This window comes from Diadema setosum (genome assembly GCF_964275005.1).
Source record: "Diadema setosum chromosome 20 unlocalized genomic scaffold, eeDiaSeto1 Scaffold_20_unloc_1, whole genome shotgun sequence".
NCBI classification, from domain to species: Eukaryota; Metazoa; Echinodermata; class Echinoidea; order Diadematoida; family Diadematidae; genus Diadema; species Diadema setosum.
The window spans coordinates 1,117,874-1,189,962 of NW_027307649.1; the positions used below are offsets into that span (position 1 = coordinate 1,117,874).

At 38.2% G+C, this 72,089-nt stretch overlaps 3 protein-coding genes across 3 annotated transcripts in view; 2 read left to right on the top strand and 1 right to left on the bottom strand.

Moving 5' to 3' along the window:
- The first annotated feature begins 11,839 nt into the window (after positions 1–11,839).
- LOC140245691 (uncharacterized) lies at positions 11,840–13,231 on the top strand. Its single transcript, XM_072325233.1, has 2 exons — positions 11,840–11,848; positions 12,286–13,231. Exons 1-2 carry the CDS (start codon positions 11,844–11,846, stop codon positions 13,229–13,231), a joined length of 951 nt encoding a protein of 316 aa, XP_072181334.1. The 5' UTR covers positions 11,840–11,843.
- A 5,658-nt stretch (positions 13,232–18,889) lies between these two features.
- Positions 18,890–51,129, bottom strand: LOC140245659 (syndetin-like). Its single transcript, XM_072325206.1, has 30 exons — positions 51,062–51,129; positions 47,145–47,237; positions 46,288–46,329; positions 45,437–45,505; positions 44,847–44,924; positions 43,701–43,754; positions 42,797–42,867; positions 41,316–41,433; positions 41,018–41,053; positions 40,251–40,333; positions 39,469–39,511; positions 38,715–38,813; positions 36,990–37,130; positions 34,835–34,973; positions 33,645–33,736; positions 32,911–33,005; positions 32,254–32,352; positions 31,346–31,613; positions 30,660–30,766; positions 29,925–30,013; positions 29,129–29,247; positions 28,503–28,631; positions 27,636–27,733; positions 25,656–25,752; positions 24,831–24,989; positions 22,994–23,034; positions 22,135–22,215; positions 21,677–21,775; positions 20,221–20,311; positions 18,890–19,095 (listed from the first exon to the last, which is right to left on the bottom strand). Exons 1-30 carry the CDS (start codon positions 51,092–51,094, stop codon positions 18,982–18,984), a joined length of 2,877 nt encoding a protein of 958 aa, XP_072181307.1. The 5' UTR covers positions 51,095–51,129; the 3' UTR covers positions 18,890–18,981.
- Positions 51,130–63,752: 12,623 nt separating this feature from the next.
- The window catches only part of LOC140245663 (vesicle-trafficking protein SEC22a-like), a 9,728-nt gene continuing 1,391 nt past the window's right edge, over positions 63,753–72,089 (top strand). Inside the window, exons 1-4 of the mRNA XM_072325210.1 lie at positions 63,753–63,937; positions 64,531–64,694; positions 65,736–65,990; positions 70,862–70,983. Of these exons, the coding sequence (XP_072181311.1) occupies positions 63,753–63,937; positions 64,531–64,694; positions 65,736–65,990; positions 70,862–70,983 (726 nt within the window). The remainder of the gene's footprint in view (positions 63,938–64,530; positions 64,695–65,735; positions 65,991–70,861; positions 70,984–72,089) is intronic.

Sequence of the window (72,089 nt, forward strand, 5' to 3'; positions counted from 1 at the left end):
GACTTTGGGCTATCATCAGTGATTCTCCATTTTTTCATACGATGCCGAGATCACGTCAAAAAACTTGGTTGACATCAAACTTATCTTCGATGTATTGAGATATTTCTTTCTCTCTGCAACTTTCTTTGCAATAATTCAAGAAAAACAGCCCCTATCATCCCCATATTTGGCACATGTTTAGTTTATGTCACGTACATTATTTCATAAAATAACAACTACTTGATCAGACACCATCTTGGGTATGTAAATTAGGGTCAAAGGTCATGAATGTTTTAACCTGTATCTTGGTGAATACATGTCCTATCTTTCCCATATTTTGCACACGCAAAGGACATGTTACAAGAACCATTTCACAAAATAACCAATTTTTGCTCAGATGCCATCTTGGCTGTGCAAAGTTGGGTCAATGGTCAAATATACTTCATTCTGTATCTTCGTTATAGTGTATACCGAATTTGGTAACAAAGATAGCAGACCTGACTCTCTTTTCTAAATGAGAATCCAAATATCACACGTCCAATATCTCTAAACACAGATGAAACCTATATGGTCATGCCTATTGCGATCAGGACTCAAATCATTGATTAAAAAAAAAATCGGATCACCTAATTTGTCAGTCTTGACAAATTCCAAGTCTAGTTATTATTATCATCATTAAATATTTGTATGGTTTCATTATAGATCTTTGATAATGCCACCAGTAGGAATGGTACGAAAGGAAATTGAATGCTCAAAGAATGGACATAAACCATGAAAAAAAAGACTGTTAATAAAAATTGTTTGAACGTTAAAGCCTATTAATTAAAGGACAAGTTCACCTTCATAAACATAAGGATTGAGAGAATGCAGCAATATTAGTAGAACACATTAGAGAAAGTTGAGGAAAATTGGACAATCGATGCAAAATTTATCAATTTTTAAAATTTTTGTGTTGGAACCGCTGGATGAGGAGATTACTTGTGATGTCATATGAGTACAACAGTATAAAGAAAATGTAAAGAAAATTCAACATATTTCACTTTTTTCGCATAATAAAAGAACACTTGACTTGCCTCTTTCTAAAGGCAATAGGAATAATATTACCCATAACATATGTCAGTAACGAATCAAGGGAATGTGTACTTTTTTCAAAAGATGAAATTTTGTGAAATCCTCTTTATATTTTCCTTATATTGTTGTACGCATGTGACATCATACACTGCAGTAGTCTTCTCATCCAGCGGTGACTGCACAAAAACTTCAAAAATTCATAACTTTTGAACGGATTGTGCGATTTTCCTCAAATTTTCAATGATGTGTTCTACAAATATTGCTACATTCTCCTAATCCTTATGTTAATGAAAGTGAACTTGTGCATTGTTCTTTTTTTTTGTCCTCAATATGATTCCGACATGTATTTTGTCTTACATTCAATGATTTGTCATCCAAACTGATGAATTGATTCCTCTGTTATCAAAGTCCTTCCAAACTGTTGAATTGATTAATCTAGTATCACCTTGTATTGTATTGTATTTCTTTTTAGTGCTGGAAATAAATAACTGGTTTTTTTTACGAATTCGAATGCAAATCAAATGAAATTGGGCGGGAAACGTATTAAAGAAGAAAAAAAAAAGAAAAAGAAGAAGAAGAAGAAAGAGAAGAAGAAGAAGAAGAAGAAGAAGAAGAAGAGATTGAAATCCTGGAGGCAGTTCTCTTCTTGTTTACGCTCTTTGTTTGCTTTCCTGCAGATCGACAAACATACACAAAAATGCCAGGGAACAGTGACCGGTCCACCATCCCGAGTGAGAATGAACCAGTCAAAAGGACAAATGGCAGCACATCACAAAGAAAACGTGAATGACTAAGGTGTGATGTGAGGCAGTCAACATAGAACTCAAATAATGAGGGAGAAACAAAAATCCCTTTTAATCGTTATAAATAATATAGTGTTTCGAGTTATAGAAAGAGAGAGAGAGAGAGAGAGAAATGCAAAATCATACACTTGTCAATATAGAATACTCCAGTAGTAGAAGTCATTGGATCGAATATAAAACACCTATCAACTAACTTTACGGTCTGTGCATAATTGGATGAGCATTTTGTTTGCGGTAATGCAGATAAATCCTAGGATTATCTGAAGCAAGAAAGAATGGTAAAAAGGTGTCATAATTTGAGTTGCTGATGTTAATGCAACGCTTATACCATGTTCACGGCAGCCGCGACAGCCCGTTTGCCCGAAACGTAGTTTGCATGGAGGTGGAATGTTCTCATTATAATTTTTCCCTTTATATTCTAGTCCTCGCTCCAGTAAAATAAGCTATCAGACACCGTTCCCATGGCAGTGCATGGCGTCTGGTCAGACTAGAATACACATACACATTTCCCGTCGCGTCAAATTATACGGACCTTCTTCAAGTTTTGTTACGGCCTATTGCGCGCTGTCACGTTCTGGTTTGCATAATTATTACCACGCCTCCCTCCCCGAGTTGTACCACGTCCACCCTGTTTTGTCCCACAGTGGCCTGAAATGAGACTGCCGTGGCTGCCAGTACATTTTGGTAAACATAGCATTAAGGACTAAGATGTAAGGCTCCTCAGAAATTGAGTAGTTTTATTGGACGGGGTGTTGTTTGTCTGCCTGTTTGTTGTTACACTTGCATGTGACTAGGAATCTAACCGTTGAAGAGCCAACTTTGACAAAACACGATTTATATTAAATGAAAGAAAGATATTATTCAGAGGGGAGAAGGCTCAGGTTTGAGTTTCTTCAGTTCGTCTCCCTCTACAAATGAAAATTTGTTAAGATCGCAACTGCTGATCTGTAAATTAACAAACATGTCGGAAAAAGGAACCAGTGGGACTCGAACCTGTCATCTACTGCTTTCCGGGCAGCGACACTACCACCAGGCTGTCCCTGGTTGCCGGCAGTGACACGATGAACATGGAACAAATACCCAAGCTCCGAGATTCCGACAATGTTATGTTAAGCAGTCCAAGGCGGACAAGGCATAGGATAAATGGGATAAATGAAAGAAAGATATTATAGACTATTTATATTGTAACAGCTTTTCAGCATTGTACTCCTCGAAACAGCAATCATGATTTTGGTCAGCATGATACATTGCCGATCCTCATTTTATTACCGCGCACTGGCCTGTGTATATTATCCTGTATGAACTGTTGCAGTGTACACCAAATCAGATACAAATTCAATTATAATTATAATGCTCAATGCCGAATGATGACACACTCAACTTATAAACTCAGCCGCCAGTTTCTAGTAAATTGTATGTAATAAGTCATCCATTAAGAATTCAAATTTTTCGATTCTAATTCAATTTTCCTTTTATTTTTCAAGAATACAATGTACCAACGACAATGCAACAATAACATAGACATTTTTTGTAAAATTGATTTTCTACAAAAAGTTAGATTGTGCAAATTGCAATAAATAGCGTAAACACAAAATGCATGAGATGTATTTGCATTTTGTTGCATTTTCTCTTCCGTGACATGTTGCAGGGGTCGTTTCAATAAACACGCATATTGATGCTGATGAGGTGACAGCCTTTTCTTCGTGCCAAAACAACTAAAAACTCTGCTTTAAAGGATTTACACAAGTCACAATAATGATTGTGTGTGCTTGTCTGTCTGTCTGTCTGTGTGCTTGTGCGTTTGTGATTACTGCAGGCCTATTCTCCGAAAATGTCGAATAGATAATGATAGCAATAATGATGATAAACAAATTCGACATAGACTAAGAAAGGAGTGAAAAAAAAAAGGTGCGGTGTGATTTCTGCAACTTTTAACCAAGGACTATACTTGTGCATGGAGATGGGAGAGAAATATTTTGGGAAAGGAAAGAGGGAAGGAGTGCAGATGAGATGAGAGAGGGGGGATGCAGAGATGTCCGACAATTACAGATTCCAAACCTGATTTGTTCTCTTGCTGTATACTGTGGCACGGTTACTTGTCATTTCTATCTCATTATCATCAGTTTCTTCACCATGTTATTTTCATCCGTTGCTCATGGGTTTTGCAAAACAGAAGGTGGGAATATCTCTTCTGTATCCATTCGTTTGGAATTTTAATGTATTTTAGACAGTGTCATGTTTCTCGGGTTTTCCTAAGTTCTTACACAGAAAGTTGTATTTCAGTAGTACAATATATTTTTTAACTTCTTCCAATCACATGATCAAACTTTCTTCTTCATGGAAAAAAAAAATGGTGGAAAGGGTTATGTAATGTAAATAAACCGAACGCTTTCATACAAAAATGTTGTATAGACAAAGACGTGGGGATGACAAATTACACGCATGCTCCCTAAGAATTTCTTTATTGAAAGGGCCTCATACCTGTTGTGACAGCACCACAGTATGCATGAACAAAGTCATTTCAAAATTTCAGTCACGGTGATTCAAAAAGAGGGTAAAACACACAGATGCAAAATTGACACGAGACTTAGTTAACCAATTAATTTGGATTCTAATGTACAATACTAAATAATCTGAAAGTTCGAAGACGCACACCAAAATTAATTGGCTACCGGTAATTGCAACCTTTTGTTGTTGTTTTTGTGCCAATAAGTGCACAAATTTCAAATACATGCATATGAACAAGTCATAATGCTGCACGCGGATGATAAAATACTGACGAGTGTTCCATAGTATGAAAAATGTAAATGTAATTTTTTTCACAAGAAAAAAAAAATGACAAAGTGATGACTTTCAATGACAGGCCTCTGACATGGATGGTGCCTCATTAGAGTGGCTCTTTTTGTGAAATTGAACGTAGAACACAATAAAATTACAAAAAACTAAATCAACAATATCTGGAATAGTTACGATACACACCACAGAATTTTTTTGATGTATTTAATTTCTGTATCGCGTTCTGTGTTCGTCTTATATTTTGTGTGTTATATCTCCTGTCCAGGGAAAGGATGGGAATCTTATTTATTCTCGAATTGAAATTATACGGGAGTGTCAAATGTTGCTGCAAATTTTGGTAGACATGAATATCGTACAAGATTAATTGATATAATGATGACTTCGAGTACATGGAATCCATTGCACCCTATTTTTACATGTGGTCCCAGGAATTACTGTATCGAAACTGTCGGGAAAAAAAAATCATGGAAGCATTGTATCATATATAGATATTTTTCTTTCTTTGTTGAAATTCTTGCGTTTTTTGGAATATTAAGATATGTGTTGCTTTTTATTATTTTAATCATGACTTTGTGTGATATCACCATTCTGCGTGCTGACCGCTGTTTACGCCAGTATAGTCGCATGTTGGAGCATACCATGATAATCAATAAACACCACCTTGTTCACCTCGGATTATTAATACCCCTCTTCAGACTTCGCCCTGATCAAGATGTCCTTGCAAGGTACCATTTTAACCAGATTTAAAGGGCATTTCGACACCATCACCATATTCAGGTTCCCTTTAACAAACAGAGTTAAAAACTGATGAACAAACTGTAGAAAATAATGTTACCCTTAATGGGTGATTTCCACAAACATGAGAATGTAAACAGATTAGTGAAACGCTAAATGAATGTTTGAGAAGCATCGGCGATCCGTTCAGAAGTTATGAAGGTTTGCCAAAATGTTTTGTTGTTGTTGTTTTTTTTTTGTGAGCCATCCTCCCAATACTGGAATTGTGAACCAGTCTGTGATGTCACAATGTCTTCACACCAGAACAATGCTTGAAAAGTAGAAATTTCACCCCCCCCCCCCCCCGCCGAAAAAAGAAGAAAATATGGTTTTCAAAGATATTGTACAAGCATATATGACCTGTCTTTAGTATACGGAGAACGACAAAATTGCTTTAACTTGATACCTCATCATCAGCTCGAGAAAAATTAAGATCTATATGAGACAGTTTGGCCATAATTTTGCAACAAAAGGAAACTGTTGACGCAGAGGATACAAGAAAGAATAAAATATAAAATAGTGACAATTTGTGTGAAGACTGATGGAAGATTAGTGAGACCATCTATGACATTATCAGGTTGTCGCATACGTTGCATCCGCAGAAGTAGGTGTACAAGTTCTGTGGTTGAATCCTGCAAAATCTTTGCTTCTGATTTCGCATTCAATCCTGATATTGATGGTCACAAACGCAATAAATGTATGTTTTGATTTAATACGGGTTCGCCACTGAAATCTGTTCAATCTCTGAAACTGAGGTGAGCTGACTGTATATGGAGACAATCTTGGTGGGTCTGCTGCGCTCCGCCGGGCCAACGAGAAGGACGCACCATCCTTTGTTCGGCCTTGCGGGTATAAACAGCAGCTTCCAGCCCTGCACAATGGTTTCAAAGGAAGCCGCCTACCTGTAAGACGGCCCACTGATCACGAAGCATGCGACTCGCCCAAAGAGTTATAGGCCAAGAAGAGTCGGTCAGATGGACTCAAAGCCATGTCTTGGATTAACCCGCCATGAAAGGTTGGCTGGACATGAAACCTCACCGTCCAAACGATCAGGACGCGTCTATTGTCCCTATAGTCAGACTGCGATGCTCATAGCATTGTCTAGCCACTAGGAACACCCCGTAAGATTCGTGGGAACGTGGGAACATCTTCATAGTTCCTATTGAACATGGGTCTCTACCGTTGAGGCTTGCATTTCAGTCATTAATCACAACCGATGAGTCAGATCTATAAGTGTTGTACATGCACGTCCTTAATACCCCAAACCTACAAAACTATTATATCTGACTGTGCTGCATTTTAATGTGACTGTGTCATTGTCTTAACTCCTGTTAGCACATAGAGAGTACGAGACGTATATTATGTATGATGATAATGATGTATATATATGTATGTATATATATATATATATATATATATATATATATTCCATGAAAATATTCAGTCTCTCGTTCCTCGTACTTTTTTCTTCTCTAATGCAAACAAACAAAACAAACAACACCCATCGTGACGTGATGTAGAACTGAGGTGTCCCTTTCGTCACATGTGGGTAGATAATATCAAATAGTGCAGTGAAGTCGTGCATAGTAAAAGTAAGCCAACTTGCTATTATACTGGTAGTATACCCAAAATATTTGATTTGATTTGATTTGATTTATTGGTTTCTGTATCATCATTGAACATATACACATTCATGTACAAACATAAATATGATAATATATATAAGTATTTTCTTGTTCATTGCCTGTGTACAATGTACAGCAAAAGTACAACAAAACATACTACAATGAATAATACAGAGGGGCTACAGCATAAGCGTAGCTTGATTTGCGTGCAGCCCCCGTAGCATAACATAATATTATAATGTACATCGGAAGGAGAATAGGAGGGAGGGATGACTTGCGTAGAGATAGGATAGTTGAAAGGAGAAAGGGAAGGAAATATCTATTCTGCTATATTACGGAGTAACAGATGACAGCTCACGTAAGAGTTTGAGTCGCTACGTTAGGTTATCCACGACTACAGACATTTAATTGCAAGACATCAAAACTGCAAACACAAAGAGGAATCTGCAGCCTTGGTAAAACACACACACACACACACACACATACATACGATACATTCAGACATATATACAAGATACATGAAATGTAGTAGCATTACCATGATTACACTATAGGTATATACGAATCTGTCACCAGCGGGTTTTTAGTAACATTAACAGTACCACTTTTGAATGAACACGGACAAGTACCCCCCATGTCCCCAGAGCAATTTAACTTTCTTTTTGCAATGAGAAATATGAGAGAAATAAAAACAAGACTAACGTTTGACCAGGACAATTTCTGATATCTTTATCGCACATTTGATTCCGAAATGCTCCTAAAAGTTTTCAGCGCCTCCTTGGTCGGTATAGGAGGATCGTGGCGGCAGAAGGAGGCGGTCCGTTCACTCTCATTGTCACATTTGGTTGCCATGCCAATGTATATCTACTTTTATGTGTATCTTCTTGGTAAAAAACAAAAACAAAAACAACAAACAAAAAACAAACAAAAAAAAACATGGCGGATGGATGGGTGCAAAGACACGTACGTACCTCCCGCATATGATTCCCCTAAAAGACGACAGCAGTTGTTCAACGGTCTCTTTGTAAAGTGGCAATGCAAAATTTGCAGAGCTTCTTCATTCTGTGAGCTCTGATTTCTCAACATCAATTTTTGATGTCCGGCAGCCTTGCCAAAAGAAAAAAACAAATATGCAGAAATGTAGTTATTCAATTTATATACACATACCATCTTGCAAAATGCATCCGTCAAAAAGTTTTGTAGCAACAGCGGTATAGTGCTGTGTAGGTACTGTAGTTATAACGTCTTAATTTTTTTTTTTTTTTGTTCCACACACCCACGGTACATCCATTCCTTGCAAATTATAGTGATACAATCCAATACATGAAATGACATGTATTCATGTGTGTGTGTATTCAAATACAGTATGTGTATGTGTGTGTGGCAATACCTCTGAAATGAAAGTAGGCGTATGTGGCTTTAGACTGGAGTAAGAATAAAGATTCCCTTGGCTCCATGGCTGTTCATATCCACAACTATAATGAATGAATTTTAATGTGTTTTGTTACCAAAAGACATTACTCACAATGTTACAGATGGTGACAGTGTTACATGTTACATTAAAAACAGCAAATTTATCCCACCAAAGATCACCACGACAACGTTTATGCCAGCATTGAAAAATAAGACGCCATCATCTGTCTTTGGAAAATCGGCTGCACAGTGCAAAATTTTAATAGTTACACACTTTGCCCCGCGGAAGCGCAGGTCACATTCGATTATATTCGTCTTATCTTGTCTGAACAAACAGATTCATTTCTTAAAAGTGGTGTTGTGAGGACATAACATATAACACGTAACCACCAGAGAGCGCAAAAATATCGCTCCGTCTGTCACTGACCATAAACGATGAAGTTCGTAAACGCCTTCTGAGAAGGGCGGTCATTTCATCGAAGCTTGTTTTGTTCTGCTTGTAAACAATGGATTCACCTCCGAGGCGGTAAACTTTGAAGATCACGGTCAATTAAAACTTCCCCCACACAGCAGATTTCCAGAGTCCTGGTGGAAAGGGAAAACAAAGGGGCAACTTTCGCGCAACGATCCCCCCAATGAACAGCGTGGTAGTATGCAAATACGCTCTTCCTGTCTTTTGTTCTATGCACAGATGCACGGGGTGATATGTTTCTATCAATTAGATGCCCTCGCTGTTGATTTGAGGATTCATTGTCCTACAATAGTTACGGTGAGAAAAGAAATGGCGGCATTGGGTGCCTATATATACTATAGCAAAGAATACAGATGGGTTGGTATGAGAATATGTGTACGGGTGTAATAATGTATGATCAGAGAGAGTGTGTATGCTCGTGGCTATCTAGCCTGCTAGCGATATATGGACGTTGAGCATACACGCCCATTATTATGTCAATATTAAGCAGCACCGAATATAACTTTTTACAAGCTGTACGCCATGTACGCATCCAAGCCTAAGTTTAATACATAAACATTGCATTCAAAATCGTACCAAGCTGTCGAATATTTTGCTGTTCGCATTTCAAGTTTTCTTGCTGAAAAAAAAAAGAATAGTAGGCTTACATCTCATATATATATTATATAAAACTTCAGATTTCACTTTTTATAGACGACAACCAGTGGATGCAAATGAACGCATAACAGTCAGATGCATTTTTATACTAACAAGTCGATACAAGCTGTTATGTCTCTCTTTCTCTCTCTCTCTCTCTCTCTCTCTCTCTCTCTCTCTCTAAATCTCTCTCAAAGTCACATTTAACAGCGTACTTATTTTGTTTACATAATTTATAGAATCTTGTTTTCTTACATTGTTTCTGCTTCGAAAGTCAAGACAAAACAAAATTACATCGTTGTAAAGAATTTAAAAAAATAACCTAATTTTAAAAGGAGCAAAACAAAAGAACAATTTCATGTAATACATTAACTAAAATGTATTCACTACAAAACGTTTATGATTGCATAAATCGTATGAAAACGCAGTACATACAAGACAGTACAGAATCTGAAATCTGGATGGCTATTGATTTTTGACTTCCAGTATAGAACGCCATCACAATAGAGGAAGAACTTCGAAAAGTTATTTTGCATAATGGCGATATACTCTCGTATTCAACGATACACGAACTTTGGGTCTCGGGGTTAGGTCGAAGATGGAGAAATGTACGAATAACCGACAACTGTAACGATGCACATAATGTCCTGTAATCATTCTCTCCTTCCTACTGTAGATTTGATTTAGAAAAAAAGTTCATACTAAAAAAGAAATGTAGTGATCGACTGCATAAAGTGCTAAAAACGTACATAATTATAGGCTTTATTACGTATTTCGTTTGCGAGGTATTTATGTATTTGTGTATAATGTATGTTTATGCATTTCGTGAATTAATCATATTGAATAAAATCAATATCATGACTCTGCCACACCAAATCAAGCATTGCATAAACTTTTGTTGATGTGATTTAAGTGGTGTCTTCAGTAAAATGCTGTATTAACGACAATTGTCCCTTCTTTTGATATTTTGTTGGAGAAAATAAAGGAAAAGAAGGTGAAGTGAACGAACTTTGATTGCGCTGACGTATTACCACCTTCACGGAATGAAAAAAAAAAAAATCCCCTGGCTTAAAAGATGCTGCTTTCAGCGAAAATGCATCTTTGACGCCAGTCACTATATTCCAGCTGTTGGACCTTGGCAGAATTTTAAACGAATAGTGTCACATACATGTAAGAGGGGAAAGAATAATCTACTCCTAGGTTATTGACCCTTAGACAAGTTAGCAAGTGATAGATCGAGAATCTATGATGAAAAGAAAACTTTGCTTTCCGACAGGGGCATCTCTTTTTAATTTCAATTACGAGAGAGAGGAGTGTCAAAATAGTTTTAAGCAAGAGAAGAGTGTCATTGATACAGCTTGCTGATAAATCTCGTAAATACCATTGAAAATTAGCATTTCATCTCCAAACTACTAAAACTGGGTTGCTTGAAGTGACTATCAACTGTCTCGGGGTGCTAACTTTATCTATTCCTGCTAAGAGAACCCATAAAGAAGTGCATAAAATCTCAGTTCGTTCTTATACTTAATAGTCAAAGATTTGCCGACTTTCCCACGATATGTGAACCACTGGACAGGCAAAGAATACAAAGGGATGAGTAATACAGGTTGATCAGACCGAGAGCCACCCCATTAATCTGGGTTTCAGTGTCTCTAACTTCGCCATGAACTAAACGTTTCTTTTCAAGATTTCGAGGGGGGTATTCTTGTCCAGCAACTTCAATAGCGGGAGTCCATCACTTCCCTATTCAGCACCAGCAACTACACCACGCGTCGCTTTCTTTGAAGCCATTGTGTAACTTTGCGGCCCATCTGCAACGCAACTCAATTAACAATAGACTACCTCGGTACTGCACGAAGCTTGCCTTCATTGACCAACGCTACGGCGCGGCAGTTCAATGACCTGTGATCATGCCGCGACGAAGCAACTCTTGACCAATCAGAGCCGAGCACCCGCTCACACCTCTGACTCCCTGAATGGAAGGATGGCTTAGCTAACCTTGGCGTTTGACGGGGGACCATGCCGCTTTCTAAGGAGCATACTGACGATGGAAGACAAACGGTAGCGGTCTAGACTAAAGACAATGAACATCAGATTCAAGCATAAATTAGAGCCCTGTGCCAGGAAACGCTCATTCTGATCTCAGCTTCACTGCTAGCAAGACATCTCTGAATCTCCTCTTCCTACAAGATCACGCCATCTTATCCAACACCGTACTAGCTTAGTACTGGAAGATTGACTTTACATCTGCAAATCGGAGAGAAATCATCCACAATGTCGTAAGTAATACGTCCATTGGTTTCAAATCTATGTCATCAGAGTTGAGAACGTATGGTGTAGTGTTCTTGAACAGAATTGGCCCCACAATGTTATTTCGATACTTGACTGATCTGATGTTCCTTCGTAACTTCAACTTGTTGGTTTGTTAATCGAGCACGTATCAGCTATAGTTGGCTACATAAACTGACATATGGTTACTTGGCGATTGTCGAAATGTTCCTTAGCTGCATATGTTAAAAGGCAAGTTTGAAGAGAGCTTGGAAGCAGCGTTTAGGAATGTCAATTGGTGGATATTGTGTTTCTTATATTTCGTTGGTGTGTGTGAATCTTTCGACCAACACTTCATGCTCGTAGCTGATGATCGTTGATGCAAATACTTAATTATGGAGTAGTATGCTAATGTTGTCTCTTATGTTCATATTTTCTCCATATACAGGATGCGGAATGAGGTCGACGTCGAGCGTTTCCAGGTGGCGTCATCGCTGCTGACGTTGGGCATGGATAACCTGCTGATGCCGATTTCTATCCACACCAACGAGCCTGACTTCAACAGGGCCATCGCCTCCGTCATCTGGTCTCGTCATCATCAGCAGACGACCTGTCAGATCTTCAACTGCCACGTCCCCAACTGCCCGCTCTGCCCCGGTGCGCCTCGGCTGTCCGCTCCGACGCCCGATGTGAGACCCGCGATCCAGCAGCTGACCCACATTCCGAAGCCATCTGCGCGTCGATCTGAGGTCGTCAACTGGCTGGTATCCCCCTCGCCTTCTCAGCAAGCACCCGCTCGGGATCGCGTCAGGCACCAGACTTTCTTCACGCGCCATCAGCACGTCTACCCAGCCCCGTCTTCCCTCTCCAGTGCGGCATCGCCTGACTCTTCCGGGAGTGCTCGATCCTCTCCGAACGCTTCCGATTCCTGCCCGAGTATCTCGCCGGATTACCTCGTCGAGTACCGCCGAAACAGCAGCGCCACCGTCGCTTCGCCGCCATCGTCATCGGGACAGCCTGGGGAGCTGCCCTTCGCCTGCCGACACTGCCCGAAGCGATTCGCCCAAGCATCGAACCGTTCGTCGCACATGCGCACTCACACCGGAGACCGCCCCTTCCGCTGCCCGTCGTGCCCGAAGTCCTTCGCCCAGAGGACGTCGCTCCGCACTCACCTCCGCACCCACACCGGCGATCGGCCCTACCGCTGCCTCGACTGCGACCAGCGCTTCGGTGACCTGTCCACACTGACCAAGCATCGACGTACTCACACCGGAGAGAAGCCATACAGGTGTCACTACGAGGGGTGCAGCCGAGCCTTCGCCCAGTCAGGGAACCTGAAACGCCACTTCAGAACGCACGTCCTGGATCGTAAACTGGAGCGAATTTCAGCTTGAACGGTGGACATGTCTAGCTGATCGAACTCAGAACTGTGTTAAACCATGAAAGCCATTTCAACTCAGGAAATATTATCACTTTGAGCAGATAATTTCAATATGATATCATGTACGCTTTAAGGCATTGGTGCTTACATGCCACGGTTGTATATATTTTCATCGCTTGCGAGTTCATTCAAGATAATAAAGCAAGTCATGTTCTATTACCCTAAAGACATTTCTGAATGTTTCGTCATTCTTTGTGTTTTGCACAAGTTCCTACGGTGAGAAATGATTGTGTATGCGCATGAATTACAGAGGATGTTCTATGCTGTTTTCTTGATGTATGTGTGTGTGTCTGTGTGTGCGTGAGTGCAAATGTAGGTGTAGATGAATATACATATATGGTGCATATCGCTTTATTTACAGTGCGGGCATACTTGTGTTATATATATATATATATATATATATATATATATATATATAGTACATATATATATATATATATACATATATAGTACATATATATATATATATATATATATATATATACACATATATAGTACATATATATATATATATATATATATATATATATATATATATATAATTACATGTTGAGAATTCACGTATTGGCTCCACAAAGAAATGAAGAAACAAACTGAGATATGGCAATATTAAACCCCTCCCCCAACTACCCAGATACATGTGTACACGTACTGCTTAACTAATAAAAAAACAAAAAACAAAAACAAAACAAAAACATGCTATAATGATACAGAAACAACATTTAACACAATATACACAGACACACAAACATCAGTAAAATAATTCCATATAGAAACATGTAGAACAATGTACCACACAACTGATATCATGTGTATCATAATTTATACTTCTGCAATAACCATTCTCTATATGACACAATACGTAACACCAAGCATAACAACGTGTAATGCAGTGCAGTGTTTCTGTAAAAACTTCAACATAAAGATATTACTGATACCATATTCATGATTTGTGACCGTCAGTTAAAGTATTCTGATACCTGAAGGTATATTTCATACACACAGTTTGTCACACTGCTCAACACTAAGGTGTGGCAATATATCTCTAACAGTTATTTGACTAAAACAATCTTGTGAAGTAATAATTTTGTTATATTCTTTGAATATATTCACTTGATCTTGCCATCCAAAAAGATCAAGAGTTCCACGTAATTTTGATTAAATGTTTAAAGTGAAACATCAGATATCATATCTGTCAGCAATATCTGCCTTAATGTGGTTCTGAAATGTAATTAAAACTGATTTATGCTCTACTGCTAGGCACAGTTGTCATGAATTCTTCTCAATATGATGATTACTCTCTAAAATTTACAGTTGATAGTAATACACTGGGGTAACATTCTAGCAAACTGTTTACAGGATGGGCAGTGTTCACTCACAAATCAAGATGATTGGATAGTGTGTTTCTTTTTAAGCATGATAGAGTTCAGAAGTACAGAGTGAGTCACAAAAATGTCCCATCATTTTGAAGTTGTCTTCTTGGAAGTATGAACATTTAATCAAAACCCATGATTACGATGTTTATACTTCAAGCAAGACAACTACAAAATGACGAGACATTTATGTTTTTTCTGGCTCACTGTGTAGTGATCAACTGATAACCACATCAATAAATATCACTGTTGTATGGAGAGATTAAATACTGTAAGGAAGCTTTTTTCCACACACCCAAGATAACTACAAGTGATATGCCTACATGGGGCAAGTCTATGCAGTCACACAACTCATATGATACAATTCAAATGTATCTACAGCCAGAGCTCAACAGTAACATTTTTGTCTGGTGGTTTTTGGTGGCCTGGAAAAAAAAAAAAAAAAAAAAATATGTAGTGGCCCTACATAAAACCAAAAGTAACATTCCATTGTCAATCTCAGTTGCTTGATCAAGCCAATAAATGATAAATTTGGTGGTCTGGCACCATTTTTTTTTAGTGGCCCCAAGCCATCACTAATGTCAAGCCCTGCCATAGCAGAGATCTCATTTATGAGTCTGCTACAATCTCCCCTAATAAGAGATTACATGTGAAAGACCATGCACACAGCAGCCAACTGTGAAAAGCAACTAACATTACACCTAAGTCTTCTCCAAGGGTTGTTGTCATATTCGAAAGGGGCACAAGGATTATCAATGAACTGCAGGATCAGGCAAAGGGAAAGAAGCAGAATTTACCAAGTTGAATAAATCAGTCTCATTTGGAAATGTTTATCAATGCAAGTGTGTTGCATTTAATTGGAGTTATTTCCACAACATTTTGAAAGAAACACAGAATCAAATTTTACTGGCTATTTCACTCTAAGACAAAAATAATGTTCACCCTTATTTGGGAAAGAAACAACTATCTATAGAAGATGATTGTGACATTCAGCATGAATAGTGAGCAGATGCTTTTGAGAAAAAAAAAATCCACCTTTTTTGATGTCAATTATTTCTACAACCACCAAATTCATCCTACAAGGAAAAGAAACTATTACAACTGACTTTAATATAATGCGTATTGAGATTCGGAAAAACAAAACAAAACAAAATCACAAAACTTCATCCATCTAATGTGACCATATCTATTTGAATAAATAGGAGTTACATCTTATCTTCACATTCCTAACAACAAAAAGGGTCACACTACCACTGGCTAATTACTGATAATCATGGGGTTACTAATTTACCATTTGTAGCATGAATCCAAACCATATAGTGTACAAGCTGATATTTTCGATAATGAGGAGGTCTCAAACATTTTCGCAAGATGCTGTTTTTGTGAATTGAAACCAAGGCTACCGTCACTGTACTACATGTATTAGCCTAGAGCATAGCAACATATTCATGTCTTCCGTGGAATAATTTGAAGAATTTTTTTCATAATTACGCAGTACCCGCTGCATGCTATAAGGATTAGAACACTTGCTGTCGGGCGGAAGCTCGGTGGTCTAGTGGAGATGACGCCTGTCCAGAGATCAGGAGGTTGTATATTTGAATCCTGCTCGAGTATGTACGCTCATGATTTTTGTTACCATGGCTACTACTAAAACACTGATCAATTCAGTGCTTATTTGCATCTATGTAGGGCAATTTGTCAATCAGTTGCAACATATTCATGTGTTGTTAAATTCGCGGTGCAACAGTGATTCACAAAATTTGTGAAAACAACAGCTTATACAGTAGTATCTCAGGAAGAATGGCACATTAAAGTTTACTGTGATCAAATGTTGGCTTATGGTCCAATGTAAAATTGCAACAAACTTATGTTTTCAACAATCAGAGCACAATATAGTACACTCCTGTTATAGGAAAGTCCTCGGGACTGGCGGTTTACTTGAAATTCTTGAAATTTACGAACAGCTGCAAAACTAACCGTATAAAGATATACACATGATAATTTATGGGGATGGATTTTTACTTCATTTTAACAAGAATTTTGATATAACCATGTTCACTATAAAACAGGAGTGTACTGTATGCAGTTTACAGACTGAACTAAGCAACAGAAAAATGAAGGACATCAACTAGTAGTAAATACTTTCTTGGTCACAATGCAAGTAAACTTTGTTTGCTCGCTTGCAAGGTATACTGTACTACGTTTACAGCATGATGAAATTCCCAAGGATCATTCTATACTGTAACAACACTGTCATACTGTAAGTTCAATTGAATTTCAGTATATACCAGTCACACACTGGAATTTGGGATGTGTAATCATTATGAACAGGCAGCAGCTACCAAGAAAGATGGAGTGACTTAAGTACAGGCTCAAAACTATGATGCATAAAATGGCATCTCATCCAGAAAGTCTCTGAGAGAGCTATGAACAAAATATACAGACACCAGAATTTACACATGAAAGAGTTGGTAGCTTTTGCTTCTCTATACAACACAACAACAACAACAACAACATATTTGTGTGAATATCATTATAGTGATGTTGAACACAGTATGCATGGCTGGTGATTCAGTATTCTCTAATCTTGAAAACAAGCATGTGTATTAATACAGTCTTTGTGCATGGCTGACTAAATTTCTGTCACTTTGTCCAAGACAATGACATAATCAGACAGTGATGACATATCACGATTTAAACATTAAGGAATGCATTAGATTTATACTTATGAAGTGATCATACACGGTAAAATAAGTAAATATGTAGTTCATGACCATAACTAAAGCATGATGACCCACAGCCAGACAGCACTACACAGAGAGTATTAAATTTAGCTACATGCTGTACAGAGTACTGAATTGCAAACAGCTATCAGGAAGGTACATTGTGCAGGAAACAAGAACCATATAATGCCAGTTGGGGTAAAGTTGACTCTCTCTAAATCACACAAAATATCAAAAAATTGTCACTGTGTAAACAGCAAATATTTGGACATTATTGCAAACGGAGAAAACCTGTACCTGCATGAAGCTATTGCATAATAACAACAATATTTAAACATGAAACAACTATAAATGTAACCCATCACCTAATAACCTTCAGACTAATCAGAAAAGTACATCCTACAAGATGTGAAATGCCCTTTCTTCCAGGATTCTCTTCACTACTGTAACTAAATCACCATTCAGGAAAGTAAAATTTGTTCGGACAGTCTACCAGGACACAGGCTCGGACTGCACTGGTAATTCATTAGTATACCGTTATTCATTTGTGGGTTAGCATGTCAATTGTGTAACTGGTAACTTGGAGTGGAATATATACCTGATTTTTTCAATGAATATGCGCCAGATTTAAATGACTTTAACATGATGAAATATCATTGTACATGTCAGCCACTTGTTGATATTTTTGTCAATTACTGGTAAGCATCAGAGACTACTTTTAAATTGCACAACATTGTTGCAGTCCATTTGAATATGCTGGAAAATGGCAGTTTTGGTTAAATGGTACATAGTATACAAGGAGACTTGACAGAAACTCTGAACAGTTTTCACTTCTCAATTCAAAATTAAAACAAAGCATAATCTTAAAATTTGCCATTCCTTTGATAAAGCATCTGGGGATAAAAATGGGACTTTGTACTTTTAAACCACAGCTAATCACTTTGAATATGCCCAACTAGGGAGCAATTAATAATTGCCTGAACATCACTTATCCTATGTTTTGACACTGAAAATCTGGGGAATGGTAATGCACTTGATAGCACAAATGACTCCAAGGGACCCTCCTCCCTTGGTTACCACATGATGATGATGATGATGATGATGATGATGATGATGATGATGTTGAAGAAGTGGAGGAAGAGAGGTAAGAGAAATGAGAATGAGCCACACCCTTCAATCATCTCTGTAGTAAGACCTTTTCGTTGGAGTGTATGAGAACCATTTTCACTCATGAAGCCATAGGTACAGTTGGTTAGCACATCCACAGTGTACAAGTTGACAAACTCTCCAAAGGCTTGTCGATACCAGTTGAAACAGTCAGGAAGCTGAGCGAGTGTGACCGAGACGTCAGTACGATGTCAGAAATGAGAATAATATGCCAGATTTAGGACAATGGCAAACTTGGGGTGAATGCATACTCACTTTGGGCAGAAAACGCAGGAGACAATGTTGCGCACATGCAGAAATTCAAACTTATGTCATATGTAGCTGTCCACAGTGTTAACGGGCAAGTGGCTTAAGTCCCCAGTGTGCAACTGGACGACTCTGGGGAAAGTCATGGGTGAATTCCCGCAAGATCCTTCCCCCTCTCATCGGCAGTTGCTGTGCTACCTTGGTCTGCTCTTCTCAAAGTCCTCAATGGCATTCAGGATCCTCTGGCGAGATTTCTTGGAGCTGACGGCACAGGACACCAGGCTACTGAGCTGCTTTGCCGAGTACTCCTGTCCACCGTGCAAACGGCAATATCAGAATGAGAAAAAGGGGGGGGGGGGGGGAATGTCAGTGATATAGAATCATGAGGCTTCTGGGGGGACTTGGGTAGCTTTCCCCTTCCACTGGAAGAAGAGGAAGTACAAAATTGACTGAGAATAGCTCTGAGCTAGGGTGAAGGATGGTGGGATAAAGGAAGGATTTCCATGGAAGGAACATAAATAACTGAGAAGATAAGAACAGACACATATTTCCTATTCCACGAGGAGTGGTAACTGGTTGGATTCACTGCTTGTAATATTCCTATCTATAATCTACGGTTACAATTCCCTGATTGCCCTTTACCGACAATATGATCATGCTCACTGTACTATTAACTCTTTATGTGCCACATTCGCACATCCGACTCGGTCGACGGCGTGCCAACTTCTTATATTCTGCTCAAACGCACCAATCCACCCAATCCGATCGATAAATCGCCAAATGCCGCGGTACAATTAAAGCGTTTCTCGCGCTTCCGTTCCTCTCACATATAGCTTACATTTCATGTAGTGATTGATTATCAAGAGGTGTTCTCTACTGGATTTGAGAGTAATTTCTAGGTTCTGTCACTGTTTTGTGTGCAAAAGTCATGCCTTTGCAGTAATGTAGCTACTGGTCATGTGAAAGAAAAACAATCATAGATTTGTCATACAATAATACATCAAAGCAAAACTTGGCATTTTCTCTACAACTTTACTCACTATTTGTTCAGATCAACAGAAATTTACAGAAGTTACAAAGACTTGAACAACAGAATGTTTTCTCAAAGCATGAAACCGTTAGTGTCTCAGAATAATGTGGCACAAAGGGGGTTTCCACCATGGCACATGAAGAGTTAAACTTTCATATTACTTGAATGAAAGATCTTCTTATTCAAAGGCGCTAGTAGCTGCTTGCATTTGTATTGCTATTTTTGTTTCACTAGGAAAAAAAGACATTCACTCTCTTGGCTCTATAAGGTTGTTTCAAACCAGTTTACATGGCAACAAATGGCTATGACATCACATTTTTTGTACTCTATCAAAGGTAGCATGATGGCTCCATTGGCTTCACTTCGCCACATGCTATAGAGTCCACACTGATTGATAACAAACCTTGTGTTCCTTCACCCAGAGTTCTATGTCTGTCTCAGACAGGTAGTAGGCCTTCACGTAGGCTTCCACAAAGTCCCGGTCTGGAACAGGTCTGAGTACAAACAAGCCAAAAGAACAGAAAGACTAAAATCCAATGCTGTGTGACGGTCAATTGAAGTTGATACAAAAGCAGGTTTCAAATTATACTTTTCTAAAGGACTATGTAGCTACAGTTGTTCTCTACATGTCTCTATATTGAAACACAAGAAAACCTTCCTTTTTCACATATTCCAAAGCAACATGTCACGATCACACAAGTCATGCAACTTACACCAAAAGGATTACGCATTGTTATATTTTGGGGTTGTGTTTTTTTTGTTTTTTTTTTTTGGGGGGGGGGCCACAAAGATATTCTAATAGACAGTTTGACAAATTATGTCAAAGTGCACATGAGCAAATTTAGGATTGATCAGGTGGGGGGTTTGTTTGGTGACAAGAGGCTTGAAAAGAAAAGAGCCTCACAAACTCATGAGCTTATCAGCTTTCTCCTTTCAAGCTAGTGCTTTAGAAAAACATAAATCATCACCTTGTCCCATGTGCCAGGGTTCGTCATTAGTAGTGCCCCGGGGCCACTAGATATTGATGTCAGGCCATAAACTTTTTAAAAGGCTATCTTTTGGTGGCCTGATCCGGCAAAGAAGATTAAAAATGGATTGTTATGTTTGCCCTTGTTTCAGGTCACCACAATTTCAGATTCAAAGATTCTAGTGGCCCAGACGGGCCATCAGAGAAAATGGTTAGCGTCGAGTCCTGTGTGCATACATGGAGTCACAAGTAAAATTCCTGTTTCAGGAAAAACATTTTGAACGTTCATTTCCCGTCTGATTTGAAGAAACACCTGCAGTTGCATTGGGTCAGATTTTTGGTTTGAAGTTACACTCTGTGAACAGCAGACAAAGGTCTACTAAGAAAAACAACACAGTCATTTAGATGCAGAGTTATAAAAGCAATATCATGGACAGCACCTGAACGGTTTCTTTAGGCAGCAGTGAAAGAACATTGAAGAGAGGTTGTTAACATATTAAAAAAGGTAGTTGGATTATGCAAGTGGGTGATATCCAGCTTTACAACTGTTTGGTTTCAATGGTTAAAAATTCAAGTTCATTTGAACTACTTTATAAGCTGTTATTTTCGTGTACAGATATTTTCACGAATGACGAGGTCTGGGACATTTTTGTGAGATTTGTTTTCGCAAGTGGAAACCTTGGCTATCGTAAGTGTACTGTTGCCCTAGCGCATGGCTACATTTTCGCGTGTTGTTAAGTTCGCGGTCCAAGAGTGATTCGCAAAATTTGGGATAATAACAGCTTATACAGTATCCTTTGCTTTGAACTGATCTATTCATCACAGCCCATTCGAGCCTGGTGATGCTCTTCAATTCATCACAGACCAGAAAGAAAGAGAGCCATAAACTCACTTGACTTGAGCGATGCCTTCAATCTTGATGAGGAACTGCTGGAAGTCTAGCTGCATCAGGGCCCTGCCCTCGTTACTGCACTTCTTGGCACTGGCAAAGCTGACAGGATTGAAGACAAAGAGGGCGCTAGTGACACTTACTGGAAAAGCAGAAACTTTGGCAAAATTCATTTCTTGTGTTAGGCCCATTTCAGAGAACTTTGTTCATTTGCAAGCACTCTGATGAGAATATTTCTTTCTCACGGCATATTTTGGCACAAATAATGTGAAAGTTGTGACAGCAACCACTACACTAATATTCAGATATGGAAATATAGAATATAAAAGGATTTGGGTTATTTTCATGAGTCAAGCAATTAGCCGAGGGAGTTCATATACCAACCATTTCAGAAGTATCACCATCATCACTATCATCATTTAGTAAATAAACAGTGTATCTTAATGGCAAAAAGCACTCACCCCTCAACTAAGATCCTATTTGCCAGGCGAATGACATGTTCCCACAGCACACGGTGAGCTTCCATGGGGATTGGTACTCTCCTAATGGCAAGAAGAAGAAAAAAGGATACCAATGTCAGCTGTCCACTTTAAGTCAACTTTCGGAATAAATCAAACATTTAAAAAGACAGTGCTACGTATCCCTCCAATACGAACAGAAGTTTCATGTGTTTTGCAAACAACAAAAACACACCAAGATGTTAGTAACAACCAAACATGCAATTTTGGGGTTGTGATGATGTCATCACTACACACGTCTACTATTGACCTGTCCTGTAAGTGAATACAGGTAGCAATGACAACCTTTAGAAGAGGGGTCATAGTTGATAGATTATCTACCACAAACAGATTTATGTATGTTGGTGTACAAACCATAGGGAGGGAAGTGTTCAATTTTGCATCAGTTGTTGTGACCACTATTACAATAATGGTGAAAACGTTCTAAATCTTAAATCTGACTTTGATGACACTCCTCCCATGCTGTCTGCCAGAGTTTACCCTATTCACTGAAGTCATCTGAACATGGCATTTGTGCATTACACATAGATACAGCTCATGCTTTGTATTTCTTTAGAAAACCCTATGCACTCCATGTATCTGCATCATCAGCACAATCATTATGCAAGATTATGGAGACAGGTTTGTAGTGGAAACTATCACAATAATGCCCCCATATCCCAGCTAATAGTTTGCATTCAATATCATGTGCAAAATCTCACAAAACTTTGAATTTGATTGTGAAAACCCTGACACAATCTGGTGTATAGGGGGCGCTCTAAACTATCTCTTTGGGAAGAAGGAATTCTACCGATGCTCTTACTTGTTCATGAGGTCCAGCCGGCTACTAAATCCACTCATGTCCTGGGAATAGGAATTAAAGAATATGAGGAGCAAAAATGATTAAAGTTCCATGTTTTCAATCTCTCATTAGAAATTTCCTACAAATTTCAATTAGAACTTAAGATTTTCTTCTTCCACTTAAACAAAGAGATATATTAAATGTAAAAAAAAAAAATAGTTACAGACATAACCACATCATTTACATTAACTAAACATTTTTTACTGATATCATTCATTCAATGATGAACCATTTTTAACTCAAAGGGAATGGATCAGTTGATACATAATCAAAGTAGAAATGTCGCTTTGGCGACTGGTATGCCTCCGCCATAATGCATGATTTTCCCAATAGGTCTAGATAGTACATGTGGACAATGTGTGATTACATTTTCACAAAATTGGCAAAATATTGAAATGACAAGTTTGTCACAAATGTGTTGAATGTTCACCTTCCTTGACCTAGGTTTAATTGGATGAATAGGAAAGCATGTATCTAGGGATTTAAGGACTTTAACTCGACTTTGACCCATTCATACATTTAGGCATTGAGTAATTTTCAAGGTACAGGTGTGGAGAAAAAGTGCAATTTCTGAATTGAATAGTAAATTGTTACCATTTTCATCTGGCCCTTGACCCTAAAATTCATAAGATAATCACTTTCAGGTAGAACATGCATAATGTGTACTAAGTTTCAAGATAACTTGAGCCACTTCCGAGATATGGAGGAAAAAGTTAGTTCAGCACTTTCACTTGATCTTTGACCTTTTGACCTTTGAGGCAAAAAAAGAAGAAAAAAAAAACTTTCCAGAGAATTTCTATTAGGTTACACATGTATGCATACACAAAGTGTTAAAAAAATAACCCTGCTGGCATTGCATGATAGGAGCGAAATAGTAAAATTTTAAAGTGTTGCACTTGACCTTTGACCCCTGACCTTTGACCCCATGAACCCTACATTCTCTAGATAATCACTTCCAGTCAGTATATGTATATACTATGTTCCATGAAGATACCTTGAACAATTTTCCAAGGTATGGAGAAAAAAAAAAGTTTTAACATTTTTACTTGACCTTTTGACATTTGACCTTTGACCTCATGACCCACACTTTCACCAGAGAATCTTAATTGGGTAATACATGTATACACTAAGTTTCAAGAAAATATCTTCAGGCATTCAATAGATATGGTGGAAATAGTGAAATTTTATGTATTTGACCCTGACCTTTTGACCTTTGACCTTTGACCTCATGACCCAAACTTTCACCAGAGAATCTTAATTGGGTAATACATGTATACACTAAGTTTCAAGAAAATATCTTCAGGCATTCAATAGATATGGTGGAAATAGTGAAATTGTATGTATTTGACCTTGACCTTTTGACCTTTGACCTTGAGCATGTGCACCCAAAAGTTGATAGGCACAACTTCACCCCCTAATACACATACATGCCAAGTTTCATTAGGATACCTCAACGGGTTTTGATAGTTACCTTGTCCACAAAATTCATTACGGACGGACGGAAGGACGGACGAACGGAAGGACGGACGGACGGAAGGACGGACGGACGGACAATTTCATAACTTCCCATATCTTCATCCAATTTTGATCAAATGTTTGCCTTTGTGCTCATTCAACTTTACTCATTCTTTTCAGATATAAGTTTTACAGGGCCCCGTTTTATCAAAAGATAAAATCGATTTTAAATTTCCTTACCACACAGGCTGCCATAGACTTACAGTTGAAATCAACTATATAATCAATTTTAACTCTTCATAAAACAGGGCCCTGCAGGTCCGAAATTGGCCTTTTAGCTGACCTGGAGCAGAGCATCCACATAGTGGCTGTGCTGAGACATGATGTCCCTAATGTCCCACTTGACAGTCATCATCAGCTGCAGGATACGGTCGTAGTCCATGCAGCGGGAGGCCACACCCCGGTAGATGGGCTTCCGCAGGTCGCTGGCCACACTGACCGTCTTTTACATGATCAGAGAGAAAATCAGTCATTTTCAGCAGATGGAGTGACAAGAGAAAACAATGGTCAGGTCTGCCTGAATTAAAGTGGGTCCCTCTTAGACAAGTTTAACCCACTTGAATACACAATGCCCCAAGTTTCATTTTTGGCTAAATGAGGTAATGCCGTCATAGAACAAAAAATAACAACTAAAATTTACATGAGTTTGAGTGTTTGGCATCTATTTGCATGCAGAGTTTAAGCCTTGTGAGTGTGGACAAGTGTGATTTGGTTTGAAAACTGCGAAAAAAGGTCATTTGGCCGAGAAAGCAGGAATTTCATAATCATGTTAAAATATAAAGTTTATCATCTTCACTTTCTCCTATCCAAACCTGAAAAAGGCCAATACTTAGAAATTCTGAACTTTTTGGATTTAACTACAAGCATGTTGATATGGCATTCTGAATGAACCTATTGCCTTGAATTCCAAAAACTTAGTTCCAATAAAATCTATGAAACATTTTCATTGGGAAGCCTTTATATTTTGTTGTGGGTTTAGTTGTGTGTTTTGTTTTGTTTTTTGACTGTTTATTTGTTATTTAAAAATATTAATGTTCCAACATCAGAACAACTAGGTTGGGCAAGTTCTTCTTAAAACCCTCCTGGTTACAGGTGAAAAATGGTTTACCTGAGAATAAAACTGCTGGAGGAATGCTTTCTTGCTCGCTGGAATGACAGCTTCAAGGTGGGGCTGAAGCAACTCAAACTGGCTGGCAAGGAAGATTCTGATGGAAACAAAAACAAAACAAAAGGATTTCCAGACAGACGGTGCAATACAAGGTGAAATTAACACATTCAGAAGAAGAAGAAATAAACCAAAAACGCTCGAACACATTTGATTCCAGCAATAACAGTACAGAGTTAACATTATTAGCATATTGCTTGCTTGCACAGCACCTCTATACAAATAAAACACTTTAATATCTGGACAATCCTTTACATGTAGCTGCCAATCTGCAATCAAATCTCTGCCGGCAAATTTATGGTATGTTTTGTCTTTCGTTTTGATATTGATATCAGGAATCATTTCCTGATTTCCTAGTCAAGCATGCAAAAAGAAAAACATTGGCACGGCAAATAAAGGCGAACGTTGGGACCAAATGTACCACAATGAAATATCTGTACACAAATTTCCGTTTAATCTGAGTAAGCAACCAAAGAATCCTCTATTCTTTTCACTATTCAGTCAACAGTCCGTGAACAAAACATTCAAATGCTGAAGAAGAAAACGACCAAGCAGTTCCAGGATTTTAGATGAAGGCATTGAAGATAGAGAGTCGGTACAGTGATATGACCACAGTGTGCCTATTGGACTATCAATATGTGATTTGAAAAAGGGAGGGGGAGGGTGTCCAAAACCAGCCCTTCAAACATGGCCATCCTGGTCAACTCAGTCTGGCTAACCAATTGCTACGCCATTTTATTTTGCATGTATAACATACATGCATATCTGCCAACCCTACAACTTAATAAATCTGAACAAACAAAGAAAAATTATTTTAAAAACTGAACTTTCATAAATTTCATATACTTTACTATTAAAGGTAGGGGATACCTTTTACAGACCTCCCAAAATGCAGCAAAACATTAAATATGAACCTCAGGGGACTTATTTAGGCCACTGCTGAAAAATTTGGAAGTCAACAGTTATCTACAATTTGAATAATGCACAAAACTCAACTACTCAGTAGTTCTGTGTGTCAGCCACACTTAAGCCTTTTTGTTGCAGTCTTCTGTATTTTTTATCTATAAACACAAATATAAAAGTATAAGAGCTGATGTAATAACATATAGAGTGTGTGGCAAGAATGTATATAGAAATGTTTGTAAGTTTTGATGAACTTTCTTCACAAAATATACATGATGGACACACATGCAGTGCATGGGTCTGCAAAGGTAGCCTAGTAATGTACTGGAATTTACAGTGAGCCCCGAAAAAAATTCAATTCAAAATCTAACGGTCAATAAAAATGTACTTACTGTTACCTTCCACTTTCAATACTTTATGGGAGTTTCTAAAATGATACTCTCTTCAACATACCACTGTATTTATACAACTCTTCATTTAAGGTATGCAAATGGGATTCCCTACCTTTAACAGATATTTCCAAAAATCAGAAGACACTGAAATTAATGTGTTTTCTTTCAGTGAAAAATCTGAATAGTCAGATTAAAACTGAACAGTTGGCAGGTATGTAATCGAATACATGATAAACTGCAATAAAATATTTTATATTTGTCACCATAAACTGAAGAAAATGCTTGATGACAAATAAGCTGGTAAAATAAATATCAGGGAAACCTGACATAACTTTCAAGAATGGAAGTTAGTCAAACCTTAATAAAAATATGATGAGACAGATCATTGTAATGATCTTGTAATATGAGTCACATGCCCAAAACTGATTGATTACAGGATTAACAGGTCGTATTGTAAGATATCACTAATATCTAAAGAAGTGACCGTGATGGTTCTGAGAGGTACTGTTGGGGGTACCATTCCTATGAGAATTTACTGCTATCTGCAGTGACAAGTTTTATGTATTTCACACTCCTGCACACTCATCTGGGAAGGTTCATGGTTCAAAGCCCCCGAGTGTCCACTTACAGTGCCTCGGTTCCCACTACCCTCTCAGCAAGGCCGTAGAGTCCTTCATTACTGTTTAGATCCACGATGGGTGACACGTGAGGGAAGCCAACCTTCATCTGCACAACACAGTAGGCAAGCAGAAAATGTGAAAAAAATGTAAATTAAAATTGGATGAAAGAAAAAGGGTGTGCAAGGATGCTACAAGTTCACATTCTCTTCCCAAATTCTTTTACCATGACTCACATGACTTACTAGGCATGGTGGCTATTACATTGACCGTACGAAAAAGAAAAGTTTGCAGCCACACAAACACAAGACGTAATATTTTGCAATCCCTGTTTGCTGCCTGGTATTTAAAAAACAAACAAACAAAGATGACAATTGACCGAAACAATGAGCAAAGAATTGCAATTCCTACAGAAAGGCTTTCTTGACTACTGACATATTTTTGGAAACAATTTTCGCATTTATATTCACAGGAACCTGACAACACATACAGCACCTTCGTGAGAGCTGCCTGCTATATTTGATCACCTATATGACTTGCTTGATGTAAACACCTCAGATATAGAAATTCTTTGTTGAAGGATAACACACTTCCACAGGTACAAAGGCCAGAATTCATAATATAGGCAATTTACATCTACTCCATGGATTATGCAAATTTTGACTGTGTATATGTCATGAAGGAGTCAGCATTTTTTTGTTCAGTTGTTTTTGGAAGAGTGTTCAACTATAGCATGATGAGCTTGAAGTCAACCAGTGTAGTCCAGTGAAATGTGAAAACATGGTACAACATATTAATCTGGTAAGGGTCACAACTTTATTTATCAGGACCACAGGAGCAAGGGCACTGTCTGACAAGCAAAGGATGAACACACTGACCTTGCCATCCAGGTGGCTGTGGGGTTGCTGCATCATCCCGGCATTAGGGTCGTGGTCGATCAGGTTGTCGCTGATGCGCTTCAGTGTCGTCCACAGCTTGCTCCCCAGAGAGGCCCCACTCATTGTACTCTGCACAGTGAGACAATTAGCAGCATCAGGGGGTGAGTTTGATCTCACATGATCAGACTCATGGTATCACATGATCAGGCTGAGTGCATCACATGATCACGTTGAGAGTGTCATGTGAACAGACCTAGTCCATCACATGATCAGACTGAATGTGTATGCCATGTTATCTAGGAAATTTTCATGTCCAAAGAAAATTACTAGTCTCGACTCTTACACTGATGGATGATAACTCCTGGCAAAATGCCTAGCTCCTTCTGAAGGAACCTGAAACAATTGGTCCAGTATTACCTTACTCATTATCATTAGTGCGCTTTCTTCCTGACGTGTAAAACAATATCTTAACACTGATACATACAAACTGATTAATTTGGGGGGGGGGGGAGTTATCTTTTGAAGCAGACTGGAAAATGAAAAATAACTGAATTTGAGCTTCTCTTTAATACTTAATTAGATTTCTGACTTATGAAATCACGGAACTGGAATCCTAAGACACATACCACATCAGTAGCGAAAAAGGTGTAGACAGCAAAGATGTAATAGTCGAAGAGCTGAGACATGCAGAGAACCACATCAAACGCTATCGGCTTCAGCACAGACATCATGTTCATGTACTTGCCTGCATGGGAAGAATTAGGAGCACAGAGATACAATAAATCAACATAACACAAGTTTACTTATGGCCCATCCATTTCATACTAGTTCACTTTGCTTTGCTTTGCTTTGCTCTATGTCACTTCATATGAATTTTCTTCGCTTTGTTTTTAATTGACACTGCTCAATTACTACTTTATCTATTATAATGATAGATAAAAACAAATACACAAGGGTGAGAGAGCATTAGAAAATGTGTGAAGCACTGTGCTGCCTCAACCTTACTTCAAAAACACTGTACTGGGCATTAAACAAAACATTTCTTCTGCATGCTAGAATAGGCATTTGGGCAATGATCATAAACAGGCAAGTGCCCATAGCCCCAGGAGTGTGTTTTAGTTGTCCTACACAAGCATGCTATGTGGCTAGTGGGTTTCTAGCACCCTGCTATATGTATAGCTTCAGTAAAAACAAGTGCTCACAATGTGCCTTGTAACATCTCTTTCTTTTCTGTGTCTTGCATACATGTCTTTAATTTAGGCACTGGTTATTTTTAATGCACACTCTATGGAAGCACAAAGTACTGCAGATTCTGAATATTTTACATATGGTCACCAGTGGTAACAAATTCGCAAAATATCATGCCCGTGAAATATTCTGCATCTACAGTAATGGTCACCAGTGGAGAGGGTACTTTCTTACCACAAAGCCTGAGTACTGTAAGAGTTGTGTTGGTAAGAATGGGACCCTTGGCATATTCCCTGTTTGCTTTCTTCTTCTTCAGTGAGTTCCTATTTGGAAAGAAATACATTTGTGAGGGAGAAGCATATCACAGTGATGAGAGTCTTCATTCATATCACTACTGCACAGTCAGCAACAACATATCGCAAAAAGTGCCCCACATTATAAACCATAGGAGGAGGAATGCCAATTTTAAAACAGAACCAAGGCCATAAAACAGAACAGAACCATGATTTTCTGTGATTTTACCATAAAAATATAACTCCTTTCCAGAAGCTTTGGTGAGATTTGAGAAGAAATAACAGCCATATCTGGAGACATCACTTTAATTCTTTTTCTTCTCAAAAAAAAAGAAGAAGAAATGCATGAAAAGTTTTCTCTAGGGTTAGCAAAATTGACAATCACAGACTGTACTGAAAACAGTAGAGAGGCATCAATGCACATAGTATCATTTTATGCTACGCCACCACAGTCACATGATAAGTACACGGTATGCATCTCTTTTATCTTCGTATGAACAATGAATTTGTGTTTGTACAGAGCATGTATGTACATATACATGTGCATGTATGTATGGATCTACAATGTATGCTTGTATGGATGTCTGTATGGATATGTCTGCCTGTAAGTGTGTGTGTACATATTGTATGTATCTACAATGTATATACAATTACTGCCACCTGTCGCTGGAATCACCTTTTGACTGGTTGTTCCCCAGTTCTCTCGTCCACGTAGTCCTGCTTCAACTCATCTGGGACATCGCTGTCATCGGAGTCCTCGTACCCTAAGAATTTTTCATTGCTCTGATGGAACATCAAGACCAGAAAGAAAAGAAAAGAATGCTGGGTCTCAGGGACATGTGTATGTTACACTTTAATCTAACTCTGATAACTCTAAGAGAAAGCATCACCACTACCAGCATTTCATATTGTTAAGTACAAGAAAGAGTTGCTACAGTGACATTTCAGCACAAGGAGCCAATATTTTCAATAAAGCAAAACAGGAAGATTTTTGCATAATAACTGAACCCAATGCACACCTAGTCTAAGGTCTGTGTGTGTGTGTGGGGGGGGGGGGCAATTTCACTGTGCATCCTCATTTTAAATACTTATGCGACCACAGAATGATTCACAGAATAAGAATGAAGTGGATTTTTTTATAGTTTCTTCTTCACCACTTAGAGTTCATAGTAATAAATATCTAGAGTAAAATCTTATTCACAGACAGTAAAAGCAAAAAATAAAAACTTAGTAACAAAGAGAATGCTCTGTATTAGAAATATGGAGTCTGTGAGTGCACATTACAGAACTCAACAGCCCAATCGCTTTGGCATTATTAGGCAAAAAACAAAAACCAAATATTTGTTCTTTTGAAGTCTTTACCCCATTTGCTGTTCCTTCCTCCTCGTCTTCATCCGTGGCAAACTGCTTGTCAAACGGACTCCCCTGGTCGGCGTACTTGACAAAGTAGCCCCGGTCCTGGTCGGTGGGCGAGAGGGGAACGTTGCGCCCCTCGCCCCGCCCCGGGGAGCCGAGGTAGTCCCTCATGAAGCGGAACTCGTGGAGGCTCTGGTAGGAGAAGTTGCTCTTCACAGGGCACGGCTCCCAGCCCTCGTTTTCCAGGAAGATGCGCAGCTCATCAATGCGAGCTCTGAACAGATAGGACACAAAGAAAGACATTGTAGATGATCACAATTTCTGTTTTAATGTTAACAATGACAGTAGTGATGATGACATTACTGATATTAACATTAAGGATAAGAGTAGAAACAAAACTTGATACTGATGATACAACCATTTTTGTTGCATTATATACTTATGCTGCATTGTGATACACATTACTGTCAAATGTGTTGTAATGATAGATGGAACAGATGGAATTATCTGAAATTATATACAGAGAGTTGTTGAATACTACTTATATGATTATGAAAGACTATGATTATATCTTTTGACTGGTAAATAATTTTAAACTTTTGTTACAGATGCTTTACTAAATGTACCTATATTTTGTAGCACAAACAAGTTGTACTGGTCCTAACTGTAGAAAAAGCATCGTCCTTTCATAATGGGAGAAAATTATGATAACTATACAATCCTTAATTGTAACTACACATGGTTTATCCCTAGTAAATTCATATCCCTTTGGTTCCTTGCAATATTTTCCATAAGTATGAATCTCTCTCTTGGTCCCTAGTGGATGTACATCTCTCAGTATGCCCCTGGAAATTATACATCTCTAAAGACCTGTGTCTGTACAATGCTGAGATGACACCCCTCCCCCTTCCTACCTGTGATAGCTCTTGAAGTAGTTGAGACTCTGCTGTCGAATAGAGTCGTGCAGTCCCTCAGACTTGCTACCACAAAACTCCTCTCCAACTGATATCAATCTGCAGCACCAAAGGGGACACAGAATAACAATATATTTTAGTAAAAGAAACATAAGGAAATATGGGTAGACAGACAGAAAGACAGCAGATGAACAGGTATTCATTTCTCAAATAACACAGTGGGGCACAAAATCAAATACATACTCTTATCCTGAACATTATGAAGCACTGATAATTTGTTCATAACCAGACTGACTTTCAAGGCCAAAAACAACCTATGAAATTAACAATACATGAAAACAATGCTATTTTACTGTGTGCTCATTCTTACTTTTCTTTACTTCTCTATTTATCTTCATCACATTCTTTATTTCCCCCCAGCTCTCCTCATCTACATCCACCAACTAGTGGAAGAAGCAGAGGAGCAGGAGATATCATCATATCCTCCGACCATTTGCAAGAATTATCAAATCTACAAATGATTCCAAAAGAAAGCCATAAATACAAAAAAAAAAAGTTTTTGTAATAGGAAAGTATTCAAATAATTACTAAAACATTTTTCTCCTTCTTCACTTCAGATTCTGTAAAGTTAGGAATGCTACTAAATGTCCAGCTCACCTGTTGACTAGATCCAGTACATAGATGAAGTCATCATACTTGAAGTTGGAAAGATCTGTGCCCTGAAGATACGTTTTGACCTTCTGCTGCACATCCTTGAATGTCAAACAAATAAAACAAAAATAAAGACAGTCTAAGGCAGGAGAAGAAGAAATACCATACATTTGTATCATCCAAACTCTAACACATTTTAGAAATGTTATAATCCTGACAAGAAAAAGACAGAGAAAAACTACATCACATAACAAAGTAATACGACTGGAAAAGACCGTTACTTTGCTTTACTTTGTGCGTGTGGACTTTGTTGTTGTTTCTCTATTAATAATTGTTCTGCTGTTTTCATTTCTATATCTATATAACCATATTGTAAAATTTGCTCACAACAGTGAAAGAACGTTTACACTATGAACATCAAAATATCCTGCTGATGTGTTCACAGAAATGGTTACCTTGCTCGCAATACTGGAACAAATTTCAAGTTGAACTGCACACAAAATGGGTCTATTAGTAATTTCATTGCAGATGTTGTAGCTTGGCAAAAGAAAGAAACTAGAAACTAACACATAACAACAAGACTGAGAAAACCATGTTGATACTATAATTCAGTTATTTCTGATGATTAATTTGCAGTATAAATGAAAATGGGGAAAATGCCTCAACTACCACTACTGGTGACCCATTTGTATGCAAAGTACATGGCATTTTGAGATGGTATTCGTGAGGAGGCTACTCACCTGCCATATCCTAGCCAGCCCATGCTCCAATTTGGTCCTGATGTACTTTCTGCTAAAAGCCTCCTCAACATCACTGGCTTGAGTTATCTCCTCTGCAAAGATGAGAGGGAGACAACACCATTATTGAGGATATTAAACACAGGTACTGAGGATGACACCAGTATATGAGGATGACACTAGTACTAACGATAACACTAGTACTGAAAATGACACCAGTATTCAGGATGATACAGGTATTATTAATTAACGATAACACAAGCATTAAGAATGACTTGTATTTAGGATGACATCAGTATTGAGGGTGATACAGGTATTAAAGATAACACCAGCCCTATTTAAGAATAACGGCACGCTAGAATTGTCGATGACTTTGGTATTGAGGATGTCACCAGTATTGTAACCAGTTACTACAGATGCATTAGTGTTATTAAAGGTGACATTGATATGTAGCATTCTAAGATTATCTCTCTATTTGACTCCATTATCTCTCCAACAATAAAAAGGAACCTTAACAATCTTGTGCATAACATTAGAGTTCCATTACTCATCATATGACATCACTCTTCTAGATCACTACAAAGATACATCAAGTTTGTGGATTATCTTCCATTGCATTTGGGGGCTTAAATGTGATCTATAGCTCATAAAATCTGAGGGAATGAATTGACTAAGCACAATCAGCATTCTTTTGCAAATCTACACCATTTCAAAGTCATTGAAAGACCTCTCTTCATGTCGCAAGGCTGAAGATCTCTCATTACTAACAATTCAAATCATCCTGAATAGTCCCACATAAGGTCATCATGTAGGTCAGCCCGAGGGTCATTCCGAAAGTCACTCAAATATACATATTCGAAAAACTTTTTTTATGGGTCCATGATAACCAATACACTTATTTTTCATTGGCTTTACCATATGAGATCATCTCATAATCCATTTCATACAATGAAAATAAGCACACACACACAAAGATGTCCTTTTCATGATAAACAAGAGGAATAATTTTATGAAGGATGGGATGCACAGCAATGCACAGCAATTGCCTATTTGCGCACAATTATGTACGAGAAACAACAAAAGATATCTTCATGTTTGGTACTTTTATGGAAAAACCCACAGGCCAACCCCACAGACAAATGCCACAGACTGACCCCACTGACCAACCCTGCTGACCACTGCCAATGACCAACCTGATTCAGGGGTCACAGCCTGGTCACCGCTATCCTGCTTGTTGTGCCACTCCAGCGTCTTGTAGTAGCTCTTCATCACTTCCCACAATGCTTTGCATAGGTCTACCAGGCAAGGAATGTAGGTCTCCATGTGGATTTGCTGCAACAAATGAAAAACATGACACAAGTTAAAGGATCAACTCAAAATAGCAGTATTCAAGCGTCTTCTTTCACAAAACAGTCAGTATAAACTGCAATATGGGCAAACTGCAGCTTCTATAGCTGCAACTTGGCACCAACCAATGAGCTACAAGTATTGCAGTTGTAACTATGGTATCTGCAGTTATTGCGATTTACAACTGAACATCTTTTTGATGAAATAAAGCCCAGATATCAAAGGAAGTATGTACCTCTGATCTCTGCCAATTAAGATAGCCTTTCAGGAAAAAACTAGAAATGTCGCTTTGGCGACTGGTATGCCTCCGCCATAATGCATGATTTTCCCAATAGGTCTAGATAGTACATGTGGACAATGTGTGATTACATTTTCACAAAATTGGCAAAACATTGAAATGACAAGTTTGTCACAAATGTGTTGAATGTTCACCTTCCTTGACCTAGGTTTAATTGGATGAATAGGAGAGCATGTATTTGGGATTTAAGGACTTTAACTCAACTTTGACCCATTCATACATTCAGGCATTGAGTAATTTTCAAGATACAGGTGTGGAGAAAAAGTGCAATTTCTGAATTGAATAGTAAATTGTTACCATTTTCATCTGGCCCTTGACCCTAAAATTCATAAGATAATCACTTTCAGGTAGAACATGCATAATATGTACTATGTTTCAAGATAACTTGAGCCACTTCCGAGATATGGAGGAAAAAGTTAGTTCAGCACTGTCACTTGATCTTTGACCTTTTGACCTTTGAGGCAAAAAAAGAAGAAAAAAAAAAACTTTCCAGAGAATTTCTATTAGTTTACACATGTATGCATACACCAAGTGTAAAAAAAAAAATAACCCTGCTGGCATTGCATGATAGGAGGGAAATAGTAAAATTTTGAAGTGTTGCACTTGACCTTTGACCCCTGACCTTTGACCCCATGAACTCTACATTCTCTAGATAATCACTTCCAGTCAGTATATGTATATACTATGTTCCATGAAGATACCTTGAACAATTTTCCAAGGTATGAAGAAAAAAAAAAAGAAGTTTTAATATTTTTACTTGACCTTTTGACCTTTGACCTTTGACCTCATGACCCAAACTTTCACCAGAGAATCTTAATTGGGTAATACATGTATACACTAAGTTTCAAGAAAATATCTTCAGGCATTCAATAGATATGGTGGAAATAGTGAAATTTTATGTATTTGACCCTGACCTTTTGACCTTTGACCTTTGACCTCATGACCCAAACTTTCACCAGAGAATCTTAATTGGGTAATACATGTATACACTAAGTTTCAAGAAAGTATCTTCAGGCATTCAATAGATATGGGGGAAATAGTGAAATTTTATGTATTTGACCTTGACCTTTTGACCTTTGACCTTGAGCATGTGCACCCAAAAGTTGATAAGGCACAACTTCACCCCCTCATACACATACATGCCAAGTTTCATTAGGATACTTCAACAGGTTTTGATAGTTACCTTGTCCACAAAATTCATTACGGACGGACGGAAGGACGGACGGACGGACGGACGGACAACCCGAAAACATAATGCCTCCGGCACCACTTCGTGGCGGAGGCATAAAAAAAAAAAGTACATGTATGTCACAGGCACATGGAGTTGCTTATGCAGGAAGGGTGTGGCAGAAGCACAAGGAGATACCTAAGTCAGCTGGTACACATTTCACATGCGTAGCAAGACATATAGACATTTATGGCAGTGTAAAGATACACATGATGTCTAAATAGATTGGTTTATCAATTATCTACATTTATGGACGTTTCTGCAATCCTGAAGTAGTAACGACCTACTCTATTAACCTGCATCTCAAAAACATTTTTTAATACTTAGAATCCAGTTTGCATGTAGTTGTTGCTACGGTGGGTAAATCTCAGGCATGCTTTCAGGTTGTCAAGCAGAACCATTATCAGAAAGACATGCATTAAATTTGAATATGTCCGTAAACCAGTCTTTAAAAATTATGTCAGCATCAACCTACCGAGCATAGGTCACGATAGGGCATCTTCTGGAAGCGAGAGTCGGTGGGACCACTGACCAGCTGGACATAGCCCAGGACAATCTGGAAGGCTGTGTTGTGGATAGCACTGGTGAAGTGCATGTGCAGCTGGTCCATAGCTATCTGCATGGGACAATAAGGAGGGAATGGCATGAAAAGGAAAACTATATACATGATTATAAATTTATAATTAGTTTCCATTTATTACAATATTATAACTGCTCCTTCTTTATCCCTTTGTATTCCATTCCAAATAGCAATAGAACAGAATTTGCAAATGTATTTCAGACAAAGTTTCACTCAGAGGTTTTGATTAAATTGGCTCATTCCAATTATTAAAACCAACAAAAACAACTGACAGAAATGTGGATGAGACAACCAAATCAAGTATCACTACATCTTTGTTTAAAATTCATGGTATGAAAGAGAAGTTAATACATGGAGAAGTAATAGCAACAAGAAATGTCGCTATGGCAACTGGTATGCCTCCGCCATAATAAATGGTTCTCCTAATAGGTCTATAGTACATGTGGACAATGTGTGATTACATTTTCACAAAATTGGCAAATTAAAATGACAAGTTTGTCACAAATGTGTTGAATGTTCATCTTCCTTGACCTAGGTTTAATTGGATGAATAGGAGAGCATGTATTTGGAGATTTAGGAACTTTAACTTGACTTTGATCCATTCATAAGTTTATGCACTGAGTAATTTTCAAGGTATGGAGACAAAGTGCAATTTCTGTATTGAATAGTAAATTGTTGCCATTTTCATCTGGCCTTTGATCCTAAAAATCACTGTCAGACAGAACATGCATAAATATGTAGTAAGTTTCAAGATAACTTGAACCATTTCCTAGTTTTGGAGGAAACAGTTAGTTCAGCACTTTCACTTGATCTTTGACCTTTTGACCTTTGAGCCAAAAAAAAAGAAAAAAAATTAAGAGAGAATCTCTATTGGGTTATATTGTACATGCATACACCCAGTGCAAAAAAATAATCCTGCTGGCATTGCATAAATATGAGGGAAATAGTAAAATTTTGAGGTGTTGCCCTTGACCTTTGACCCCTGACCTTTGACCCCATGAACCCTAGATTCTCTAGATAATCACTGCCAGTCAGTACATGTATATATATACTATGTTCCATGAAGAAACCTTGAACAATTTCCAAGGCACAGAGAAAAAAGTGAAATTTTAGTATTTTTACTTGACCTTTTGACCTTTGACCTCATGACCCCAAACTTTCACCAGAGAATCTTAATTGGGTAATACATGTATACACTAAGTTTCAAGAAAATATCTTAATTGGGTAATACATGTATACACTAAGTTTCAAGAAAATATCTTCAGGCAATGCATAGATACACAAAACTATGGAGGAAATAGTGAAATTTTATGTATTTGACCTTTGACCTTGAGCATATGCACCCAAAAGTTGATAGGCACAACTTAACCACCTAATACACATACATATCAAGTTTCATTAGGAAACCTCACAAGGTTTTTTTAGTTACGCTTGCCACAAAATTCATTACAGACGGACAGAAGGACGGAAGGACGGAAGGACGGACGGAAGGACGGACGGACGGACAACCCGAAAACATAATGCCTCCGGCACCACTTCATGGCGGAGGCATAAAAAACAATGATTAAACACTGAAAATCTGCGGGGAAAGAATGGATTTGTAGAGTGGAATCATCTTACATGTGTCTTGCCAAGGAGACGGTATGCAGCCTGTAACTTCTCGTAGTGCCTGATGTCAAAGCTGTTACAAGTCTTGGCCAGTGCGTGATCGAGTTGTTCCTGTCATGAGAGAGGAGCATATTAAGTAATCATCAAATAAGTAGACATTCATATGAATGTATTCAACAACAAAGTGAGAAGCTTTGTCTCCATGAATAGAAATCAAAACTGCACACACAGAATGCTATTAAAAGAGAAATTCAATCATACAGCTGCAAATATTCTCTGAATAGGCAGACGTAACAGTAGCCCTACATTAGCTGGTGTAACAGCACCTTTACATTAACTGATGTAACAATGCCTTTACATTAGATAGTGTAACAGTACCTTTACCTTAGAAAGTGTAACAGTACCTTTACATTAGCTAGTGTAACAGACTGAATTATGACTTGCTTTATGCAGCTGACAATGAAGCAATGAAAGCCTGTAAGCAAGCATCTTCATGACTGACGTCTTGGAGTCCCGTCCAAAGGACAAGACGATGATATCAATATCGGGTCTTGCCTACAGGTCACAATTTCTGCTGCGAGCAATCTCCAACCAGGGACCTTAGAATTGATTGGTTAAAGTCACGTCTACTGAGCCTTTCAAGCTCTGTCATGTTTACATTTCAACTGGTTAAGTGGAAAAAGTATGAAGCGCTATTTTCAAATGTACACATTTCTTGTTCAATGTGCACTTATCATCAAAAAGGATAAAAAATAGTTCCTCTTACCTCTATAGTTTCTAATGTATCCTGAAGTTTCGAGCTGAGTTCACTGTAGCAATGTGATATTCACAGAGAAGTGTTAATCACATGAGATTTATGAAAAGTCCTCATAAAAATGTTTGAAGGGCACATCTAATTATGGCATGCACAATCAACCACTCCAATCCAGAAACATTTTGAGCCACATTCTTTTGTCACTTTATCATGCTTTAAACAATCATTTTATTTGTTGTTCATGCACTCTATTATCACCAGTTATTCTTTCTTTTTTTAATGAACATCACATATCTATATGTATTAAAGGTCACATTACCAACTCCTGCCAAGGTCAAAAGTACACTTTATCCTCCACTGTAATGCTATTGTAAGGTCATGAATTCCATAAAAGTCTATTGAAGATTTGATGTTGAGTTGGGAGGCAATGAGTGGAGTACTGCAATTTTCCCCAACACACACACACACACAATCTCGGGGAGTCATGGGATTTTTTTTTTTTTTTTTTTACTATTTTATGTCCATCTGGGAATAATCACTGCAACTTCAAGTTATCTTTAACAGTTATCTTTTTTTTTTTTTAAGGCCAAAAATTATACAATATGTCATAACACTGCAAGTTTGGTCTTTGAATGGATTTGTAGCATAGAACATCATTGTGTCATCTTTCAAAATCACTTTGGATGGGGAGAAAAACTTGGCAGCAATTCAAGTTTCATCCCATTTCTATCACTAACAAGTCATTCACTTAAAAAGCTACAAACTACCACAAAAAGATATCCAGGAAAACTCACCTGATACAGGTGTAATGACGAAATGTGCTTGCTGCTCGTTGGCATTCCTGACAGAGTTGTATGGCCCCTGGGTAGTCCTCCTCCTACACATACAAGTATTCATAGTATGAATAAACACCTATACAGAACTAGACATGGTAGCATCAACAACCTGCTTTCTATATTTCTACATGAATATGATGTCAACAGGTATTAAACTGTCTCATCTCTTTTTGTTGACACAAGAAGTATATTCACACCATGACTAATTGCTACAAAGAGCAGAGAATCTCTCAAGGAATTGACAGTTGGCAAGTATCGTAACAAAACCAAAATCTCTAACAGGACACACCTACTGTCTAAATGCACACATAAACACACATGCATGGGACAGTGTACACTGTGCACATTTGACACTTTTGATTTACACTAATTGGGGAAAATAATGTAGGTCTCAGGTTAGGAGGAAGACTATCCTGCTACGCTCATTCCCATTGATAAGCCAATTTGCTACATAAGCAACAGTATTTGCGAACAGGTCCTTAATTGTGCGAGTTGCACTGCCTACAAATAATCTACCCCAAAGAGGTTACCAGGAAATCAGCATCTATTAGCTAGAGACATGAATCTATTCCTTTTGCGTATTCGATTTCTTTCATGCTTTTGACAAAATTGCAGCTTAGTATACATACAATTTTTGTATGGGCTAGTTCAAGGAGATTGGGAACTTGGTCACGGGAGGGCTCCTGCCTTTAATACAGACACTATGATATTGGAACTATCCTTACCTCCATCAGCTCTCGCAGCCGTATATCCGTTCTTTGCTGGAAGCGAATGATGAAAGAATGAATAATTGGATACATTTCATCACAACGTAGTACTGCAAAATACAAAATGATATTTACATATTACATAATTGAATAGCAGTCCTAAAATACAGAAAAACAGAACAGAAATATTATGATTTTTGCACAGTGCCTTTATAGCAAAGCATCATAAGCACACTGACATGATACATATTTCATCGCAAGAAATTGTGATGCAGAATTAGTCTGCTATTCACGGCAAAGATTTCTTCACATGTACCAGAGTCTTGATGGTATGGAGTGACTTGAGGAGTGCTAGGAGTTGCTGCTTCTTTCTGTGGTTCTTGAGAATCCTCAGGCTGGCCACAGTGAATCCCTGCTTCGTCATCGACAGCTGCCTACGAAGTTGTAGAGGGAAGCAGATAATAACACAACGTCATCCAATATCATTATCTTTATCAAGCAGCTATTAGCTTTGAAGGTTGCATCTCCCTTTTACAAATGTCACTAAATTTGCATGGTTGCAAAATAGTGTTTCCGACATCATGCATGTAATTTTACTGTAATACACATTAAAAGTTTTTAAAAGAAGAAATGAAAAATTAACCCCATATCACTCAAGAATACACTCCTGTGTTTTTGCACCGAGAGTAACGGTACTAACAAAAGTATTGTTTTCCTCTTCATCATTAAAGAAGTTTCCAGTTTTACTTTTTTGAGGGATAGTCTGAATTACTTATCTCTACAATATACCAGCTTATAAAAGGAATTGTAACTTCCAGGGTTGCAAAAGGGACTCATGAACTTAGAGATTTGTACTCAAGCATCACTTCTTTGACCTGTAAACATTCTACCCGCATATATATATATATATATATATAGAGAGAGAGAGAGAGAGAGAGAGAGAGAGAGAGAGCGAGAAGAAGAGCATTCACTAGCTACATCCACGAATGCTCTTCTTCTCGCACTACATAGACAATGTATATATAGATATATATAGATAGATATATATATATATATATATATATATATATATATATATATATATATATATATATATATATATTCATATATATCATCCAAAGCAAAACTGAAACAAAGTTCATGCTGTATTCACCAACAGTTTATTTTGGCACACAAATTTTTGAGCGATTCACTCTTTCTCAAGTGTTGATACTGACAGAACAATTGTTCTCTCAGTATCAACACTTGAGAAAGAGCAAATCACTCGAAAATTTGTGTGCTGATATAAACTGTTGTTGAATACAGCATGAACTTTGTTTCAGTTTTGTTTTTGATGATATTATCACGCCAACACGTTGACAACTTACTCAATATATACATATGTATATATCAGAGTGTGTCCTGCATGAAAGCCATCACTTTCCCTGCAGACTGCAGAAGTAATATTTTTTAAGGTCCAGTATTTGAGTATATATGCACTTGCACAAAAGTGATCAACTTGTACGGACAGTCGCTTCGCAACTGTCACCATGCAACAGCATAAATACCAGAAAATTTAAGACCCAAGCTTTGCTGCTGCTGCGTGTGGACTGTAGGCCCAGCACACAGTATAAACAGATACATAATTATTTGATTAAATGTCTCCTGAAGTTCACACAATTCATCTAAGACTACCGTTCGTGTGAATGTCTAAGCACATTATCAACAAGCAAACAGGAAATCATACATCACACTTAAAACTGGAAAAAGCTGCTAAAACATCTCTGACAAATCAAAATAATTTTGCGACAATCCTACCTCCGTCCATTCTTGCAGATGACATTTGCTTTCTGCAGGGAAGACTGCAGCTCCATTACTCTCTGTAACTCCTGTGGACAATGGCAATAAAAAAAATTAAAAAAAGTTTTAGAACTGTGTAATTTGTTTGTTTGACTTCAGACTCAAGCCAGCAAAGCTATACTGACGGAAATTTGTTGCAACAGTCCCTGGCTAAATTTTTGCTTTCTACCAAATGTTTGATAATCAGTGTTTGAAGGCAGTCAGTTTAGGAATAATCACAGCTTAAATAATCAGAGTATCAACATGAACAAAATTAGAAATCACGTATATGAATGGGTAACAATGTGTTGTGTTAAAATTGGTGACACTGGTATTATTGACGAGTTGAAATACTTGTTAATGTTGCCTTTTTGTTAGTTTCTGACATTGTTAAAGTTTGTTGTATTTTCCATTGAAAAAGTAACTGCATACACAAACCATAACTGATGACTCATTTTTAGTGTAGTTTATGACAACTATATCTTAAAAAGTCTAGTTGTATAATTGTTAACTTGAATCATCACTGAATAATCCTTTTTAAGCCATTTGTGTAATTTTGTGAATGAATGCCTATAAATACAATACCATGGCTGTAATTCACAATAGGTAGTTTAAATTTAGTACATGGATTATACTGTATGAATATTGACTGCGCACCAGACATCTAACACTGAATGCAACCTGACTAACATTTCTGTCTATTTTGTGCTTGTTTCCGTACATGGACTAAATCAATCAAAGGATTTAATTTAGCTATCTTTGTGAATTCTGGCTTATATGCTTTTATTATTTTGCTTCTTGAACTTAATAACAACTGCTTTAAACAACTCCTATATTTTGTTCATGTAATTGAGAAAAGAAAAATACCCCATGGCTAACTTACTTTGGTATAGGCAGACTGATTTTCCAACACGACATCAGACACCTTCTTGGATACCTTGAAACGTAAAACAGATTCAATGAAAGGAGATAATTACTTTACGAAAGGCACAACAAGCACAATGACAGGATAGAAAAGACTGCTAAGTACTGTATAGCTTGTTGTCCTATTTTGTAAAAGCATGTGGTCTTGTGTGGACCTGTATATCAAAATAAATATGTGAGACTGAGTCTGGAAAAAAAAAAGAAGAAGAAAATACACAATCAGGACAATGTAACGTCAGATTATCAGACCTTTAACTGATATCAAATTCACATATTAAAATTTTCAAGATGGAGCACATCTTTCTGCACTATCAATATCATGCTTTGTTTCAGACATCTTGAAGTTGCATTACTTTTAAAGTGAATATACAGTCATTGCATGTTAATGTTGACTTCAATAGGAAGAACACAACTACACAGCAGCGGCATAGCAGCTGAAATTTCATCAATATTTGCCATCAAATGAGGAAGTTATGGATTATTTATTAAAATTTCCTACATTTTACCAGAGAGTGACTTTATTTACAGTCCTGTACGCAAATTACAAGAGGTGATAATGTCATGGCCTCACAAACGTACCCACAAAAATTTCCACGAAATATCCATGACATGCATTCATGGGGAAAAATTATATCCTTCATATTCCACTGCTTTGGAGCTGTAATAAGTTAGCATTTATACAGTAATAACAAATGGGAGATACAATTGTAGTAGCTGAATCATTGACGAAAAGAATGATTTTTATATGTAAACACCAATGCGTAAGTGTTGAGGTGATGACATCATCCACTCTAATTTGCGTAAGTGAGTGCATCCTGTACATCACTATTTTGCTGAACTTCAAAACTCAGCAGCTTCCTTATTTTTTTTTTTATTCTGGTTTATGAAACTGTTACTGTTCCATTTATGGTACAACAATTGTATCTTATTCTTCATGAAATTAATTTGAACATGGAGCTGACATCCTTTTTGAGAGAAAATAATAATTATGTCCATGCTTTCAGATATCTAATCTTTACTATTGTAGCCTTCATCATTTCTCCCACAAGAGCTCCCCAAGCTGAACTTGCTAGAACCACCACATGTATCTTCACTTGCAACTTACCGCTTGCAGCTGACGCCTGAGCTTGTTTCTGTCTTCATCAATCTGAGACAGGTCCAACTGATCTGAACTGGCAAGTTTCTGGAGATAAAAGTATGCAACCGATGAATTACTTGATGTCTTAGTCTATATACCGAGACTGTTCTGGCATACATTCTCCTTATGCACAGGAAAGGCAGTCATTAATATCAGACTTTAACAACAACGACTCTATCAATAATTGATTTCATATACAATGCCTTTTTATTTTGTGTTATTAAAAGCATCTAAAAAATCTTGTAACTTTGGTTACGAAACATTCTTTTTATATTGTACTAAATGCATTATCATACATGGAGAATCAAAAAATGAAATGAAGTATTATCCCTGCAATATAGTATTCTTGACTCAAAATGTCTTGCTTCATTTGGCTTTTGATGTGTGAAATAAGAAGCTAAAAAAGAAAAAAAGAATTGGACAGTTTTTAAGTCTTAAGAAATATTACACATTAAACTTGATCTTTCCGTGTCTCCAAAATAAAAATAAAAATAAAAGGGCAATAAGCAGAGGACATCTTCCAGGGTTTGATTGGAAAGGTCAAAGGTCAAATTTACCTGCAATTCATAGTCGCTACTGTCAAAGGACTCCCCAGTGAAGTACTCTTCCTCAATACTGGCTATTACCTGTGTTTCAAACAAAAAGAAAATGCTGCTACAACAAGCTAACACTGAGTCAAAATAAAGTAGAACATAGCAGATTTTGCTTACTATCTATGTATGTCCCTGCAAATCTTCAAAACTTCCGATAGTATTGATGATTCAATCTCCACATGTATCTTTCTTAAAATGAGAAGTCACATCACGAGTCGTCATGCGCAAGTCGTAGGGTTCAGACATGTTTCTGGGAAGGCTTCCATCACTCATTTTCTCCCACCATTTTTCCCTTGTCGTCATCGGTGCTATTAGCATGCAGAATACCTCTCATTTCTCAAGCCATGTCAGAAATTCCAAAAACGTATAAGTTACAAACTCCCAAATATCTGACAAAACTGTCAAAATCAAGTAAAAAATAACAGGGAACAGCAATGCAGAGGGATCTTTTACAAACAAGCATAAGAACATTGAAGCTCCCACCTCAACCAGTGCTACAACCAGTTCCCTCATCCAGTATCAAGCAAAATTGAAAACCTTAAAAAAAAAAGGCATCGCTGGAACTGCACAAAAGAAAGCAAAATCTTATCTGAGATTGGATTTCTGAAAAACAGAACAACATCATTACCACTGACAGTACCATTACTACTATCATTATCATGAATGCTTTAAATAGCTAAAACTGAACTGCTGGACTTCTATGCAATACTAAGAATACAGTCTAAATATTATGCCATTTCACATCTGAAATACCACATCACAAATATAGTACCACTGAAATTGAATTGTTCAATGTTCCAGTGACAAGGACATACCTCAGCTTCTTCCACTGGGTCATTAGAAAATTCTCTGTCCTCCTGAAGAAGACAAGAAAGGAAGAGGCAATAAGATTTTTTTTTTTTTTATAACGGAAAACTCCCACATTACTAGTGTTCTTCTCAACAATGCATGTTACAAAACAATACCTGACACATATTGATAAAAATTACTACTTACGCACAGATAAATCTACAAGTGGCTGCGAAAAAAGAGTTGATAATTCAAGCGATGATTTCATCACTATTCCCCTTGATCATATTTTGTATGTTTAGTTTCTCTTCTTGGAACAATAACACATGTATGTTCATTTATGATAATTCTGCGTCATCATCATCTTTATCATTATCATTATTGTTATTTGTAAATAAGTTATATTCTATTATCATTATCATTATCATTATCATTATCATTATCATTGTTTTTGTTGTTGTTTCCATATTTTCCATATTTTTTCAAGTTCCTGTTATAATTATTATTATCATCATCATCATCATCACTATTATTATTATTATTATTATTATCATTATTATTATTATTATTACTATTACTACTTCTACTATGTTACCATTATTATCATTAACATTTCCCTTTTTTAAGTTCCAACCAAATGTTTTTTTTTTTTCAAATTTCCTTTGATCCTCGAGAAGTATTTAATGCATTATGCATCAAATGTCTGCAAAATTTGCTTTATACATGTACACACAAAGAAGCAAAACATTATATCATGTTGACAGCCACACTGAATGTATTTTGATAGAACTTTGAAATATACAATTTCACCATGAACAAAATGCCCCCCCCCCCCCAAAAAAAAAAAAAAGAATGCCATAGAATGAAACATTTAAAGCCAGACCTTAGTGTAGACTTTCTGTACAGGAGCAGCTGGAGGCGGGGGTTCATCGTCTGTTGGGCTCGTCTCCTCAAAACTAGCACTACTACCACTGGCCTGATAGCAAGAGAAAGAGCAAGGTTCTAAATTAGACACAAAAACATTTGGGATAAATATCACTGTAACATGTAAGAGTACAAGGATGAAAACTTTGTTCTCCTCATCAATCCTCCTTTCTCCTTCTTTTCTTCTCTGCATCCTCCTCAGGGACAAGTGACAGTGGTTAGTGACAAGTGATCAGGCAGACAAATCCTAACATGCAACTGGAATTTGTTGCAAGATTTAAACCTCAGCTCTATACCTTTGGCTTTAATTACAAGTAGAATGGTCATGAAACCAAAGAGTCTACATAAAGATTGAACATGCTTACAACCCTGTGGGTGCTGTGAAATACAAATGTACACTGTACAGTTATTGGGATGGACAACATTTCAATTCTTAACATCATGCCCAGCCCAACTTGTGCCATTCTGTCAGTCTGTGTTGGCATATTATATGCATTTGTACAGCCTCCCCTAAGCCCTCCCTATTGCTTTGTTTTGTTTTGTTCCGTTTTTGTTTTGTTCTTGTTTTTTTCTCCAACTGTGGTGTGTGGATAAACTTCCATGCTTTTAGAAGAGGAAATACAGTGTACACAATGCATCTTCACTGAGTATTATACCCAGGGTCAACAAATACAAGTATCTGGGAGTCACCATATCTTAAGGACCTCCAATGAAAAACACACTGTCAGCTCATACAAGGCAAGATAAGGCTAGCAAAACCCTTGGGCTGTTAAGGAGAACCCTGTCATCGTGTTCCAAAGTTGTAAAATCCAAAGCATACATGAGCCTTGTTCGACTTCAGCTCGAGTATGGTTCTGAAGCCTGGAATCCCTATACTTCCAGTACTGCTGAAGTCTTAGAAAGAGTGCAGAAAGCGGCTGCTCACTTTTTCACATGCGACTACGACAGATTCACATCAGCTTCAGGGCTTATCTCTAGTCTGGGGTGGGATCAACTGCACATACGTCGTCTTGACGCACAGAGCACCATGTTTTATACATGTAGCATACATCACCAGCTGGTCAACATCCATCTTCCTCACTCCATAACCCAAGCTCCATACATCAGCAGAAGAGATTATATACTCATACAAGCTCACCATCCCCGAAGCAACAACTGATTCCTACAAATTCTCTTTTTATCCCCGAACCACTCGCATCTGGAACCAGTTGCCAAGCATGGCAGTTACTGCCCCAACAGTAGCTGCCTTCCAGGAGGCTGCCCTTTCTGTCATCAGATTCAGAGGGTTGAAACCTCCTGTGGGTTCCATGTTGCTGTAAATCTTACAGAATTTTTTTGTGTGCACATGACTATTTTTATTGTAAATATGCTATGAGTATGATTGACTGTACCGCACCATGATCACCTAACTTACTGTCACAGCACATCCTACCCCAGTTTAGTTCGCGGAAAAAGCTGCTCGCCTTCAGGGATTATCTCATCAAGGTTCAAGTGTATCCGAATAGTCACTACCTACCACAGGGTTCGGAAATTAGCGATGGTCCGCTGGCCATTGGCCACCCGAAATCACGTCGGACTAGCTAAAAATCATAAAATTCTGAAGTTACTAGTCCATCTGGCCAGCCAAAATATTGCTTCAATGTCAAAATTGATTCTAAGTAGTCCGCCTGGCTAGTTAAAAAAAAAAAAGTTAAGTGCGACCCCTGCTCTAACCAGCCTGTCTGTCGTGACTGTAGTGTAGTCATCCCATACTACTTCTACTTCTACGAAGATACTCAGCAGGATCCATACATGTAAGTCAGGATGTAGGCCTAGTGCTAAGGAATTGAACTTAGGTGATTACATGTAGGTGCTCATTTGCAGTGCATGCTTGTTGGTGCATCTATATATAACATATTATACAAATATACTTGGCCTTGAGAGTTTCTTGTTAAAACTATGAGCAGAGGTGACTCCAAACTAGTACTATTCACTGAGGCCCGAAGTGAATAGTACTAGTTTGGAGTCACCGAGGCCCATAGTTTAACAAGAAACTTGAAACTAGGCAAAGTATATTTGTTTTATATTTTGGATCAAAAATTTGAATAAAAAGTGAAAATCATTATAGGCTTAGCCACACTGCGGCGGCAGCGCAGCGCCTGCAATACGCAACAGTGCGAGAGATCGGAAATTGAAAAACGTAGTATGGTTGGGTGTTCATAATATCGGACACCTAACGTTTTTCTATCAATAGAAACGTGAAAAATCTCACAATTTGCCTGAAATTTTACTCACGTGTGGAGAAAATACTCCGGATTCACAAGCGCGCACTGAAAATGCGATCTGAGGTACGCGCTCTAGATGGCGGCTTCGAACGCGTGGGGTGTCATTTTTTCCGCACTCAGTTGCCCGGCTCATATCGACCGACCACCCCGCCCTCTATTGACAATACGTATAAAGCGTACTTAAACGCGTTTTTTTCGACAAGCTGCTGTTTTTTTCTAGTCGTAATTTTTTCCCCAATAATATTTGAATATATTTTGAATCCTTCGATATTACTTTTGAAGGACTGTTTGATGAATTTGACTTGATTTTCATTAGGAAACTTTTCATCGTAATTGAAATAAATTAGATGAGTCGGTTTGTTTTTTCACGGTATTCATTTCTCGTTTCTGCATCAACTCGTACGGTCGTAGCGCAAGCGGGCGACAAAATGTTTATGTCATGTGTATGTGTAACGTACTGTGCACGATCGTACAAGCGGCGGTGACAATTTTGCGGTCAAAATCGTCAAATTTATTACGGAAGGATACTCTACCTCTAACAACGAGTCAGCAAAGGTAGGCCTAGTTATATGTAGTTACACGATAAACCTTATTCGATTTTGCTAAATTTCGGTAATTTAGAGGGAATACTTAGTTGTTTTCGCCACATTTTACTTGGTAGCGTAGCCCAGTGAAGAATCGAACACCGTTGCGCGTAGTCCCATGCGTACATTTTCTTTCTGTACGCGCAATGCCTTTATAATGCGCGGCCGGTCGTTATGGACCCGGTCGGTGGGTTGGACCCCTACCATAGTCCTAGCCGTGGCAGAGTTGCCCGTCGCATGTATCCAAGCGCTCGTATGGCCGCTGCAAACCTGAACAGGACGCGGACGGGTACACTTGATTGTAAAGAAGGGTGATTGTGACATCATTTTGCAAATAGTATAGACTATTTGCAAAATGTCGTCATAAAAGTGACGTCATTTTGCAAATAGTACTTCATGGCGTATCAAACACACCAACACTCTAAAATAGTTCAAAATACCTATAATCACGTGAAGCTCTTTTAACCAATCAATGGAAGACAAATTTTTGATCCAAAATATAAATAAAAATATAGGCCTATAACTGTTTAGGGGCCTAGTCTATATCAACGTCACAACGAGTCGAGTAGGCTACATCTACATCTAACGTTACTGTACAGTACCGTCACCAGTGCCACCAGTGGCAGTGGTCACTAACACAACGTTAGAGACTCCAGCTCCAGTCATTGCCAGTCACTACAGTAGTTTCTAGTGTGGGTTGGGGTAACACCAAAGAGGTTACATATAGGCCCTATATAGAACCTCTTTGGGTAGTAACACTAACTGCGACCAGCAGCCCCTACGCTATGCGTATGGGGCTGCTGGTCGCAGTTAGGGAAACACAGCCCGCAGTGCTGGGCTGTGTTGTCCCCTCGGCCCCCGCGCCAGCCACAGTGCGGTGTAAACTTACTTAGTAATTCGTCACTGACACTGTGACTATCATTATGTACATCTCAATACATTAAGCAGTTTATCCATCTTAAACACTAGACTATAATAGAAATAAGACACTCAGCATGATGATGAAATACAGAATATAATGTGTTTACCTGTCTGCTGATAAGCGTTTTTATCCTCTTCATTTTGAGAAATCAATCCTAGTTCCCTACACCTTGTACACTGGCCAGCCCCGGTGCTACGGTGCAATTAACTCACTGATAAGAGGCCAAAGCTTTTGAATTCTTAACGGTCATCGAAGCGCTGTGCGGAGGGAAGGACAAAAAATCTCGAAAGTTCACCTCCTCGTATCTCCCTTATTTTACCACCAAATCCCTTGAAAGTTCACACATATATCATATATGAATATATCATCCTTCATATGATTTTTGGGCGAAAACGCTGATGTATCTTTCGAGATATGCGTATTTTTCTGCTTGAGTCGACTGTGGGAAAGGGTTACGATTTTTTCCCCGACACAAGTCTGCGCCTGCATGAATATGCATTTGATCAACATATTACTAGTCTGTATACTCCAGACTCACTACCTGCGAAGTCTCGTGTTTGTGCAATTAGTAGTTAGGTGAAAATAAGAGCAAAAAGACAACCAACTTTAAGAGAAGATACTGGACATGCACAACTAGATCATCCTCCTGCGCATGCGTTTTCTACTGGTGAGTGCACGCTTAGCCAATCAGCGGTGTCAGGCTCGGCGCAATGCGACAGAGGTCGATTTTCGGTCAGCAGGGTGGTGAGTGGGCAAGAGAGGAACCCTGCTTTGTGCTTCAACTGTTTCAAGCAGCACAAAAACCAATACATCGGACTGCGTATTCCTTACGCCATGGATTTTACGTGGGTCACAAGTGACAGTGATCTCGATTTTTTCCAGACATAGCTGTGCGCCAAATGATACAGAAAAGATATTTGGAGAGCAGCATGGATATACTACCATAAGTCATATACCGAAGTTTCATTTTTGTGCAATGAAGGAAAATGTGAGAAAATAACACTTGTTTTGAGACCAAATTTTCTGTTTTGGAAGCTAAGTTTCGACATTATTTTCACACGTTTATCCTCAATAAAACCCCAAATAACTAACATTACGAGTTAGAGAATAGTTTCTTCTTCAGTTTGCTGTACAGATTTAATCATTTGATGGCTTTGAGGTGAGATATTGCGATTGTCCTGCAACACTTCCCCAGCGGTTTTACGCACACAAGCTGTCTACTTTTTGCAACTGAGGCTTCGAGGTCATAAGCTTTTGGCGAGTTAATTGCACCCTAGCGCCGCGCCTGTGGCAGTACGATCCTCCCATCAAAAATTGGGTGAATAAATTATCCACAGCGCCCTCTGCTGTTCAATCAATCGTATTATTGCTACCATACCACCTGTCAACCCCACAGAACAAGATAGTACTCAGTAATGGAATCTGATCACGACTCGGCAAGTATTTCTAGTGTATCTCAGTGGTGCACTATGCGGTTGTGTGGAACATTTCAAAAAAAAGGAAAGAAAAAAGAGAGACAATTCAAAAGGGATGTTGCTAGGGTTTTTTTTATGGGGAAAATGGGGCCCTATCGAAAATCTCAAATAAATTACCCCAGCTAGTACCGATAGGAAATCGCCCCGTCTTATAAAGCCTTCAAATCAATCACAAATCCCCAAATCAATCGCAACTTGCATAGCAGCACACACAAAACTTGTGATTGATTTCTATCACAAGTCTTTATAAGACAGGCCCCAGACGATATTATGAAAAAAAAAAAAATCAAACGATATTATCCTTCAAGTTACGTAATGTAATATGTATAAATTATGTTGGAGACAAGGGAGCTCATGGAACACACACACACACACACAAATGCCTCAACCAGGGAGCTCTGAGGATAAAAAAAAAAAAAAGTCTTCACATACAACATACTGAACAAATAAGATGATGAAATAATTTCCTCATAGGAGCTCATAAAATACATTATTGTTTCACATCACTCATAAATATTATGTAGATCTAACACACGCGCATGTTCGCACCAACACATACATGTACACACACTCACACACATGTACTCACACACACGCGCGAACTAACACTCTACACACAATAATGCATACACAAAGGCTTCATTATGTGTGTAGGCCGGCCTACACATGTACAGGGGCGGATCATGGATTCTGTAAAGGGGAGACACCTTTACAAAATTAAAAGGGGGCTCATGCAGCCCCTCCCATTTTTTCTATTTCTTTTGTTTTAAACAAAATAAAGAGGGGGCGCGCGCCCGGTGCGCTCCCTCTGGATCCGCCACCGCGTAATAGTTTGTTCTTGGCTGATTGGGAATATTAAGTACGGGATATATGACACTGTCAAAATTTAAGTCAACTTTGACTCATTATTTTATTGGACATTAAGAAACAAGACTAACATGATGAAGTGTAGTCCAACACATAGTGTACAATTTATATGTTCCAGAAGTTGAATTTGAGATTATTATTTGATTCAATTAATTCCTACTGACATAATTTTTTTCTGCCGCTTTTAAAGAAACAATTTTAGAAACACCCAGATGTAAATTAAAATGGATTAACTCTTTGATGACACGATTAAAAAGAGATAGGTGAAGAATGCGACAAAGTTTGTAAAGAAATTCATTGTACATTATCTGTGATTGGATATAAGTTAGAACAGAGTCATAAATACAGTATAATTACTACCTATATTTTTATTGATATTTTGTAAATGACATTTACAGAAGATTCAGGAGATTTATGAGTTTATTAATAGTGTTTTAGCAATCGCGGGCTGTGTTTGCGGCAGTGCCTGTAACCTTTCGGTAATTATGTTTGTGATATATGTTTCATATTATTTTGTACAGGCCTATTATTGGTTTTGAATTTGCATACCCCAAATGGGGTGATCCAGATTAACTTTCAACACATTGTTAGGTTGCCTATGTGTGTTTGTGTGAACTTCAACTATCTAATATTATGATTCATCTGCTTAGTCAATGACTATCGTTATTATACAGCATCATCATTGTTATCATTTCTGATAATATGAAGAGTTTTATCACAAAACGAGCTCACTAGATTTCGGCTAAGTTGAGATAATTGTGATTAAAGCTGCAAAAAAATAAGAAGAAATTATGGGATATTTTTAATCATAACTTCTAGAATATTCCTTGTTATGTTGCAAATGAGGTATCACCGGAAAGGGTTTTATTTTTTGCTCTATCTTATTCTGACGATGGACATACTTTAAAATGTTTTCAATTGGGGCTTAGCCCATTTTGCAATGAAACTCTTCATATCAAGTTTGCAATTTGACAGTAGGCCCCCTTCAATAAGTAGCGCTAGGTATTAATGAGTGTGCAATCTTATTATGGTTTACAGAGACTCCAACTCTCCCGTTTTCGACGGGAGAACTCCCGCCGAAAACCCATTTTTGCAAAATCTCCCGTTCTCCCGCTCAGGAGATTTAATTTCTCCCGCCCTGGCTCTGTGTCTCCCGTTGGAAAGGATTTCTTACTAAATTGCTATTGTATGTTGAAAAAATAAGCCTTAGATAGCACCAGAGAGCATCTAGAACCCTAGGAACTTCGCGCTTCGTACACATCAACTTGGAGTCTCCCGTTTGCTAAGGGTTTCAGGCGGGAGAATCTCCAGATCAGAAGGTGCTTTGGGTTGGAGTCTCTGGGTTTAATTCCAGACTACTTTTAATTTTGTCATATTGTAGTTGTTGGCATTGTGATTTTTGACTGCTTACATCCAGTTGATCGAGTCGGCCAAGAGGTGGCGCGCAGCAGCTGTGATGACACGATAACCGATCCGATCCGAATTACACGTACTTTATTAATTCAGTACAACACTGGCAAGAAAGCTCGTTCCGGATCTCGTTTCTGAAATCGGAAACACTTGATTTGTATGCAGACCAGATCTTTACACAACAGGTACGTCAACCCCCTGACTTATTTATCATGATGTTGATTTCAGTGTTTGGTGCAACATGCTAGGGATGAGCTACGTTCTTTCACAGATTTTGCACATACATGTCTGCCAGGTTGTCTTCTGCTTGGGAATAGAATTTTGAAGATGTAGTCCCATACCCTTATATTTCTGTGGTGTATGGAGCTCGGTCGAAATCACTTTGTCCTTGCTGGTGCTGGGCCAGGCGGGGTCGGGCTAACTCGGCCCACGGGACATCTCGTCCCACCTGTCGAGGGTGGGCCGAGTTGTCCCACTCGTTGGTATCGATAGTGATCGTGAGCGCTTGTCTGTGTTTGAGTTTATTTCGTCTTTAAGACGTCTTTTCTATCCGTAATTTTGATGGAATTGTGCTCAGTGGTTTCTGTAAAGAATATTTGCCAACTTTTGGGGGATACAACGACGTAAAAATGAAATTTCAGACGTTTTTATCGCGGTTCGCGATCCCCATAGGTTCACGTTCATTTCGCGCGGTGGGCTAACTCGGCCCAACTAAGTTTTAGCTGTTGTTTTGTCAGTAAATCTCCGTAAAACTATCAATTTTATCATGTATGAAGGTGTATTCAGGGTTCCTTCAACTAATTTCATCTTCGAGGGAATTTAATTTTCCACATGTTTGGGGAAATGTTGGATATTTGTTGGCATGGTTTCATCTTTGCCGTGTATCTTTTCATCTTTGCTCGCTCACACACACAGTGGCAGAGCTGAGCTGGCAGCGCCATGCCCACTCGGGGAGACGCGGCGGCGGGGCGCGGCGGGGCGCGGCGCGTGGGGCGCGAGAGGCAGAGGGAGCAGCCGGCCACTCCGTACCCGTATTAGTAGAAAAGAAATCAAATTATGTAGCAGATCATTCGATGTGAACTACATGAAGGTCATTATATGCATTTGATATTAACTGTTAAATGTTTTGTTGTTGCTGTTGTTGTTGCTGATTTTATGTATAGATCTGCGATCTAGCTCAAAAGTTATTTCTGTCCAATAAATGTTACCTTTTTTCTTAATAAAAACAAACAAGCAAAAGTCAAAGGGGCGAGTCTGTTCGCAGTCTGTTCATGGGCATTACCGTGGTAATTAATAAATTGTTTGATATCCAGTGGTCAGTTATTTGACCTGTAGATATGGATGGTTTGGTTGAATGGTTGATATCATGAAAACAGTAATGAAATGTAGTGCTAGCTAGATTGGCCTTGTTTATGATTGTAGGGCCTACCTTTTGTGTGTACTTTCAAAAATAAAAAGGAATTGTTTTTGTTTTGATGACATTGCCATTTTTGCCATTGGGAATCCTTACCCTAATTCAAGAGAAAAATCCTCTGCCACCTATACCTGCACGATAATGGCCAACCGTCAAGTTCTTTTTCTTTAATTTTCTTTTTTGTAATTTTCTTTTTATATATGCACTGTTGCTACAGTGTATATCTCTCTCTCCCTATGTTATGTATACTGTGATGATCTATTGAATCAAACTTGGACTTCATAGCTTAATCTTTTCCATGCCTTAGCCCTATTACATGTGTTAATCTTTACATTTTTATTTATTTGTACAAAACAAGGCTGATTATAAAATTCTCAAATCCTTGCTTGTCCTGCACTCATACTGTTGAATTCATGCATGCACATTTTTTTTTTTTTTTTTTTTTTTTTTTTATAGCAGCAAAGATGAATAGCTTCTCAAATGGTCTTCCTTCTCAAGCACGGTACTCAAAGTGTTACCGGTACCTAATTTGCAGTCATGCAGGGTCACAAAAGAAACATTACAACATGCAATGGTAGGCTTGGTAAGGTCATGCATATAAGCTCTCATCTTCCTTCACAAAAGAATCTGTTGTTTTGTGGCCATTGCATCCTTTCGACTGTTGCCCTGCCTGCCCTTGAATACAATGTACCTGTATGGCTCTTTCCAAGACTGCAAGATCACAGCAAATTTTGAATAATATTAATGTGAGCATGTAAAGTATGTTTTGTTTTGTTTTGTTTTGTCATTTTAACATCTATTACATATTTCCTCTCTATTTTTTTTTTTCTTGAATAACAGAACATTCTCATTTGACTTGAAATAATACTTTCATTTTCAATTATCATATTACCAAGTATCATCTGTGTACAAAGCTTTCTTTCCACAACTGCATTGTAAAGTTCTGTATTTTTTTATGATTCTTCGTCTGGCTCTATAGATCGCCTACTGCCAATATTTCCGCTTCCTTTCCCCGTCTCTCTTTCACTCTTCCATCAACCCATTCTTTTCTTATGCGTGATGTGTTTGTCAAGTGTCAAATGAGATTTGATTTGAAACACTGCATACTTCATGTGAATTGCACACCAGTATTTTTTTTTTTCCGAATTCATATTTACATAGAACAACTAGTGTGTGCATATCTACACTGATGTTCAATGTAGACAAATTTGATATCTTTAATTAAAAAAAAAAGTCTCAAGTAGTGCTGTACTATGGATATCGAAATGTTGGTGATGATAGTGGCTCTGATTATTTGTAGTAGTAAAGAATTATTTGATTACGAATTTAGTGATCATGATTTTAACAAAAGGTGACAGACACAATTTCCCATTGATAGTGTCCTTTGAAATGCCGGGTTTTTTCACTCTTTTCCCCTAAATATTCCCCAAAGTGTTGATTGCATAGTTGAATAACAACTCTAAGAACATGAAGAATGCAACAGCTCGCGTGTGTGGAATGAGGATGCCCTCGCATTTGTTTATGTGACAGTGGATGAATTGTTATTATCTCCAAAATAGCAAAAAATTTGGAGAGGGAGGTGCTCCGCTGACACTGAAAATTAGATTTTGCTCACTATAAGTTCGATATCTTGTCTGATCACCTCCAAATTTGATGTCGTTTCCCGAAACTTATTACGCATGCATACGTTGTATAAGATATGTTTAATTAGTGTTAAAGTATTTTGGTTACCATGGCAACAAATAAACATAAGCAAGTTCCGTTTCACATTTTCACCCTTTTTAGCTTGTTACTTATTATTTTATGTATTCACAACATAAAGTAATATATATAATAAAGTATTTAATTATGTTTGAAAAAAGCTACAGCGCCCTCTTGTGTTTTGTCTTAATTTTTTTTTCTGTGGTAAACACCATTTTCTTAAGATTTGGACCTGTAAATGCTCCAAAAGGTTAAAATGAAGTTCAAATGTGTCTTGATATGTCTAGATAGAAATCAACAGCAAAAACTAGTTGCAATTTCGCCTAAACTGCCCGACATATGCCTTAAAATTAGTTAATTTAATATTCTCTTTGTTTTCTTTGTATTTTGACAAATTGCTCCGTCTTTGTGGTTTCCAAGAAAAGTTTTGATGGTGCCATTTTGTCGAGTATGTCTTGATTTACATTTGTTCCACATTTCAGAGCAATTGATAAAAAATATTGAAATTATAGAGGGAGCGGATTGTGCCCTCCATGGTTTACCGAGCTTAAAAAAGGTATTCGGAGTTATGAGGGTTAACGGCTGATACTGAGACTAAGCTACTTCTCTTGAATTGCTATCATAGCAAAATATCATCTACAGATACATACCATTTCAAAATGCATAAGCAGAATTTGTCCCTTTAAGTGGTACCAATATCGTAAAAATCTGGTCTTGGCCCATGGACTAATTCTTCTACTCCGGAGGGATCCTAACCAGGAATGCAGGTATTGATCAGCCTGCCTGTTATTCCACAAGTCCTTCATTATTGTACCTGATTTCAGAATTCTTGTATGTGGCAGCTTGCCGGTTACCATGGTCACACAGTCTGGTTCTAAGTAGGAGCCCTGCTGGAATGTGACTCCTGATGAGCTTATTCTCTATGTATAAGTTGCAGCTGAACAAACTTGCTGGTATAGGCCCCATCATATTTCTAGTACCATAGCCCAATTCTAAACTCACCTTTGACTTCATGCTGAGACAGACTGCTGTACATTTTTATTTTGTCTGTACTATTTTCATGAGAAATATGAAAATACATGTAAATTGAAATTGAAATTGAGAGTAACAGGAATGGAAGAGACCAACTAAAATGTAAAAACCCAACTCACTATGACTACAAATGAAAATAAACTGGATGAAGGTGTCAACAAGCTGAGGTGAGAACTTATTTCTTCTTTTTCTATGTCACTGTTGAACATCCCAATGTAGTGGCCGACTGGACAAGGGAAGTTAAGTTCGGACTACCGAACTTAATATGGAATGTTAAACAAAAGAGTAGGTGTGGTGTGAAAGGGGTGAACACATGAATGGGAAAGGAATGAGGGCAATAAAAAGAAACAGCATACAGGTCAATGAGAATGTGTGTCAACCTATGAACCTATACAATTACAAACTGAACAAAATATAATGATCTGAGATTGAAAAGAATGAAATAGCCAAGAAGCTCAACAAATTCAAGTTTGCTGTCTTACCGTGGGCCTACAGGCCATCATAATAAAATTTTAGGCACAGGGGTAAGAAAAAATGTGAAATATTAGCGAATGTTAAGCTTTGTCGAAAGTTCTAGGTGTTATAAAAAAAAAAAATCCCACCCCTTTTGATCTTTAATGCGATGTAGTTCCAAAACTAGTACTACAGTACAATCTCAGTCTCAGAGCTTACCTGGTCATATTTTCCCCTACCAGGCCCTACTAGCAGTATCCATCCTGCACAAGTCTGTATGCAATTCAATACCACAGAGTTTAATGGTCTATCCTGCCAGAGAAGTAATACCTGGTACGGTACTTGGGTGTAAAAGAAAGAAAGAACATACATGTACTAATGTAAAATTAATTTCAGGGCCAATAGTATTCATTGTTAGTAGCAAGGTGCAGTCTATATGACAATTCAATGATAAAGTGATAAGTTAGGTTGCTACATAGATGAACTTCGATCACAATGTAATTTACTAACAAAAGTTATTGCTTTATCTGCTGCTTTCGTTACAAGGTTGTATATTCCATTCATTTCAGTACCGGTATAACAGTATTTCTTCAAATTCATGAAATTCTTCCATCGAGATGTTTTTTAATGCAAACTTTTTGACAAATTGCCCTACATCGATGTCAATAATTATCTCTATAAATCATCATATTTACATAAACATTTATATCGATGTACGTGTAGGGCAATTTGTCAATCATAACAACAGTATTTCTGTTAGCAAAGTACATTGAATAAATATCACTTTGAAAACAGACTTCACCATAGTACGGGTACTAGTAAATCATTTCACTTTTCAGACACAAAAAGGTGACATTTTCACATAATAAAACTCATATTATTTCACAAATATATTCGTAAATTAAGGAGTAGTGTCCCAACATAACGAATAGTGTCATCCGAGTCACGTGATAATTGCCAACAATACAGCATGCATCCAAATCGCTATTTTATGTGTGTCTGTGTGTTGTGTGTGTGTTTCTTTTTAAACGATTTTTTTTTTTTTTAATTCAGTGTCAATCATTAATAACGTTGATGCTGGGGGATAGACAGAAAAACAGCAAAATGACAACTGCAAACTGCACGAGGTTGGAATACATATCATTGAGTCATCCTGGAAAAAAAAAATATCAGAAAAAATAAAAGACAAAAAAAAAAAATCAGAAAAAAAAAAGAGTCAAGCAACCCCCTATATGCCCAGCCTTTAACAGAAACCCTTGCCCTTGGCCTTTACCTTGGCATTGGCTGGCGGTAGCATGCACACCAGCTCAGCCCAATTCACGCGACGTTGCAGCAAAACACAGTTGAGTTGAAACAAGTTGCTCCCTCTCTAGCCCTCAGCTCAAAGTTCAAGACAATGGATAGGAAAATGCCAACTGACTACTGCATAGAATTTACTTACGCGAGAAAATTGGGAAGTGCAGCAAATGACGCCTTTTCCTCCAATTTCAACCACCGCCCGTATCTGTAGCGACGTTTGACGGAGTGGCTGGCTGCTCCCTCTGTGCCGTTCGCGCGGGTGCCCCGCGCCGCCGCCCCGTGCCTCGCCGAGAGTGGGCATGGGCATGGCGCTGCTCAGCTCTGCCACTGTGATGTGTGAGCGAGCTGCTGGTGGCGAGACCGGTGAGGTGCGGATACGGCAAAGATGAAACCATGCGAACAAATATCCAACATTTCCCCAAACATGTGGAAAATTAAATTCCCTCGAAGATGAAATTAGTTGAAGGAACCCTGAATACACCTTCATACATGATAAAATTGATAATTTTACGGAGATTTACTGACAAAACAACAGCTAAAACTTAGTTGGGCCGAGTTAGCCCACCGCGCGAAATGAACGTGAACCTATGGGGATCGCGAACCGCGATAAAAACGTCTGAAATTTCATTTTTACGTCGTTGTATCCCCCAAAAGTTGGCAAATATTCTTTACAGAAACCACTGAGCACAATTCCATAAAAGTTACGGTTAAAAAAGACGTCACAAAGACAAAATAACCTCAAACACAGACAAGCGCTCACGATCACTATCGATACCAACGGGTGGGACAACTCGGCCCACCCTCGACGGGTGGGACGAGTTGTCCCGTGGGCCGAGTTAGCCCGGATCCGGCCAGGCGAGCTTGGTGGAATTACAGAACCTACTTGATACTTGGTAGTTCGAACTCTTCCAAGCGGAGTTCGAACTGGAGATGGCGGCACAGGGTGGACTCAGCTGAGTTATAATAAAAAGTAAAAATAATCTAGGAATAAGAGTGACTGAATTTGGGAGATAATAATTATCAAACGTGTTACTGTGTGAGTGTTACACTTTTACAGTTAAATTTATCTGATCTGTGTCAAATTCCCAAGGTAGCATCTCATTCTTGTGAAAACAGGATAAATAGTGTAGATCTTCTTCCTGTCTGTGTTGGATTGAGTTCTATTTGAGCAAACTAAACAGCAAAAGGAAGTGAATGGCACTTGCTTTCCTGTTGTTGATTGTAATAAAGCAAGTTGTTGCCCGTCTTTGAACTTGTTCAATAGAGGAAATATTCATGTTGCTGGTATCCAGGTCCCAAGCAGCACTAGCGTAGTCAAGATGAGGATAAACAGAAAGATATAACTTCTCCTTCACAAAGGTTGAGTAAATGGAGAAATTTTGTCTGAGGAAATTTAGGGCACCAGATGCTTTCATTGTTGCTTGGTGAGTCTGGCTGTTCCATTGTGCGGGTTGTTCTGAATATTAACACTAAGGAAGGTACCGTACTAGCTTAATCTGCTTCTACTCTTCAAGGGTTAAATGCCAAGATGTTGTATGATATAATGCCTGGGACTCTTTTCCTGGTGATAATGTCATTCTTGTCACTTGATTTCCTCTGGTGGTACAACAGACAATTATCACCAGCTTGTTGTGCTTATGACATTGTCGTGAATGTCATCGACAAAAAAGGACTTTAATCTTAATCCTGGAGGTGGCTCTTTCCCTATTTCATATCTGAGCTGAATTTTTGTCAAATCATTTATCTGAGCATGAAGTTTTCACTATGGTCACTGGTCATGCTGTTTGTTGATGTAAATTAAATCAATTTTATGTTTGTGCTTAGATAATGTTTACTTTAGTGACAGTACTTCTAGATCCTGCTCTACTACATACTGGGTACAGCTACAGCTGAATAGTACATAGTGGAGTATGTCTTGTACAGTCCTAGCCTTGCAGTTTCTAGTACTAGAACATTACACCAAACTGTTGATAATGGGCTTTGTATTCCACATAATGACATACTAAGAAACTTGCTATGGGATTGGTCAAGAGCTGATCATGTGATAAAACGTAGTTTTGCCCATCACATCACCTGAGAAGAAAAGTTCTTTACACTCTATGATGACAGTCATTTTGTTTTGCTGATTTCTTAGTCCACATAGTCCTAACGCGTGATGTAACCTACAATTTTGAGTACGCGCGAAATAAAAGTGCATTGCACTGTGGTCTATCATTTGACCTGGGTCAAGTGATAGACCACAGTGCAACGCACTTTTTATAATGTCAGTGAGACGATGCAGTGTTTGTAATCGCCAGCCTACACCCAAAGTTGACTTGTATGGGTTATTACCGTACCATGCGTGCACGTAGTGTACCGGTAGTTGCCTTGCTCATGCTTGTGTTTCAGAATGTTCAGTGTTTTTAGCAACAGCATGATTGGTAAGTGAACGTAACCTAAGCCCTAAAGGCTTGGCCGAAGGATACCTAACACGTTAGATCTATATCTACCAGGACAGGTCTAGACTCTCCGAATCTCGCTAGACCTAATGTAGGCCCTACAGATCTGCAGTTTTAGTATTTTTGGACTTAGAGTCTAGTCTAACTAGGTCTATCTAGCTGTGTTGTTCGCCCCCCCCCCCCCCCTTCCCGTCTTGTTCCCGACAGTTAAAATTATTTCAGATGTGGAATTAAACGGGAATATAGATGTGGAATATAAAGCAAATAATCAACTTTTGATTTCAGGCAATGAGACAAACTATCACTTCCTCGGCGATCTGAATGTGTACGCTATCTTTCCTCAGCTGCCGCTTTGGAAAGATAGCTACATCCAGATCGCCTCGAAAGTGATAGTTTGTCCCATCACCTTCACCAACGTTGATTATTTGCTTACTATTTCAGTTGATACATGTAAATGCTTGTGTTAACCAGCATTGATAATAATCGACCATCTACAGCTCCTCTTGGAATGATAAGTTTCAATCTCATATTGTTGGTGACAAAATTTGGTTCAATTTTGAATTTTCTATGTCTGTGATATATTTCTCTCAAATTATTACTTTCATTCATTTTCTTTCATTGAATTTGTGGCAGCGTGCTGTATCATCCACAGAAGGGATCATCCACTGCCGTCTATACAAAAATCACGTCCTCCATGTATCCAACGTCATGAGTGGCAGCGTACTGTTTGCCATGATAGCCCGTCTGAAGGACGGGCTGCCGCTGTCGGCCACCACGGACCACGATCCCAACAGGAGGGTGCTGGAAAGCAAGAAGTACGCCAAGATACTGTCCAGAAAGGCCGCCCACTTCCCTGACAGATGTTCCATGTTCACTGGTAGCCACTGGCTCTAGTAAGGATAACATGTAGTCTATAGTATTATTATTAGTCTTGTTTATATGTTCTTGTTTATGTTTGTATTGTTTTGTTCTTGTTTAGCAGCAGCAGCAGCAGCAGTAGTAGTAGTAGCAGTAGTCTTGGTTGTAGTATTTTATTTGGCAAACTTGCAGACATTCAGTAGTGTATATAAATGCTTTATAAAGTGTCAAGAGCAAAATTAAATGGAGCGTTCGTTTAATAACCAAAGAAAGTTTCCCTTTTAGAATCCCAGTAAAGAGCTGTCTAATTGCTTAATCAACACATATTCTTTCCCACCAACATTCAGGAAAGACAGCATTCCATGGAATGCATTGATTTGCAGTGTTTAGAAGCAATCAGAGTGTAAAATATCAGCATGACATGTATTTAAACATAAATTCAAATGCTGATCAAATGTATGCATGTCAAAGTGGACTAGAAGCATCAATGAAATGCTTTCACTTTCCTCCTCGTATGCAGAACAAAATTTGTTCAATTATTTGTCACATCAGAATCATACCCTCAGGTGCCTGAATATAATTCTGTTCATCTTGATCATGCATTAATTGTTATATCATCTTTTGTTAGCATCATCTCGTCTTTGGGCGTGTGTTTTATCACGATGTGCGAGGAGAGCTACCCCAGTGTGCTGGCCTTCTGCTTCCTGGATGAGCTCCAACGGGAATTCATCTCCAGCTATGACAACAGGAAAGTGGACAGCGTGGTGCGGCCCTACGCCCTCATAGACTTTGGTGAGAGGAGTTGATCAGTTCCTGAACAGTTGACCAGATTACTAAGAGATTCAAATCTTAGCACACCATCATAATAGAGGCTGTACCTGAAAACAAAAAAAAAATGTGCTGAAAGTTGAAGTTATCAAACCAGGTCATTCTCCGTGCACTCACCTGTGCAACTAGGAGAAGACGTGTTTCTTCTTCTAGTCAACACAGTAGTTGTGTCAACACTGTTTGATTTATGGCCATACTGTTAAAAGTGCGTAGACCCGGTAGTTGCGGGGGCACTGTTGGATGATAGTGCCGATCACCGTTAGCATTGATACGAAGATTGCCAAAGTCGAGCTGTCATCAAGAGTAAATCGCGTAGGTGTTGCTAGGTAACATTGCCTTCGTTGTTTTCTCTGCGCATCATGCAGTCTGTAGTGATGCCAGAGTGCGTGCTTCTTAGTGTGACGTCACAGAAGAAGTTTGCTAAAGCTGTCATCATCAGCCGAATCATGAGCCAAACTGTGATCGGACCACTGACTACAGTGGATCGGACTTCTTTGGACTCATGGAAATGGGTCAAAGCATAAGCGCTAAAGAGGAGTGGATAGCATAGGTCTCTGTAGGAAACTTGCGTCGTCTGCCCTCATTATGCATTCGACTAAACCACTGGGTCTATGTGCCTTTAAACTGGTGTGCTAGCTGTTGTCATTATTTTTTTTTTTGACTCATGCTGTGGAATTGACTTTATTTTTGTTAGATAAAGAATAATATTGTCAGAAAAAAATGTACCATTACTTGCCCCTTTCAATTTATGAAGAAAATATCTGCATTAATATGTCTGAAGACATCTAATCATCAGCAAACAGTCCCACCTGAACATGCCCATGTATGCCTTTTGTTTTAAGGTCAGAGAATTGAGGGCAGTAATGTAGCACAAATTTACATAGACTAGGAATGACTGAGTATAATCAGTTGACTTCAAGGAAAGTCTGTCCTTGTTGCAATGCCATAGCAGTTTAGATCACCACAACTAAAAAAAACCCACTTTTTTTCTGTATTATCAATCAGATCGAGTTATACAAAAGACAAAACAAAGATACAACAACACACTGACCCTCAGCAACAGGAAGAAGTTCTCCGACATGACCCTGGAGGTAAAGCTCCGCCCCCCGTACCGGATCAGCATTGAGGATCTCCAGTCGTCATCAAATGCCAACGGTCACACCCTTTTCCACCAGGCCCAAACACATCAGCAAAGCCACCACAGAAATACAGCATTCCATACAGTGAATATTGTGGATGCAGACCCTCATGAACCTAAAAGTAAGCTCCTCTTCTTCTCTTAACCAATCAAATGTCATAAATCCTCTTTAACCCTTGCTGTGCTGTATTTAGCATATCGGCATGCACACTGGAGTGCTTTATACACCAATTATCACAGATGTTTGGAAACTTATTGTCAGTGAGTAGAGTTTAGTAGTAGAAGGCTTCACGGTACACCACATATTCTTTCTTAGGCATGTGTGTGGGCCATATACATACCTTCTACTACTAAATATTCTACCGCCACGGAAACCTTCAAAAATGTCATCAATAGGCCCGGTCAGACTGGCAAAAGATCGAGAAGTTTAACATCACGATCTTTAAGATCTCGAAGTTTTTGCCAGTGTGACCACAAACTTCTTGCAAAACTTCCCACTCCAACTAGAGATAATTCCCTCACCCCCATCAAACTTCTCGATCTGTTTGCAGGCGGTGTCTCCGAAGCTTGAGGCCATCGTCATGTACATTGTACAGATGTGTATTGTTACGTCACATTCACTAGCCATCGAACAGCACGCTCTTTCTTTTTTCTTGCGCGCACGTACCAATGACCCAAACTTCGCAATCTTAAACTGCTTGATCTTTTGCCAGTCTGACCGCACCTAATGAGTAGAGATTACGTAATCCCCTTAATCTGTATAGTGTCAGTGTGGCTTTCTTGTTGGACTGAGGCACACTGCTACACCTGAGAGAGGGCTCGCTAGTCTACAACTAGGTTAAGTTTAACTCGTTGAGGACGGACTGATTTTGCTACAACATGCATTTCCCATAGACACCTGCCCCAGTATGTATACTCGGGACTCATCCTCAATGGGTTAAGTGGATTGCTGAATGCTGATGACAAAATTTCACAAGTGCCTGAACACATAGAGGGTCTATCAACAATGGTGAGATTGCTGGTGGAAGTGGAGTCTTTATAACATGGAGGAGTTCCTGCATTTGGCATCACATGTTTATCAACTTTTTGTGTTACAGTTATCATTACACTCAAGAGAACTGACCCTTTCTATCATTATAAGACCAAGATATGCATTACTTGGGAAAAGGGAGGTGGGGAGATTCAGTGGAGGTGTAAGAATTTATGTCTTAATGCAATGGCTAAATCAGTATGAACGTAAATCAAGCACCTATTACATTTATTTATTTATTTTTTAAGTTATGAAAGTCAAATTGAGTGTGAAATGCTATTTTGACCGTGAAGCAAAATCTCTCATCCCGCTGAAACAGTGATATAAAGGGATAATGATGCTGATGGGTTTTTGTTTCTTTATCTGCTTCTGAGACACAAGGAAGTAATGTTTTTTTACTTTGACTCTTATTTCACCCACCTATGACATGTCCAATTATTAGGTTATCATATGAAGTGTTATTCACATAAAGCTGTTGCCGGGTAGTGCTATTCATAAATCTTAAAATGTACTTGCCTGTTCCTAGCAAGACTTTGATAGGATAGTGGGGATACCTGTAACATTATTATTTCATTCACAGTCATATTTTGAAAAGAAATTACTACTTTTTAATACAAAAAAGTTGTTTTGTGTGAAAGCACTGAACCAGAGGAAGACAACTGATGGCCCAAGAATATGGCAATACGAGGAGTGACAGTGGATCAATTTATCCATTCTTTCATATCAGCAAGCAGTCATTTGTGTGTGTGTGTCTGTGTGTGTGTGTGATGCAATGTGATACTTTCATCTATATGTCGAGTTTGAAAATTAAGTTTTCAACTGTGACTAAGTCACACTGTGAAATGCCTTGTGCAGTCATACTCACCAGATGGCGCTATACAAAAAAAAAAAAAAAAATTGTCAACTAGGCCAAGCCTTGCTATACACGTATACTAGGATACATTGTATCATGAACAAAAAGTATATGCAAATATCCAGTCACAGAACCAGTTGAAAGTGACAGACAAATTCATGTCAAAGGTTATGTCAGAGGTCATGTCAAAGGAGATGTCAAGGCTGATACTGTGGAGGAGTGTCTTTAGGCCTTCCGACTGGAAACCTCACAGGCTCAGGAAGTAGTCATATGTTTATTTGTACAATTAACTACACTTTCCAAAAATGGTAACTAGTATTCTTTATTGTTATTTTGTGCATGCTCTGTCTACAAAGATAAACCATGACAGCGGGCAGCACATCGCTTTAATGATTGACTTGAGGAAGGCTTATTCAGAGAGCTGCAATTCATACAAAGGGCATAGGAAGTTTCAGTTAGCTGAAAGCTGTTTGAATGTTTGTTTTGAATCCATGGTTGATTCTGCTATAAGTGTATCATCATGATTGATAGGTTTTTGAAGCACTACAAATAAGGAAAATGTATTCTACAAAATACCTATGAAAACTACCTTACAACCAGCAGTCCCACAAATGCACCCATGTTGGTAGATTTTTTTTTTAATAGTAAGCAGCAGTTTTTCTTTCTTTTTTCTTCAAATCTGAATAAATTCGTGCTTGTTCAAACAAACAACTGAACATGGATATGGACACAACCAATCAATTAGTGCAAAACACAGTACTATTCCATAGGCTATACCACAGTGCACACACATTATAATGAGTTGAAATAAACCATTATTATGTTTTTATTTTTTTTATGTTTTTTTTTGTGTTGGTACGTAGTTCAAGAAAAACAACAACAACAGCAACACTTGGATGTCGTTCTAAACCTGTTGACGATAAGTTCTGTGTGTAGGTAGGTAGTTCAAAAAAAAAAAACACTTGGGTGTCATTCTTAACCCATTGAGGATGAGTTCGAGTACACTCGGGCAAGTGTCTAAGGGAAATGCGTGTTGTAGCAAAATCAGCCCATCCTCAGTGGGAATAATGAATGTGCAGGGTATTCATATGTCAACAATTTCTGGTTAAAGTCTGTAAATTCCTTAGTGATGTACATTTGGGGGGGGGTAGAGTATTGTGTATGCAGCTGTGTGCAATGTACAAACAGTGGACAGAAAAGAAGAGAGAAATATTGTACAAATATTTGCAGTCTTTTCATTCTGAAAACCTGGAAGTAGTGATACATTTGAGGAAGGGTGAAAAAGATAGAGAAAAAAGAGTCTTTTTTGTTTTTGATATGCAGCTATGCTGCAAATAGCGATATAAGCAGGCATATTTGAATGTGTTTTGTATTTGAGTATACATTGTACATTAATTGTGTGTAAATACATTCAATGAGCATTCAACTTCTGCTGTTTTTCTCTATCTATCCATGTATGTATGGATGTACTGTCTCTGTGTGTGGGGTGATATGTGCACAATGTGTTTTGATTGGATAAAGTGAAATGAATGAATAGAAAATAAATTGTACATGAAGAAGACAATCTTCAAATTGGGAGTGCCTTGTTATAGATTAGGAGATAGAAAGATGGTTGAAAATGTTTAAAACAATGTACAATTCATACGGTGTGAAGATAGATCAAGAAAATAATAACAGCAAGAGGAAATCAATATCAGTAGTTGCTATTCATCATAGTAGCTTGTGATTCCTCTATAATTTGTATCCAATGCATTCATATCTGATCACTGCATACATTTCTTTGTCGGTTTCCAATTAATTTGATATTTGCCCAGCTGTCGGGGATCAGCATTACAGACATTGATGGTTTACTTTGAGCTGTAACTTTGTATCATTATCTACACATGCACACACACACACACACACACACCTGACAAACCTGTATAGCTTGAAATGTCAAGTGTGCAATTCACACAGGTATAATGTATGATATGTGAAAGTGATGAAGGAGATCTGTGCAACGTGTCCAGTGTGTCTCATTTCTGTACCCCTGAAAGGAGAGGCGTAGAAATATATGCAGCTTCCAATATATTTCGCATACGTAATCTGGTGGAATTAGCCTGCATCATTGCACATTTGGTAAGAGTAAAATTGAATTAGTTTCTGCAGTTGTTAATCATCCTTTATGTATTGTTTAAAATTGACCTTTTTGTGCTGAGAGCATTTTGCCTGTAGACTTATTATTTGTGGATGTTCACCTTTCTCTCTCTCTTTATAGTTTCAATCTCAAGAGGGTAATTTTATGATAGTGTATGTTTTAGTTGTTCTAAAAGCATTCTATTCAGACGTGTAATTTCCTGTTTTCAATGTCTTAATTTTGTTTAAGTGAATTATTGGACTATTACTTCTGGACTTGTTGTAGCTGCTGGCTTGTGTAGTAAACTTGGTGCACGAGTCTTGACTACATACTATTTGTCTATACTTTAACTCACTCTGAATTGAAAAGTGTTTCTGAAAATTGTGCAATTTAGTAATTGCTGATGGAGGATTTTTTTGTGCAGGTTCCTGAAATATTCAAAATTCTGATCCCAGCCGTAGACTGTTGATGTTCACATGTGTTGAATTTGCTATCTCACTCTTTGTGAGAACATTCATACAGTGGGAGAAATACATTCACCTAGAGGAAGACAGAATCATTTTTACATTGTGCACTTCATATTTCATTAATGTTCATGTTTTCTCCCTTTTGCTCTGTTTAGTTTTGTTGTCGAAGATGAGGGATGAGGCTTTGAGAGCATGTTGTTTCTCATGCTACAATGTGTCAGATTGCTGTCATGCTGAACTCTCTGCAGATTATTTTGTTCATGTAATTCTTCAAATGCATTTTGTTAGGAGTGAATGTGGGTCTTTTATCAAATCTGGCAGTATTGTCCCTGTATTAATGACAATCCTCTCAAAACCATTCCACTCTCTCCAGTGTGAGTAGGTCCTCATATTTTTCTTTCTTTGACATAAAGCTTCTGTCACAGTTATTACACCTGCGTGACAAATTCTGCTTGTTTTGATATCTTAAATACTTCCTGAAAATATTATTGTCTCTATTTTATGCCCTTTCTCACCACTGTTCACAGATTTTACGAGACCATTCCACACGCTAGACTGGATGGCGAAGCTACTGCTTGTTTTGTCAATACTTTGTGGCACATTAAATCTGTCACGAATCATTCTAGTATTGACATTTGGTACCAAAGCGGTGAGTATAAAACTCAGAGAAGTGTGTTCCTAAGAGGAGGACTTTCTACAAAACAGTATTCTCTACATTGTAGAAAAGAGTACAAACAAATATAGATTAACTCAATCTCTCTGTCTCAAAGGAAAACATTTCTGCTTGATAGCAGTGCTGCCTTTGATATGCCTCATGTATGTAGATGTCTAATAATTTCTATATTTCTTCTTTTCCATGTAACATTGGTTTAACCCTTAATGTGCCATCGCAGCTTTTAGTCAGTGCCAATGTGCTAATGCTCCAGTACCAGCTGTCTTAGGAGAATCAATGACAGGCAGACAAATAAATCTTAAATGTTTGGTGATTCCACAACAGTGGAATCTGTCATGCCAGCATTAGATCAATAGTCATAAAATCATACCTTGGACGTGGGCTTAAAGTTATACCAAACTTATTATACTTGCCAAACCTGATTGGATGTTGATTCCAAGAAAGCCACATCTCACTCTGTCATTTGTGTGTGAACATGAGTGTGGCGTTGCGACTGATTGACAAATCGCCCCTTCATCAACATAAATAAACACTGATTAAAATGTTTTAGTAGTAGCCATGATAAAAATCATCCATAGGCATACATACTCATTTTGAACTGCAACCAATGATCATCTGATTATTGATACATTTCATATCCACTAGACTACTAAGCTTCCGCCTACAGACAGTGGTGGCTCCGATCCCTTATAGCAGCCATTTGATACTGCATATTCATTAAAATCAGTGATTCTTTCGTTAAAGCAATGGCATAGTATTGGTTGAGGTGAGGATTCAGCTTTTAATTTTTTTTAACCCATTGGCCCGAATTCACGAAGGTGGTACAAATGAAACCATGGTTTAAACCATGGACAAAAACCATGGAATGCCAAGTGTCGCATGGGATATTTCGCTACGAAATCAGTAATTTCGTCGATGAAATGATTATTTTGTAAAGAAATGACAACATTTTGTAACTAAATGAACATTTCGTCCACGAAATGATAATTTCGTTAGCGAAACAGTCATTTTGTCGACGAAATGACAAATTTCGTAACGAAATATTCCGTGTGACACTTGGCGCTCCATGGTTTTTGTCCTTG

Excerpts from the sequence above, each read along its gene's own strand:
- LOC140245659 (XM_072325206.1), bottom strand. The coding sequence starts at position 51,094 with ATGAAGAGGATAAAAACGCTTATCAGCAGACAG. Across the intron at positions 38,814-39,468 it reads ATACATTAGAAACTATAGAG|GAACAACTCGATCACGCACT; the intron begins GTAAGAGGAACT and ends CTCTCATGACAG. Across the intron at positions 19,096-20,220 it reads TCTGGGTGAAGGAACACAAG|GAGTACTCGGCAAAGCAGCT; the intron begins GTTTGTTATCAA and ends CACGGTGGACAG.